This window comes from Scardinius erythrophthalmus (genome assembly GCF_964197995.2).
Source record: "Scardinius erythrophthalmus genome assembly, chromosome: 9".
Classification (NCBI taxonomy): Eukaryota; Metazoa; Chordata; class Actinopteri; order Cypriniformes; family Leuciscidae; genus Scardinius; species Scardinius erythrophthalmus.
In genome coordinates, this window is record NC_138229.1 from 28208800 (window position 1) to 28265498 (window position 56699).

At 37.6% G+C, this 56699-nt stretch overlaps 1 protein-coding gene across 10 annotated transcripts; it reads left to right on the forward strand.

Moving 5' to 3' along the window:
- Positions 1-1041: 1041 nt before the first annotated feature.
- Positions 1042-45419, forward strand: prkag2b (protein kinase, AMP-activated, gamma 2 non-catalytic subunit b). 10 transcript variants are annotated; one of them, XR_014030850.1, is made up of 16 exons: positions 1042-1741; positions 6971-7042; positions 8916-9162; positions 32965-33176; positions 36278-36329; positions 36780-36889; positions 38595-38676; positions 39336-39394; positions 39579-39624; positions 39880-39934; positions 40200-40326; positions 40438-40603; positions 40729-40766; positions 41748-41894; positions 42768-42995; positions 44203-45419. XR_014030850.1 is itself a non-coding variant. In XM_081375427.1 (16 exons), exons 1-16 carry the CDS (start codon positions 1655-1657, stop codon positions 44232-44234), a joined length of 1626 nt encoding a protein of 541 aa, XP_081231553.1. In that variant the 5' UTR covers positions 1042-1654; the 3' UTR covers positions 44235-45419. The 10 variants fall into 10 exon arrangements, 6 of the variants coding, with proteins under 6 accessions (XP_081231553.1, XP_081231554.1, XP_081231558.1 ...); XM_081375427.1 differs by having other exon boundaries at positions 42768-42861; XM_081375428.1 differs by having other exon boundaries at positions 1294-1312; positions 42768-42861.
- Positions 45420-56699: the final 11280 nt, after the last annotated feature.

The following is a 56699-nucleotide window of genomic DNA, read 5'->3' on the forward strand; positions in this document are numbered from 1 at the left end:
TGATTTAGGGTACAATACAGTAGCGCCCCCTAGAGACTGTATTATGCAACTCCACTGACTGTTCTATAAAACGTTGAACTACAGACATTGTTCATATTTGAAGACCAGATTTGGTGCCTATTAATTAAGCCTAAAATGTACGTTAGCATCGGTAATAGGGTAAGTGGAGTAAGTGGACAACTACTTTGTCACAACTACTTGCACAAAATAAATCAAATACATTTAATAACAAATGTGTAATGCTTATTGAATTTTCTCCTATTATCTTTGCCTTGACATGACAAGTAGGATAACATGATAAGTAGGATAAGACTGGTTTATGGATATGGGTCTTGCTAGAGAGTCATTTGGTTTCAGTCAGGCTTCAGTTCTACTAAACCATGGCAACATGTAACATTTAATCCTTAAAATGTACTAGTATTTATTTTCATGCTAGTATTTTGTAGACACTATTTTTTTTTTTTTTTGAGTATAGCTATTATTTCCGGTGCTCCTGATTGCCAACATGCCTGATATAAATATAGTATCTAATAAATAAGTACCAATTTAATAGGCATTAGTATCTAATGAATAAGTAGGCTGCCTAGGCTACTATGTCTATTTAATAGGTAGGCCAACTAGTATCTAATCAATGAGTACCAGTATAGGCCAATTAAGAACTAATAAGTAGGCTAGTAGTATATTTTAAAAGGGTAGCCTACAAGCACCTAAAGAATAAGCTTTAGTAGCTAATAAAGTAGCTATGTTTTAAGGATTAAATATTAAAACTGCTTGCCATAACTAAGCCTGCTTGCAGATAGCACACGTATACGTCTGCAAGATGTCTGTTAAAGATCACTTCATCTGGAAAGCATCTGCTGTTTACTAACATCTAAGACATCTTTAAGATGTCAGTTTTACATTCATTCTCATAAACATCTTAAAACTATTGGTTACAATAACAACAATCTTCAAAATATCTAATAAAGTCATACAGGTTCGAAGCGACCTGGGTGAGCCTAAATTATGACAGATTTTGCATTTTTGTTGAACTAGCTCTTTAAGAATGATGGGTGTGCGCGGTAACGACCAGACGACGTTTTTCTTTCCTTTATTTGGTTATTTATAATACAGGCTAGGCATAATATAAAAATAGGCTACAAATACATACGCTTGAATTAATACGGGTGATCTTTGTAAAGATTTAATAATGTTGTCACGACTGTCTTATTTGAATGAAAGGATGAAAGTGACCGTCAGTGGAACTCGGTCAGCTGACACCAGTTTCACACTCGCTCAGGCAGATGAACTTCTGAGATAAAGTCTAACTGAGGTAAATAAAACTCTCTTCCTTGTAACAGTGTATTCTGCTACGACTTTACAGCACTTCACCATGCAGTGGAAGGGTGTGCGCAGCTCCGGGCGAATCGCCTGCTCGGTGCGGGAATCGAACCTATGACAGAAGCGGAGTTGAATGCGGATGTCCTCCACGGCGCGCTGACACTGATAAGGAACTGGAGTGTCGGGATGTGCTCGTTTTAAGTCAGACGAGCTTCTGCTGAATCTCCACATTACGGACGACGACTTAGGCTGATCGGTAAACTGGAGTGAATCAATTCGCTAGTGGAGAGCGTTTCCCCCTTCACATTAAGAGAAGAATTATAACTGCAGAAAAATGGGAAGTACAGTGATGGACTCCAAGAAAAAGGATTGTACTAAGAAATCCTCAAAGAAAAAGCGATCTCTGCACCTAAACATGCCAGTGAGTTTATTTTCGCATGTAACGTTTCCTTTAGGCAAACGTTACTGCTTCTTATAATGTGTCGACAATTCCGCGTGAGTGTTGCGTATGGCGCCTGGAACTGTCTTTAAAATAGGCTAACTGTTACTCTATGTGATCTCATTGTTTACATCTAAACGTTCTGATGCAATTTTGGAATGCTAGATGTTCTATTTTCAGAACGTCTTTATGTTACATGTTGTCTAATAAGTTATTGCAACTTATTAAGCTAACATTTCAGTCGATGTGTTTAGATTTGCTTATTAGGTAGCCTTCTCCTGCGCTATTTATCTAATTACAATCGTGCGAAAAGTAAGAAATCACTTCTGCTTGAGCTATCAGAGCTGTCAAAACATGAGTTGCAAGGAACCTCCCCCGCCCCGATGCGAACGCGTGTTGCAAACATGAACGCGTGCGTTGAACAGGCCTAACGTTACGTTTGTTTGCGTACGATAACAAAACAGAGCGCACGCGCTAGTGTATTGCTAACGTTTTCAAGAGTATGGCCGAAATATACGCTTGAAATTTTACTGTACATGGTTTGGTACGTCATGCTGTTCCATGAGCCTGGCTGTTTAGAAAGCTGAAAGAGGAAGTCAGGAGGGAAACAGCTGTAAGAGAGCCGTGACTCATCATAGCGTTACATCTCTCTCTCTCTCTCTCTCTCTCTCTCTCTCTCTCTCTCTCTAATTCGCATCGCGAAGACCAGGTCTGTAGCCTATATTATTCCTTTATGGAAAGGCAATCTACTCAAAACAAAGATAAGGGAAAATGATGATATTCTGTCTTTCTTGGAGACATTAAGTAAGTTTAGTACTGAAGCCATGTCACCTTGCGTTCTTTATCCCAGTGATTTCTCATAGCATGCTTTGTAGACCCCTCTCAGGTTTTCAAAGGGATGCAACATCATCTAGTCTACTGCTTAAAAGAATGTTTAAAGAATATACACACAGCTCTTTTCCTAGATTTTTCTTAGTGATTAGTGAAAAAACCTGTTTGAACAAGTAGGCCTATGTTATGCTTGGTCATGACGCATGAGAGAATCAATGGTTTTTGGCTTCAAGGATGTCAAACCTGTAACGCTGACGCACCTTTTTTATTTTTATTTTATGAATTCAAACACAAATGAAATATTCAACAGAGAGAATACTGTTAGTGTCTTATGTAATTTTCTTTCTGTTCCTCGCACAAAGCTGTAGTATAGCTTAAGGATATAAACAGAAGATCTATGGACAATGCACGTATGCATTTAAGAAATATATAGGGTGAAATTCCATTTCACAACATGCACAGGAGTAAATACTGATAGAGGTGATTTGTAAATGAATTGTTCCTTTAAAATGGCCTACTCTTTTTTGCTGTGTATCTGAACACTCTGCAAAAAGCTGCAAAAAACGTTCCTCTTCCAGTGCTGCAGAATGGCTAAAGTTCTCTGTTTCTCATTAGAAAAACACCCATTATGCGAGACTAAAGTCTCTCTCTTGTAAATATCATATCATGTAGTTCTTAAATGTTTGTTTGTGGTCCATAAAGCAAAGGTCTTCTTTTGGCGCCTTCCAAAGCTATCAAATGATAATATGAACAAAAAAAGCCGCCTGCTCTACCTTACAGTTTATCTACAGTTTCATGTTTAGTTTCGGTTCAGGAAAAATTGTTTAAACACGCTTTTCTGATAGATTAGCATGCTGATCATTTATGTTTCTAGAAACAACACATTTTTAAATTATATTCCTGTACCTGTACTGTAGCCTAAAGATCACTTCATGTTTGTATATCATGAAAAGTCCCTTTGGGAAAAACATACTGTAGCTCTTTGTTTGTTTGTTTGTTTGTTTGTTTGTTTTTACAATAATGACCACTGCGTTAACGTGGGATTTCCATTTATTCATCTTCCTCTATATTCATAACATCTCTGTCCATATGAGAGGTGTGTCCTGGCTCTGCTCATAAAGGACTCTCTGTTCAAATGCTGCAGTTTGGGAGCGGGTTGGAAATTAAGACATCTAAAATCTTGGCCTTAAAGGGATACTCCACTTTTTTTGGAAATAGGCTCATTTTAGAACTCCCCCAGAGTTAAACAGTTGAGTTTTACCGTTTTTGAATCCATTCAGCAGCTCTCCGGTTCTGGCGGTACCACTTTTAGCATAGCTTAGCATGCATCATTGAAGTGGACAAGACCATTAGCATTTCTCTCAAAAAAATGACCAAAGAGTTTCGATATTTTTCCTATTTAAAACTTGAGTCTTCTGTAGTTACATCGTGCACTAAGACCGACGGAAAATGTCAAGTTACGATTTTCTAGGCTGATATGGCTAGGAACTATACTCTCATTCCTGCGTAATAATCAAGAAACTTTACTGCCGTACCATGAGTGCAAATGATATGACGCAGCGCCTGAAAATAGGCTACCTTCCGTCAACATAACCAACGTGACAACCTGCTTGCACAGGGAGCGTTGGAAGTTACCGAGCTGGGGACTATTTTCAGGCACTTGGTCATATCATTACGCCTGCTGCACTCATGGTACGGCAGTAAAGTTTCTTGATTATTACGCAGGAATGAGAGTATAGTTCCTAGCCATATCAGCCTAGAAAATCGCAACTTTACATTTTCCGTCGGTCTTAGTGCACGATGTAACTACAGAAGAGTCAAGGTTTAAATAGGAAAAATATCGAAACTCTTTGGTCATTTTTTTGAGAGAAATGCTAATGGTCTTGTCCACTTCAATGATGTATGCTAAGCTATGCTAAAAGTGGTACCGCCAGAACCAGAGATCGGCTGAATGGATTCAATAACTTTAAAACTCAACTGTTTAACTCTGGGGGAGTTGTAAAATAAGCCTATTTCCAAAAAAAGTGGAGTATCCCTTTAAGACAAAACCATAAAATCCCTGGCACCCGAATAAAAATATTTGTAACTGTGCTCATTAATGAATAACCTTAAATAGAACGCTTCAGACATAGTCTGGAATGTAATATTTTGGTATTGTCAGAGGTGTATTTTGACTTTGATTGCTACAGTGGTAGCGTTTAGTAGATTGGTTCTGGTCATTGTCTGTGAAGACTAAATTCCTACCTGTCATCGGTTGCTATGTTTATTTGTGGTACTTGTTAATACAATTTGTTGAGGATGGGAAGCAATAGCAACCATCTTTGCATCATGTCAAAAAATGGATTAGTAGAACAGTTCATCATTTGGTGCAATAGTGTTCTGCTATTCCAGTATATTCATTATGTAAATAAAATACACGTCTTTCATAGATGACATGTTAAGCCCTGCAGTAAAGGAAGTAGTTTATCAATGCAATGTCAGAAAGTGAAATTTAGGTACTTTAGCATAACAATATAGTTACAATAGTTTCTCATTTTTATTTTAAAAAATGTCATTATGCATTAGGAGGTTTGGTCTGGACAGAGTCCTATACACTAGTTGGTTAAACTAGTTGGACAGGAGCAGCAAGTATTGTGAGCTGATAATGAATTTAATAAATTGAGCATGTAAATGCATCATCGTGTGCTTTCATTCAACTTAGCCTTGGCAACTTTTGGCAAGTTTGAGGACCTGAGGTAAACAAAGGGTGTAGTGTAACTCACTGCTGAGTGAAGGTTATTAACAGTGTTGGGGAAAGTTACTTTTAAAAGTAATGCATTACAATATTGCGTTACTACCTATAAAACGAATTGCGTTACTTAGTTACTTTTCATTAATGCTTTACGTCACTTTCATCATCTGGGCTGGGCTTGCTTCTTTGTTTTTTAATAACAAAACATATTTGGCAAATGTACATGCCCTTTCACGCCAAAAGTTGAAATGAATAAGCCTGAGGATTATGAATACAGTAGAAGACACAGCTCAAACAAACCTTTCAGCTGTGCTGCCATTCTGGATCGCAGAAGAATAGGATGCCGGAGAAAAAAGTTCAACACTCAAGTAATAAAAACTAAAGAATGGAACACAAATATGATAATTTTTGCTTACTAGTATGGTTGAATTGGATCATAGAGGTCGGCAGCAAAGACATTGGTTAGTAAAGTGAGATTAAATACATAAAGTAAATTTGTGTTATTTAGCATATTTAATCATTGCTGGTTTGCGTGATATTCAGAGTTTGCATTTCACTGTTTTATTCATTTTGAGGAATACATGTGTGCAAGTGAGATGAGTAAATGCATGCTTACATTTAGTCTAAAAGCACGTTTTTTTTTTATTTCACACACAACACCTCTGCATCTTACTCCTGATTTCTCTCAACATGCGGACAGGAGAGCTGTCAGTCAATAAATGGGAAATCAAAGTAAGTTGTAATACTTATTTGAAAAAGTAACTCAGATATTTTCTTGTAAATTTAAAAGTAATTAGTTACTCGAAAAAAGTAATCTGATTATGTTACTCACTTTACTTGTAATACATTACCCCAACAATGGTTATTTCAGCCAAATACTGAGCTTACTTTAGTACTTTTATACTAAAGTACTTTTAACCACTATTGTGAATTTGAATGATTGTTGCTTTTTGTATGCAAAACTATTCGTATTTAGTTTTTCTCAGTTTTCCGAGTTACCTTACTTTTACTTAGTCATTCTTTGTATGAATGCAGCACATATTTTAGTGCCATAATACATCATTGTGTACATTGTTTGAAACGCATTAGGTCATTCTTTTGTGGAAGTGAAACATCTAAAAACCAATTGTGTTTGAGCTACGCTTTGTTCGGTGTCTACTCTTTTAAGAATGTTGAATAAATGTTGAACAGTTGCCTAAAACATGTCTAAACTTTGACATGACCCCCCCCACAGTGAGGTTTTTTTCAAGCCCAACAAAAAGGCATCGTGCTACAAAACCAACCAATGTTTGATCCTGTTCCCAGTCTGCCTTCATTGAATAAAAGATTAGAGAGTCCATTTTGTCTTTCTTTGAGTATAAGAAATGTCTGGCAGAGCAATGTATGCTTGCCAAGCGTCTCACTTACATAGTGATAAATCATATCTTAAATGGCTGTTTAAACCCAATATTGTACATTATTTAACATCGTCTGCTTAAAGAATAATGAGGTTAGCGATTGCAAAATCACATTGATTCTGTTAAGCTTCAGTCATTCACTATTTTCTGAAGTCATTGATTTAAAATACTTTTTTTCTCTTTAAAAGACCATGTTTTGAGTCGTATGGTTTGGCTTTTATCGTTAACTCTTGATGTTTTGTCTTTTAACAGGATTTGAGCACGTTGGAATCCTCTCTTATGGACGGAGAGACTGACAGATCAGGAAAAGATGAAATACAAAAGGTAAAATACACAAACCAGTTTTTGTCCATGTAGAGCGTTCCAAATCATTCATTTCAGCATGCTGCCTTACTGTATAAAGCTGCTGTATGTAGAGAGTAGAGAGCAAAACTAGGTCACTAGGTTTTGGAACAGAGCCTTTGCATGTGCGATTTGAAGGAATTATATGTGGATTGTTACATGATGAGTTATATTACACATAAATAGTACTGACTTGTCCAAACATATTCTTTGTTGGAAAAAAAATTAATAAAAGAACAGATTTTGCCAGTGCTGCCCATACTAGTTTTGTTGTTAGATTGGCATAGAAAGGTTGGGCTGATACGTTAGGGAAACCTGCTCATGAATAAAAAGCGAGGCAAACTTTCTTTTCACATGCTGTTCTTTCAATTTCATACGTCTACGTCTCTACGTCTACGGTTATGGATGATGATTTTGCAAGTAAGGGAAAAAACTATGCCAGCACTTAAATGTGCCAGAATTACTAAGTGAAGTACATAAATAAGTATTTGTAATATGTCAGAGTTAAATGGTCATGCCATGCACAAGTAGTTTTGCATTATTTAGCACCATATTACTGCTAACTCTAATGGCTTTTATATTTATTTACTTATTTATTTATTTATTTAAAAATGATTGACCCAGCCTTGGAAGTTTTCACGTTTTCTTATTTTAATTACAGCATCTAATATTTATATCTCACCCACTCAGAGCTAAGCTTTAAGGTGACGCCTACCCTTCCCCTTGTAATCAAAGGCCAAGCAAAGCTGGGCCAATGAAAACAGCCTGTGAAGCAACCGCAGCCTAGTGAATGGGCACATTAGCAAATAAACAATCTAAGTGTTTGCCAAAGAGTTGAAGGTCAGTACTTTGAAATACTAACTATTTAGGGCACTAGACGCACTGCTGGCTTAACTTGAAACTGATTGTTCATTGTGCAATGAGGTTTGAAAAAACATGCTTGCTTTCAGGTTGCCTTTGTGTACTAAGATCAGCCACTTTGAAATAGTTAATATACTGATATTTGCATAGTTTTTTGTTTTGTTTTTACTTTCTTAATTCTCATAAAATTGTAAATGTGTATAAATACTGAAATGCAAATATATAATTTTGTGAGAATTAAGAAAGTAAAAACAAAACAAAAAACTATGCATATATCAGTGGCTGATCTTAGTACACAAAGGCAACCTGAAGTATAGTATAGTTAATTTATTAACTATACTTTGGCAACTCAACAAATCTTTTATTAAGTTGCCAAAGGATAGTTAATAAATTAATCCATAGTTAATAATAAGTCAGTACACTTAATATTACAAGATTGTTTTGAAGCCTTGATGTGACTTGAAGCCTTGAAGTAACTACACTATCTCGTCTCCGATTCTTGTTGAAAATATTTCTCCTTCAGCGTGTGTTGTGCAGTGTTTTGGCTTTGTCTTGCTATTTTCAAGTAGTATGCTGATGTAGTGGCATTCTCATCCTGTTTCACCCTGGTATCACATCAATGCATTGAATCACTTCATTCTCGCTTCAACTTCATGGCAAAGCTCTCTGTTCCTGCCTGATTCAGAAGTCTCAAACTTCAAAACTACTGGGCTGATACAGCTGATGTTTCAGGAGATTCCATATCGATTGTCCGTTGTTGAGCTTGAGATACCATGTTATATACAAAATGAAGTGTGGAATGTTGGACACTTCATGCACTCAACTGTCACAGCTTTCCTTACGTAGCAGAAGCGGAGGGAGGGGGAAGTATAATATAAGTATAAGTGTATAGTGTATATTGCGTCATTTGGGACATAACTACAATCTATTTTCTCTTAGAACTTCAATAACTCTAAAAGTTCATGTAATGAAAAAAATTACTTTTGTCCCACAGGGTTACAGAAGTGACTCAGCTAGCCCATGTTTGAGGTCTCCTGCCAGTCAGCCCTGTACCCCAGTTTCAGCTCCCATTTTCCCCAGGACCAGTTCAGGATCTCCTAAAACCCTCTTCCCACGACCACTATCTTCTCACCAGGACTCACCTCCCAAATCTCCCCGCCGTCTCAGTTTCAGTGGTATCTTCCGCTCCTCGTCCAGCTCAGCCCCTGCCAGCATCAAGCTCTTCTCCAGATCTAGAAAAAGTGAGACACAAGTCTATTCATTTAACATTTTCAATTGATTTGAACCCATATTCTTTTCCATTAATAGAAAATACTAGGGCTGCACGATTTTGAGAAAAAACCTAATTGCGGTTTTTCTGACAAATATTGCGATTGCGGTGCGATTTTCGATTTTTTTGGTTTTATTTATTTTAAAGCTTAAAACTGTACTTTTTATGTAATTTATGTAATAAATATAACCTTATTGTAAAGTGTTACTGATTAGTTATACACCGATTCAGACGTCTCCTGAGTTCACTGTTGGAAAGATCAGTTGTTTTAACCATTCATTAAAATGAATCGGTTCAAAGGAGTCATTAGTTCGCGAATTGGACGTGTCATGCGCGTTGTGTGATTATCCCAGCAGTTAGGACATGGACATCCAAGATTTCTGTCAACACAGAAAACATTTCATCACTGGATATTTTTTTCGTTTAATTAAAGAGTTTTTTTTTTTGTCAGTTAAATGTCCGGAACGCTTTTCAGTTCAATTTATATAGCACAATTCACACCCAGCGGTAATTCAGGGGGAAAAAAAATCTCCGAATGATCCACATGAAACTTTGGTCTTCCGACCTTTTACCACCGTGTCGATTTATTTTGTGCGAGGGAGAGAGAGCAAGACAGCGCTTAGTTTGGAGACGGTGAAGTCTTGTTTACACTTTCGCCAGGCTCCGAAGAGAGAGAGAGAGAGAGAGAGAGAGAGAGAGAGAGAGAGAGAGAGAGAGAGAGAATGCGCGCGCGCGCGACCGGCTCTCTCTCTGCTCGTTCTGTTAAACATGCGCCCTGTCACTCACAAGCGCAGCAGTTCATCTACATTACTCACCGATCAAATAATACTTTGACGGGACAAAAATTCACTTTGGCGGGCGCTTAAACAAGTTCAATGCAGAAAATTCATGCGTGAATTTAACTTAGTAGGCTACATGACCATGCACTCGCACAAATGCGACCACATAAAATTTTAACTCGCACATTCTCAAAAAATGGTCGCATATTTCGGCCATTTCTGCGCAGTTACAAGCTTTTTCTATTGGCACAATTCGAGGTACACGTTGTGTGTTAGCTGCTTTGCTGCTGACAGAAATACGGTGCACTGCATACAACCTTGTAACTTTCCATTGCCATTTCTAATTGGCCAGCAAGCCAGGAACGCGAGATTCGACCATTTTGATTGGCTAATAGGTTTGTCACTCAAATGTCAGAGGCGGGGGAAAAAACCTCAGACTCCTGAGGTTAGGTTATTGCGGGAGTTAAAACCTCAATATCGATGCGATAAAGGTTAATCGTGCAGCCCTAGAAAATACTGCATATTCGAGGCTTGGTGATTAATGAAATGGTTAATGCAGTATACTATCCTGGCCCTGTTTTTAGGTTGTTTTATTATTTAGCTGATGAACTTAGCTGTACCTGAGCCTGTTACAGAATATTATATTATTCAAAATTATTGCACAGTCATATATACTGTAGTCACTACCTTACAATGGTTTTGTGTCTTAGCTGTTAATTTTGTATCTTGCGTTGTGTATTTTAAGATGACAAGAATGCTGTATTGAGTAGGGTTGGATTTTAACGATTCTGATTCCAAATCTGCTTATCGATTCCTATTCCTAATTTCGATTCCAAGAAGGTAAAAAAAAAAAAAAAACGTAGATATCATTCTAAGTATATATCGTTCATAGATATCAAGTCTTATTGCAAAACATTTCATTGTGGCTAAATACTGTACCATGAACAAAAATCAACAGGCTAAAGAACACACTTACACAAGGATTTAAAAATACCATAGCAAAAACAACTAGCCTAACTAATATCAATTTCAAGCATTATTAAAGGCAAGCAAGCACTCAGTAATTAAAAGAGAACAAATAAATAAGCAATCGCACAAATAAATACAATATACTGTTACACATGCGTTTTCTTTGTCAACTGTTTACGTTCACTTAAGACATAACCGACTGTGTTTACGAGAATATTTTGACATATTTTTGTGCATGTTTGTCTGTTCAAGTGTAAAAAGGGAAGAGAACTCAGTTCAGTATCTTGGACTATTCAGTATTAGAGGCGGCTTTCTGTGCGCACGTTTTGGATGTGTGTGCAGCACAGAGAATAGCGCACAGGTCTCTGGTGCCCAGATGGTTTAAAGTCATATTTAACGGTCCCGTATAATGCCCCTTTTCACAAGATGTAAAATAAGTCTCTGATGTCCCCAGAGTGTGTATGTGAAGTTTCAGCTCAAAATACCCAACAGATCATTTTTTACAGCATGTTTAAATTGTCATTTTTTGGGGCTCAGAAAAACGCGCTGTTTTAGTGTGTGCCCTTTAAATGCAAATAAGCTGCTGCTGCTGGACGACACAGGGGGCGGAGCTTCATGAGCTCGCGCTCAGTCTCTCAGGACAATTCATCTCAGGAATGATGATAATATCAGAAACTCTCAGTAACGGTGTTCATTTCGAGTCGGACAATAATGCCTACAGAGTCAGAGTGCTGTATAGAGATGGAACAGGTATAGTTTAGTAGTTTAATTACGGTTATTATAACGTATTTGTCATCTGCTTGTATGTATCCATTATTAATAGCCTACAAGTCTGTTGTCTGAATGATGATCAAACATATACTGATGAGTTTAATAAAGTTTATTGTACATCACACAAAAGATGAAGCGTCAGTTTTACTTCAGAAAATCACCGTAAGAGCTGAGTAAACACAGTAAGTTATTAGAAGTGCGCAAGTACATAAACGAATTTCGGTAGAGTTGAGGGAGCATTCCTGTGGGCGGAGGTTAGTCAAAAAACTGTTCTACTGACGTCATTAAAGAAGGAAGTAGAGGGATGTAGTCCAAACCGGCCGTTCGATGTAGTCAACTTCTGTTAAATAAAATATCTCGCTTGGCATTGAACTTTGAGCTTTATAATTTTACAGATATTATTTATACTCTAACAACAACATTACACACTAACTAAAGTTTGAAACATGGGATCACGAAGAACAGGACCTTTAAATGCACACAAAGGAATCGATAAGAGTGATCAAAGTTTAATTTTTATAACAAGTGTCCGATTCCTGACCGATTTTCAATTCCCAACCTTAGTATTGACCAATCAGTATCCAGGACCAGAACTATCCATTTTATAAATACAAATTGTTATTTTATTTCTATTATTCTTTCCCTCATAAAACATATCAAATTATGGCCATCAGGAGTTGAAGCACTGTATGAAGTATTTAGGTCGCAAGTGAGAGTAAATGTATTCATGTAAGTGATCTGATGCTCACTGCAGTCTCAGCTGTCTCCATGAGCATATTAAAGCATGCTGTAGATCAAGACCAAAACAGTTTACACTTTTTTTCAATGGTCCACTTTACACATTCTACTAACTTAGAGTAGTAAGTTCTAGTATCTTTGCAACTCCATTCAACTGCCAGAGTATTAGTGGACTGTCAGCTTAATATCTGCTAATATGTTATTTTGATGCTCTGCAACCATTCTACTCATACGTAACTTTGCAACTACATGTCAACTTATTCTATTAACCTGAACCCTTACCCTAACGTAACAGTTTACTACATTCTACTAATACTCTAATTTGAGTTAGTTGACAATCATGTAGTTGACTAGTTATTTATACTTAGTAGAATGTCTCAAGTGGACCATCAAAATAAAGTGTAACCCAAAAACAAAACAAGCATGGTAAGAATTCAAACAGCAACTTCCTCAGTTAGTCGGTTTTCTCTATATACTGATAACAGACCTGTTTTTGCATCTATTATTTTGTTATAATAGTTTTGGGGAAGCTGATTGTGCATCAGTGTCAATGGGGAATTTTAACAAGAGTTTGACTTCCTGTTGAACTGCTTTCAAAAACATCTGAACAGGAAGTGGTTAGATCATGATTTGGGTTTTCTAGCCTTTGATTTTTGAGCACATGCTATTAGGCCAAATTGTGCAGATCGAATATGCCCATTAAGCAGTTTCTTAGATAGCAGGGAACAGACATGGGTGCACATTACTGTTTCTCAAGTCAGAGTCATGTCGTGGGCTGGAAATGACTTGAGTGAGGGGTTGTTACAGTATTTAAAGGCCAGTCTCAGGCCCACAGTCCATTTGCTGACTTCATGTTGATAGTATAGCTATGCTATGCAAGGGTAATTCTTGGAAGAATCAAGTTATCAATATTGTAATAAATTTTATACAATTCCTAAAAAAATCTTATTTAAAGCAATTTCTTTGGGCTTGTTACTCTGAGTAAAGTGCATGTCAGTATCAAGAGGAAATGAATATAGATTTATTCACTTGGTCCATGGCTTTCTTTAGCATTTTTCATTTAATTTCATTCTTCATTAGTTTTGGATGTTTTTAATATGGCAAAAAGAAAGTGATAGGATTGAAGTGATAGGTATGGAACTTTACCCCAAAATGAAAATTGTCATCTTTTGCCCACCCTCATTTCTTTCTATACTTGACTTTCTTTCTTCTGTGGAACAAAAAAGATGATTTTTTTTTTTTTTTTTTTTTTTTTTTTTTTTTTTAAATCTGTTGGAAATAGAAAATGAAAATCAGTTGTTTGAACCCCAACATTCTTCAAAAAATCTTTTGTGTTCAGCAGAAGAAAGTCAGTCGGATTCGGAAGGACACGAGGGGGAGTAAATGACAGAATTTTCAACCCAAACCTAACCCTTACTATTACTTTGAGAGTCATACTTGTTTCTAACATTTATAATATCTTGCAGCTTTACGTAACTAATTTAAGTAATGTAACTAACATCTACAACACAAGTGGTTAGTCTTAAAGGCGCAGTATGTGATTTCTGAGAAACATTCAACAAATCAAATGCTTTAACATTAATAGTGTGGCAGAAAAAACACAGCACCTTCTCAGTCTGGTTTCAAGTGTTAGTTCCAAAAATCTGCTGACAGTGAATATGTGCACAATGATTTTCTTAACCTTGATATCTGTGTGTTAATAAAAATAAAAAACCCTACTAAATCACTGATAATACGTCTGTAATAGGGGATGTATTATGTGGTTTATGCAATTGATCTACTCTCTCATGTGAAACATGAGCTAGTTATACTTTTATTAAATTAGATAGCCATATATTCGAGAGCCAAGGACTGACAAATCTCCCTCTCTGTTTTTTGAAGGTTTTAGTTTGAGAATCCCCCACAGCTCTAATAATGAAGAAAAATGACTGGATTGATTTTTTAATGATAGCTTTGTCTTTCAGTAGCAGTATTTAAAAGCTTATATATTGCTGCACAATATCAGATCTCATTTTCAGTATATTGATATGATAACACTGAAGAAGTATGCAACCGAAATGTTATGGTAAATACAATATATAAATGTGATATTCTCATGGCAAGAGCCAATATTAGGTACATTTTTACATAAGCACCTGCTCTTAAGAGTCTGAAGCATGTTTTCTCACTGAAAAAAACAGACATAGCTGATCTTCAGAGAAACTCCTTTATCTCTACACTACAGCTATAATTTCTAGTTGAAATGTGTTCAAGACATAAAACAATTCTTAAGAAATATGGTGGTGAATGAATTCATGCACTAAATAAAAGAGCAGTGAGTCATTCTACCCTGATAGTATGAAGAGGTTTGTTTGCATCTCAGTGAGAAGAATATTCCATAAATGTGTCCAGCGTTAGAGATGGGAGTGGGAAGACTGAGTGCCTGTTATATGTTCCACACTGAATCTAAATTAATACACCTAAAAGAGTCTGGGTGCTGGCCATGTTTCCAAATTGTTCTTCAATAAGAGGACTCTTCTGAAGCCTGTTTGCTTTGCCTCAGGGTCGCAGACGTAAAGACACACATTGACGAAAAGCTTTTAAAGCAATTTTCACATTGCAAGTTTTAAGAGCTCTTTTTTATGGGCTCATGCTGATGATTGTGGTGGCACGTTGAGGCTTTATGAATACATGTCTTTGTGCACTTTATTTGAATAATATGAAACCTGAGCATTTACATGCACTGAGATCCCAATTCATCTCTTTGACCTCCTCCACTTGTGTTAAATCATACAACAGTACATACTGCACTTATATATTGTAAGGGTGGTTTGCCTACAGGGGTTCAGGCTGCAGGGCTGCCGAATGACTAAAGAAATGTTATCAGCAAGATGGTAGAAAACTGTACATTACCACCCACTGCTACTTCTACCAACGACGTAAATAAGCGCAGTTACAATAGCTAAATATGTTGGAGAGCTTTGCTTTTGCGTGACGATATTGTATTGTAATAGGTAGCACTTAAAAGTCAATACCAAATCAAAACTAGTTAGCACATTATTTGTAATTGAAAGGGTTTAATGACAATATGGTTATGGTTACACTTAAAGTAGTTACAAAATAGCTGTATGAGATGATAAAAACTTTTTACTCCAGTACTCATACCTAGTGATGTTACGTCTGACACCGACGCTCCGAAGCTTGCTTCGAACTCGAACGGTCCTTGCAATGAACCACTGCTTCGGAGCTTGTATCATTACGTCACTAGTCACGTGAAAATGACTTTGAAGCAAACACACTGGTTCACTCCTGTAGTGAACCACCTGACTGCTTTGACAGCCCAATCCAGTGTTGACAGGTTTGAAACCTGGCGGCTGTATTTCTTATAAAAGTGAAGGTAAAAAAAAACCATAGAAACCGTTACAGAAATTCTATTGGATTTAATGGTTTTCATGGGAATTTTATTGGTTGTAATGGGAATTATAGTGGTCTCTGTGGGTCTACTGATATGTGTTGGGTTGTATTGGTGGGGGCATTAAATCCTAATGGAATATGTCCCAAACACACAGTTACAAAAAAGAATTATGTAGTGGTTTAAATGGTAAAAGCCAATGGTTCCTATAAACCATTAGAATTTCTGTGATGGTTTCCAACTTTTTTTTAAGCTGGTCTGATCTTCTGTCCTTGTCTAAAGAAATAATTACACACACACATCATGCTTAATGTTTTATTATCAAGGTGAACACATGACATTCATCAGTATCTGTAAAATTCACCTACATAAATGAGTTTCACAGCACTAACACTGTTTCAGCTTTGATCGCCTCGGTAAACACGTAATAAACGGGGCGTTACTTCAATTTTATGGCTGTCAGCTTTGTTGCATTACATTTACTTCACCAGGAGATGGTGCTGCAATTTCTATCTGAATGAAGCTTCGAGTAATGAACCATTTTCGACACAATTGTATCAGAAAGCAATAATGCTTCGAAACGCTTCATTTGGCCATCACTACTCATACCCAGCATTTATGTAAAATGTTATCTGAGGGATAGAAAGAGAGAGTGAGAGAGAAAGAAAGTGTAGAGAGAAATAGACAAAGAAAGAGTGCCCCAAGAAAAGGACCCAGAGGAAAAGAAGACCGGGAAAAAGAAGAGACAGAGCAACTGTTACAATCTTCTTTTATCCCTTCCTAGACCATGTGACTGTAGCCCAAATGTGAGACATTCAAACTGACCAATCAGATAATTACAACTTCCCCCACCGTACTAAAGGTGTGACAATAGCCGCTTTCCGACCGGAGGAACCTTTTCACAGTTCCTAGAACTATTGGCTATAGTACCCGGATGTCGGCGTGTTCGCACCGCAGGAACTAGGAACGATTTTAGTTCTAGGAACTCCATTTGTAGGAACTAATTTAGCTCCTACTTCGGAGTAGGGTCTAAACCAGCACTATAGGAACTACCCGTGACGTTAGTGTACGCTGATTGGCCGAACGCACGCGGAACACCAGCACCCGCCATTTTTAAAACAGCTAGAATGTAAACACATTATAGCCTATATATTTACTCCATAAACTAACTATACAAACATGGAAAACAGTGATAGATGGGTCTCTAAACCTTAAATGCTGAAGAGAAAATCCAACGCAACTTTGAGGGGACCAAGCCAAACATGATTATGTAGGCTAATAACCTTTTTTCATATACTGTCTACGTTCTATAACAGTTCTATCTAATAAGATATTAAACAGTACTGTTAGATCGCTAACTAATAAACACAGAGAATGCGAGCATTGTTTGCTCTGGCGTTCTCAGCGCCGCCAAAATAAAGGTCCGTCGGGCCGTCAAAATAAAAGTCACTGTGCTTGTGTCACTCCCTTACCCCTCCTACCAGTTCCTATGGCCACTTGGCCAGTGCGAACGCAAACAGCAAAACCGAGTTTGGGGGAGAGTAGTTCTTAGAACTGTTTAGAAGTGGACAGTTCCTAGAACTAAGTTCCTAGAACTACTTGGTCGGAAAGCGGCTAATTAGACCCCCGATGTACACACATTTGTGTGGCAGGCCTTGATCACTATCAGCACCTCTGTGTCTCTAGGAATTCCAAATGACCCTTATGGTAAGAAAGAGGGGGTTCAAACAGTAAAGCAAATGTCTTTGTTCATTTCCAAATATCTTTGATTATTTTCAACCCTATAATATGATATGGTAAATAAATTAATTCTGACCAGGGGCCTGTACCATGATGGTAGTTGAACAAACTCAGGGTTGCAGGATTAGTTTCGAGGTGACAAAACCAAACCAGTCCAACCAGGCTTTGTTGGTACCATGATGCTGATCATCAACTTTCTCTGTCAACTCAGGCTTTGATCCGGAGTTTAGGAGTTTAGGTGTGACATCAGTAGCGAACAACCAATCACAAGCTGAGAAATAGTGAAACTGCGATTCATTTCTCGCGAGAGAAGCAGCGCGATTCACATGTTAAATAAAATATTAAGAATTTAAACAAATTTACACAGCAAGAAGAAAATAGCTGCCTATAAGAGGACAACTAAAAGTAAAAGTCTCGCTACTGTATATCAGTGCAAGTAAAATTTGTGAAGTTAGTTTATACAGTTGATAAAGGTATAGAGAGAACTTTATAGCTTCATCTATTGATTCTAAAGCGTATTTATATGACCTTTATATGTGTATTCATTTAAACTCTGCGTAATAATAATAGATTAACTAAAATTGTACCTGTGATTGATTTAGGGTATAATAATTACATAAATAATATTTAAATCATACAAATGTATTATTCTAAATTAGCATTACTATAAGCCAGACGATTTTGTCTTTAAAAATCATTTGCTGTGTAGTGACCTTTAATTTGGAGCAGAACTAGGTGGAGTGACTTTATCGCATCAGAAGTGTCTCTTTGCTCACAGCTGATTGGTCAAACTTCAGTCTGAGATCTCGAATCCAGAACATAACCTGCCCCGGAGCAGGTTAGCCGTGCAGCGTAAGATACCATGGCGACAAACTCCGATTGAAGCCAAGCTACTTTCATAGTACCTAAAACCCAGGGTTGGTGGAAACTAAACTGAAACATAGGTGGCTAGTCACCTAAACCGGCTTCATGGTATAAGCCCCTGCACTCGCCCTAGGCCCTGTTTACTCCTGGTATTAAAAAGCATTATCATCAATCTGATCACAAATGGACAATGCTACATAATACAGGTGTAAACGGGGTCTAAAACGTGCTTTGAGCTTGTCCACTTTCAACCACTTCGAGAAGTAGTCGAAAAATGCATTCGACCAGATTGCTTTCGTAGTGTAAACACTCATGTGGTCGATGTTTGAACAGCCACAAAAGACCATCTACTTTCCGTACTGACCTCATGCGTAAACATTATGGGAAGCGCGCTAACCAGATGGGATTTAAACTTTGCTAGCTGAAGACCTATTTCATCCATAGCTTATTTCATCCATCAGATCAAAATATCTGAAAAAGCTCACACATTTTCCTGCCCATAGACCCTCCCTTCGAAGAAATCAGGACAGAAGTGGTTAAAAGTAGACAAAAAAGAAGGATTAAAACACCAGGTGTAAACGGGAATGTGACTCCCTTGTTAACTTGTGAGCCGATCAACCAAAACACATTTTAATACCAGCTGTAAACAAGGCTTTAGACTCACAACAACGCCTAAAACGTGACAGCTATCTCCTTTACTTCCCAGCAGGAGGCACTGTGAGTCAAACATTCATCATATATCATATATCACAGTTTGAAGAGTTAGATGATAATTCATACTTCAAAGTACTTAGGTTATGTAGTTGCTGTTTCCCCTGACGTACATCACTTACGAGTAAGAGAGCATTGCAGCTTTGATTAAACACAGCTGTGTTAAATTATAGTGAGACAGACATTGATATCATAGAATAATATAGTCTGTTTTGATTGACCACTGAATCTTTCAGTTTCACTCTGAACATGTTTAGAAGGCTTTATTCTCTTTATCGGACTGAAGCGTTCTGTGGCAGGGTGTAAACACCTGGAATCACGCGAGTTGCAGGCTTACAAAGACACAGAGCTCATAGGATCAGCACTTTTTTAAGGTCACTGCTGTAATGTTTCTATATTATTGTCTCTGCCCTGGAAGAGAAGGCAGTACTGAACAATCAGAAGTAAACTGAAGAAGTAAAACTATAGAATTGAGGTCACAAACAGCTGTTCAGTTGCTCTCGTTAATATTAAAGGGTTTATTCATCCAAAAATGTTGTCATTATTTATTCACCCTCTTGTCGTTCGAAACACAAATGAAGATATTTTAATGAAATCTTACAGCTTTCTATCCCTCCATTGACAGTCTACACAACTACCACTTTGATGCTTCAAAAAGTTCATTAAGATATCGTAAAACTAATTCATAATTGAGCGGTTCAGTCCAAATTTTCTGAAAGAGACATGATTGCTTTATATGATGAACAGATTTAATTTAGGCTTTTATTCGCATCAGGGCTCGCAAAATTTCAAAATCGCTGGTAGCCCTTCGGGCAGGCACTCTTCAGATTTTGGTAGCCCGAAATGAATTTGACTAGCCCAGATAAAAAGTCAATTTTATTAATCTAGAATATTGGTTAGGAGTCAAAACAATGAATCAAAAACTTTTTCAAAACACAAAATATCAACAAATAGGCTATGCATCTGGTTCTAACTGAACTGAAAGGTGTGTGACCAGTATGGAACATGAATCAGTCTGTCAAGTCAAGTCAAGTCAACTTTATTTATATAGCGCTTTTCACAATACAGATTGTATCAAAGCAGCTTCACAGTATTAAATAAAATAGTACATCAGTGTATGTTTCTGGTGTAAAACATCCACGTTTGGTAATGCAGATAAATAGCACTGTTGAATCGATTAATCAAATTAAGTATCCCCAACTGAGCAAGCCAAAGGCAACAGTGGCAAGGAACCGAAAAACTCCATTAGGTGACCTAATGGAGAAAAAAAAACCTTGGGAGAACCCAGGCTCAGTCGGGGGCCAGTTCTCCTCTGGCGTTTATGAAGTAGAGACCGGATTTAACTGTAAGATTAAAATATTATATGAATGCCTGGCTGAAGAGATGCGTCTTTAATCTAGTTTTAAACTGGGAGAGCGAATCTGAGCAACGAACAGAATCAGGAAGGCTATTCCAGAGTTTTGGTGCTAAATGTGAAAATGCTCTCCCTCCTTTGGTGGATCTGGATACCCTAGGTATGACCAGAAGCCTCGAATTTAGTGATCTTAAAGAGCGCGATGGATTATAGGGCGATAGAAGATCCGTTAAATAAACTGGAGCTAAGCCGTTTAGGGCTTTATAAGTCAGTAGCAATACCTTGTAATTAATACGGAACTTTATAGGTAACCAATGTAGTGATGATAAAATTGGTGTTATATGGTCAAACTTTCTTGATCTAGTAAGAACTCTAGCGGCGGCATTTTGGACTAACTGTAGCTTGTTTATTGAGGATGCAGGACAACCAGCTAATAAAGCATTACAGTAATCTAGTCTCGAGGTCATGAATGCATGAACTAGCTTTTCTGCATCAGAAACAGATAGCATGTTACGTAATTTAGCAATATTTCTAAGGTGAAAAAAGGCTGTTTTTTGTAACATATGAAATATGATTTTCAAAAGACAAGTTACAATCTAATATAACACCCAGGTCTTTTACTGTAGAGGATAAAGTAACAGGACACCCTACTATGTTAAAGTTGTATTGAAGGAGGTTTTGTGGGCGGTTTTTTGAACCGATAAGTATTACCTCTGTCTTATCTGGATTTAATAAAAGAAAATTGTGCGTCATCCAATCTTTTATATCTTTAACACACTCTGTCAATTTGGATAATTTAGCGTTTTCATCCGGCCGTGATGAAATATATAGTTGAGTGTCATCAGCATAACAATGGAAACTAATTCCATGTTTCCTTATAATATTTCCAAGTGGCAGCATATATATTGAGAATAATAGAGGGCCTAACACAGATCCTTGCGGCACTCCATAGTTTACTGGAGTTATGATCGATTTTTCTCCGTTTAAATAGACAAAATGGTAGCGGTCAGATAGGTATGATCTGAACCAGCTTAATGCTTGTCCTTGAACACCGGTATAGTTTTGTAGCCGATCTAAGAGTATTGTGTGATCTATAGTATCGAACGCAGCACTAAGATCAAGTAAAACTAGTATTGAGATACAGCCTTGGTCAGAAGCTAAGAGTAAATCATTTGTGATTTTAACGAGCGCAGTTTCAGTGCTATGATGCGGCCTGAACCCAGACTGAAACTTTTCATAGGTGTCATTTTCTTGCAAGAAAGAGCCCAGTTGGGCAGACACAACTTTTTCTAATATTTTGGACATAAAAGGAAGATTTGAAATGGGTCTATAATTTGCTAGGTTATTTGGGTCTAATTGTGGTTTCTTAATTAGTGGTTTTATAACTGCCAATTTAAATGTTCTTGGAACATGACCTAAAGATAAAGACGAGTTAATAATATTGAGGAGAGGCTCTTCCACTATAGGTAACACTTCTTTCAATAGTTTAGTTGGTATGGGATCTAATAAACATGTTGTTGTTTTAGAGGAAATGATAAATTTATTTAACTCTTTTTGTTCTATAGTTGTAAAGCACTGTAATTGTTCTTGCGGGGTGATAATCGAGGCTGAATTATAAGGCGCGATTGAAGATTGAACGTTTACAATTGTGGATCTGATGTTTTCTATTTTCTCAGTGAAAAAATTCATGAAATCATTACTACTAAACTGTAACGGAATATTTTGTTCAGGTGACGCTTGTTTATTTGTTAGTCTAGCCACGGTGTTAAATAAGAACCTAGGATTGTTTTGGTTATTTTCTATTAGTTTGCGGAGATGCTCAGCCCTGGCCGCTTTTAGGGCCTTTTTATAGCGTGACGTACTGTCTTTCCAAGCGATTCTAAAAACCTCTAAATTAGTTTGTTTCCATTTACGCTCTAAATTACGGGTTTCTCTCTTTAGAACACGAGTAGTATTGTTGTACCATGGTGCTTTAATTTTCTCTCTGACCTTTTTTAGTCTCATAGGTGCAACAATATCCCATTTTCCAGAGAGAACGGTGCTCATAGTGCTGGTTAGTTCGTCTAGTTCATCTGTTTGTTTAGGTTCAGGCAGCAGCTGAGACAGATCCGATAAGCAATTTGAAAAATTATCTATGGTGGATGGAAGGATTGTTCTGCCTAATCGATAACGCGGCGCAGCATGATATATTACCGGGGTACGTAATATGCAAGTTACCATGTAATGGTCAGTTACATCATCACTTTGCGGAATGATATCTATATCGGTTGGATCGGTTCCATGTGATATAATTAAATCGAGTGTATGATTAAAACGATGAGTCGGTCCGGTAACGTTTTGCTTAACCCCAAAGGAGTTTAATAAGTCTATAAACGCAGTCTGTGTCTGTGGCTCAGCCCCCAATGAGGGTATGATAAAATAAAAAAGTAACAATTTAGTTTAGGGTCTAATGCTCACTATTAAGTTTCATTAACATGCAGATGGCAGGGTTTTATCATCACGGAGGTCCCGAATGTGAGGTAGGCTAGTGAGGGGGGTTCAGGGGCACCCCCGAGAAAATGTTGATTTCTCTGATCTACATATGTGCATTTTAAGATGTTTTGAGGGCCAAAAAAATTGGATAACAATAGCTTTAAATCCATGTAAGAGGGCAGCTGATTATTTTTCTCTCCTCGTCAGCATCACACTCCTATTCTCTTTGTTTTTCTCTTGCTCTGTCTCTTCCCCTCCTAAAGCTGAGCTTTGACTGATATAGGTATATATTAGGTATATACTGATATATTTTCATTTTTGTCTGTCAGTGAAGTAAACTTAGGGTCAACTGATAGGTTGATTTATGAATCATTTTCTCAGACGCATTAATTTACTGAAAGCTACTAGGAAAGCTAGGTAGCCTAACTAAGTTTATTAAATTCATTCACAGTATGTACACATTCATTATTGATCTTATTCCTAATAAAGGGCTTTATAATCAAATAGGTCCTACATTTAAGGTTATTAGGGGGTTCAAATTTTTTATTTCTCTGATATGTCCATTTCAAGACGTTTGAAGGCCAAAAAAGGATAAGAAATAGCTTTAAAACAATGTCAGTGGGCAGTAGATTGTGTCAATACCTGCTCTCACTTCTTATCCATCACTCTTTCTTTTTCTCTCAGTCTCCTCATCTTGCCCTGTCTCTTCCCCTCCTAAAGCTGAAGTTTTTTAATTTACTGAAGGCTACAAATTGCATATTAATTCTCAACATGTACACATTCAGTATTAATCTTGTGCCTAACATGAAAACGGATTTGTTAATGCTAATGTCCCCTCACAATGACAGTAAACTAATTATTAGTCACGTTACATAGGCCTATTTTCAGTTCAAAATGGCGAGATTCGACAAAAGTATATTCATTTGTCTGATTAATTTTGTCATTCGTTTTACATTTATGACCTAAAAAAGCTGTCAAATATGAAATGTTTAGTTTAGCTACTTACATCTTATCTCGCACTTGGCCGTAAACTGAAGCGTCGAGTCGCTCTGCTCAAATTCGCGCTCTGCAGCTTCTTGTGAACATAAAGCCCGCCTACTTTGATTTGATTTGTCATCTCAAATATTCTGACATTGACAGACCAATGAGACTCAAATTAACACACACACACACACACACACACACACACCCCTTTCTGACGTGCGCTCTCTGGCTCTGCTCTGCGCCGCTGCGGATTGAAGATGAAGAACGCGCTGAATCTGATTAAATAACAAAACTGAAGCGAACACTATTTCAGATAGCCCGTCGGGCAGGCTGGTTATGCATTTTGGTAGCCCGACTGGAAAACACAATAGCCCCGGGACGTCGGGCAGGCGATTTTGCGAGCCCTGCGCATACAAACATTCATCAACTCGCACATCAGTTGTGGTAAATGGAAGCTCAGGCATGTTGGCTTGATGTGCGAGAGCCAATGAGGTTTATTCTTGTGTGTTATGCAGCACGTTTGAGCCTCCTCAAGAACCAATGAGGTTAATTTTCGTGTTACGCAGCATTTTTGAGCTTCAACAAGAATCAATGAGGTTCATTCTCGTGTTACGCAGCTCGTTTGAGCTTCTGCAAGAATCAATGAGGTTTGTTCTCACGCTCTGTTCATCATATAAAGTGATCGTGTCTCTTCAGAAAATTTGGACTAAACCGCTTGATTCATGTGTATTCGTTTTAGAGTCTCTATATGAACTTTTTGAAGCGTCAAAATATTATTATTATTATTTTTAATAATAATAATAGACTATATATATATATATATATATATATATATATATATATATATATATATATATAGTAATGTTTACTGTAGTAATTAAATGTAAGAATTTTATTTAAGGGGAAGTAAAATTGGCATCTGCAACTGAAAGTTTTAGAAATAGGAATATCAAAATGAAAGTGGGAGGGTGACACAAAGACAAAAAAAAAAAAAAAACCTTTAGCAGAGTGAAACAAATTTAGTATCTGTATGCAAATTCAGTGGCCAAGCAAAAAGGGCAACATCGTGTGGAGGACTGAACCAACAGTGTGGCTAGCTTGTGTTGCCTGGTCTCCTTTTACAGCTTCCTGCCATGTATGCTATTTTAAAGACACACAGCTGCACCTGACAATTTCCTGCAGAGAGGGCAGGGCTGCTCGCTCCACAAACAGAGAGTGAAGAGAGGGAGGAGAAGAGAAAAGGCGAGAGGAGAGAGAGAGCAGGCAGATGAGTGAAGAGAGGCATCACTTCTGAGACAATCTGCGGCACTGGTGGTCCAAAGCAAGTCTGCCTTTCATCAGCAGGGTCTGCTCAACTGACACAGAGTAAGCAAAGTGACGGACTGCATTGAAGTTCAATGGAGACAGAGAATCAGGGGATCAATAGCACTGGAATATAGCACCATTTCTACAAAGGGTACTAAAGCAATACAAGTGGACTGCTGGGATATATGGCAACTGTGAAGATCAGACTGAAAACACAAAGAGACTAGCATAAACATCTATAAGAGAGACTTCTGAAGGCACAGTTCTCCGTAGCTCGGTTCCATCATCTAGAACTGGTGGTTTCATTAAGAACGAGAACCTCTTCTCCTGGAATTTAGGACTTTGCTTTTGGCTTTTTAAGCGTGTTAAGTTCTCTGCTATCCGAACAGGATCTCTGTGTCGTGCAGTTATAGGGTATGGTTGATCTTCAGGTCGGACGTGAGGCCTGCTGGTTCCCATGAAGAGGTTTGGAAGTTTGCGTCGGACAAAGAGGCGCAAGGACGACGAGCTGCTCACCGGGAGACGCCAGTCAGAGTCGGCATGTCCGTCTGGTATGGTACTAATCAGGATATTCTCTGTATAGAGCCTTCAGCTAGACATAACAGTATTGATATTTGTCTGGCAGTGGAATGTTACAGTCTGCCTTGAGCTATTATGAGGCAGGCATTGACTGTGCTGTTCGTCAAATAATCTATCAATTGGTCAGATATGTACAGTATATGTGTATGTTGTATAAAGTGCCATGACACATATTGTTGTTTGAACTTGATCAACCATTCATGATCTGCTGACCTGGCCACCATTTTTGTGTGTCAAGATCATTGAAATAGAAATTCCAGTGTAGAGGTAAAGGCAGTTACAGTTGGTTGGCATGGTCCACATTGAGCCTGTGTATTATGTATATCTTTATTAATCACTTGGAAGGGAAACTCTTTTCAGAACTAATTTGGTTCAGGGTTGACCCTGAAGCCGTCAGCTGATGCCTTCGTCACAGTGATGCATACACAAATGTGACTGTGGGTTCCATTAGGACATTAGGAGTAAAGCAAGGGATACCACATTCACCTGTAAGATTTTAATGCCTGGATGCATGAACTGGAAATTAACACTATGTTTTGCTATTGCATACCATGTTATAAGTATTTCAGTCATGCGACATGAAGCTGTAAAATTTGACTTTGGATAGACTGATTGGTGATTGTAATTTTTTGAATGTTGAAATACTTTAACGTATCCCATCTCAATATGCAGAGAAGACAACTAAGCTGTTCCAACGAGGTTAAGCTGTAAATTGATGTCTTCTAAAAGTATAAACACTATGACACAATCAAAAAATTATCTTGCTTGTTTGGGTTTCCTGACCAGCCAAACATACCGATAGCGATATTAGCTCAACCAATGGCATGGGTTTGCAGCGGGACTATCTGTTGCCTGAGCAATGGAAGATGAGGGTAATGTTTGGTGAATCTGTTTAGAAAGCCAATAGTTTTGCAATACTGATTGACACTGCAAGTAGTGTAGAAATGAAACCTTATACCTTTAAAGAACAACTACATTTGCTACATTGTCAACAACTACATTGTCTTACCTTATAATTACTTTTTCTTGATGTATTAAGGCAGTCAGTTTGTATGGATCTACTACATGTCCAGTATGTCTGGATACATGCACTGAATCAGATGATGGGTCACATTATATCAGCCTGACTGGAGAGTCGCAGTGGTGTCCTAAGGGGCTTCACTATGTGTCACATGAAATAGTGTTCCTGACGCAAACCAAACAGGCTCAGGTTGCCTCACCACACTTTCAGTTGAATCCAAAGTTTGCTTTAGTTTTATGTTCAGGCTTAGGCTATAGGTTAGGATTAGTTTGAAGACTAATTTTCAGAGGCAGTATGTTTCCTGACTGACTCTGACATTGATTTTTTGCTGAATAAGAGCCATGGAAGTGTCTGAAAGCTTTAGCTTCCGTTTCTCAAGTTCCAGCTGTTGAAAGCATGACAAATAGCCTTCTTGCTCAATATAGTTAATGTGGTGAAGTTATTAGGATGTGCTGTGTGGAATAGCATGCAGGGATATGTTGATATCAATGTACCATGACAGTTACTGACAAATAACTGACAAGGATGAAAACATAATGTAAAACAGCATACACACAATTAGATTAGATGACACTGATTTCTTCAAATGGGTCAAAGGCTTTGTGGCCATATTTCAAACTATATCATTGCATCATTATTATTGAACTGAATTAAGACATGCAGTCATCATTCAGGTCTCACAGTAAATGGTGCCATCAAATAATTTAAAACCAGAATCCCTCACTTTAACAATTCACTAACATTACCGTGGAAAGAAGTCGAACTGGTCTGAGATCAGCATGCCAGCATACACACTAGAGGTCTGACCCTTTGCTGTGAGTGAGTGTTATCTGCCCTCGTGGAATGTGTAGCAGTGGCAAGGCTAAAATAAGAAGCTAACGCAGCAACACACCAAACAGGTCTAAGCCAGCTGGGAGAATGTGACTAAATGTCAGGAGATAGTTAGGAACGCAAACTCATGTTCATGTGCACACATAATGGCTTTTAATGCTTACTGCCCACATATGCTTTATGAGAAGTGTAGTTTGGGTCCAAGCTCAGTATAGTTAATGTGGTGAAGTTAATGTGGGGATTAAAGTGAAACCACGCATTTGAAGTAATAGATACATTTAGCCCTGACGTAAGTTGTATTTACGCTTCTCGTTTTGTTTTCTGCTGTCTGGGAAATCCCGAATTTTTTTTGGCATTGATCATTTTACTGTAGTGTACCTTCATCCAACAAGCATCCTTCAGTGTGCTACTAGTGTAGCATCAGTGATACAGTACGGATCTCAGCAAAACTGTTCTTATAAGCTTCTCACATTTACCGACATAAATCAAGGGGTGACAGAGAAAGCTTGTTGTGTATTTCATTCAACCACCCAGCCAGTATGCTGGAGGAAGAGGCCTGGAGGGATGGAGAGGCCATTATGACGAAGACTTAAGATGTGGTCAAGCAAAAAGGTCCATTGTCAATGTGTGCTGCAGGGATCAAAAAACAAACTCCTAGACCAAAACCTAGAAACAAGTTAGCATTTTTTTCAACTTCCAGTTCCATCAGCCTGAAGTCAGTGGGTATTTTGAAGTGGTTTTGGTTAAATGACATAAATATGGTCTGTGGTTATCACAAGCTTTTTTATTTATTTTGGCATAGATACATCAGTAAAACCCCTCGTGATTTTTTTTAAAGCTTTTACTTGTCTTGAAAAAGGCGGTTTCTTACAAGTGGGAAAAATGGGACTACAGATGGACATTAAACGCTGTTCATTAAACAGTGTGATAAATAAATAAAGACTGAAAAAAAAATGAAAAGCCCTGTCTCAAATGGCACCCTAAACATTTGAAGTCTTTCTACAAATCCGCACTTTTGTGATGTAACCCCTAACTGTCGGGAACAAGTCTGTTTGCGGAGCTCGCTTCAGTGCACATTGAGGGGGCACTCTCGAGCACCCTTCTGAAACCTAAAATGTGGAAAACCCTACGGTCTCATGGACTATACAGACGTGTATGCGGCAGTAATTTTAAGTCCACAAGTCCATTTAGGGACAGGGCCAAAGAGTTGTTGGAAGCTTAATGGTAGCACCTCCTGATTTTGCAGAATTAGATGTGTTCCTGGGTGATGTGTAACACTGATGTAGAAGCACCTAACCCTGGTTGTAAGCCTAAACTTGATATAAATGGTTAACTTGTCCCTCAAATCTGATTGGTTGATTTGAATGTTGTTCCAGGATCAACAAAGATGTTGATCCAGGAACATGTTGCACTTGGTAAAATCAGGTTTGCTTAAAGTAGAACTCCAGTCAATTTTAACACTGAGCTCATTTTTTTGTAAATTTGGAGTGCTGTCAATACAGAGAACAACGACAAAAATCGGTGTTGCCTACACCGTGTTATCCGCTTTTTAAAATTTGCACCCTGTTGACTTCAATGGGGCAAGTTTTAAACCTGCTTTTAGCCTCTTAAAGGGATAGTTCACTTTGAAATTAATTTTTGATATGTTTTAGCTTACCTCAAGGGCATCCAAGATGTAGGTGTCTTTGTTTCCGCAGTAGTTTCAATTTTGATATTTTTAGGTCAAACCGTTCTTGTCTGTCAGTCATATAATGCAGGTCTATGGTCACTGTCTCAAAACACAAGCACAGAGTCCAAATTAAAACAATTCCCCATCGTCCAAATGAAACAATTCCCCATCATAAGTACACATTGATGGCCTAAGACACGAAACGAGCGGTTTGTGTGAGAAAACGAACAGTATTTATATAGTTTTTAGCTCTTGAAAACAGCACACGTCCAAATGGTCTGACGGCGCGGGCGAGTATAGATGTATACATAGATGTCGCCTTGGCTACGGTTTCGTTCCAATGAACTGCAGTAGCGAAGGCGACATCTAGTGTATACATCTATACCCGCATAGATATATACACTAGATGTCGCTTTGCTACGGTTTCGTTCCAATGAACTGCAGTAGCCAAGGCGACATCTATGTATACATCTATACTCGCCCGCGCCGTCAGACCATTTGGACGTGTGCTGTTTTCAAGAGCTAAAAACTATATAAATACTGTTCGTTTTCTCACACAAACCGCTCGTTTCGTGTCTTAGGCCATCAATGTGTACTTATGATGGGGAATTGTTTCATTTGGACGATGGGGAATTGTTTTAATTTGGACTCTGTGCTTGTGTTTTGAGACAGTGACCACAGACCTGCATTATATGACTGACAGACAAGAACGGTTTGACCTAAAAAATATCAAAATTGAAACTACTGCGGAAAAAAAGACACCTACATCTTGGATGCCCTTGAGGTAAGCTAAAACATATCAAAAATGAATTTCAAAGTGAACTATCCCTTTAACATCCTTGATGTGTCATTACAAGTGCACAGCTAATGTGAGTGATTCCTTCAGAGTGAACACGGTTGAATCTGACTGCAGTAGATGTGAAAGATATTAATAAAAGTGATGTTAATTCAGCCAGCGCACATACCTGTATTTACTTTCTGTTTTCGGTCGAAGTCCACAGTAGTCGATTGTGAACTCGGCAATTGACTACTCTGGCTATAGTTGTACTAAACCCCGTTTTACACTTTAGAAGCGGGGTTAGCATCGCTTTTGACCCGGGACTATGAAACCAGTTATGAAAGCAGGGTTAGCACAGCTTTTGCAGTGTTAACCAATGTAAACCACATTGCGGTTAGGGTTAGCCTAACCTGGTACCCAAACGTACGCAGTGGAAAACATTGCAGTTATAGAATGTTTCAACTACATGCTTAGGAACAGACACGCAATCATGTGCCTCATATTCACCTGATTTGGACAGTCACAGAAATACAGCACACTGTATATGAACAGTCGTTACTGCATTTGAGGGTAAAAATGTCAAATGGTGACAGAAAACGTGTCAAGAAGAAGTCAAGAAGAGACTGTTTTTTCATTCCTTTATAGTCCGAAAAGTTCATTCAGGAAAAACTTAATAGTACAGACCAACATATTAAATGAGGATGTGCAATGCAAGAGTCTTTATGTAAACAGATCGCATGCTGCATTCATCCAGTCAATGACACTGATACTGCAATATGCCAATAAAAATGTTAACCCAGTGTTTAGGAATGTGAAGTGTGAAACTTCATATTATGAATACCCAGGATTAATTGTTAACCCTGGGTTAAGTATGAGCAATGTGAAACATGAGGCAAGACAACCCAGGATTCTGTTTATCTAGGGTTTACTATTTCATATGTGAAAAGTCATGAGAGTCTGTCCCATCAAAACCAAACGCTGAGAGGTGTGACCATGCACAGATTCAATTTGATTCTTGAGTGACTATGTAAATGACGTTAATGACTGACAAACAGCTAAAAATTGGCCTATGGAACGGCAGCATTAATTAATATCAGCCTGACCCCACGTCTCACACGGACCCTTCCCTTCCTGCACAACAAGGAGGCTTGCCAGAACTAATCCTACTGTGTCAACACTACGCTAATTGACTACAATTGTGCATTTCATAAATCAAACCATATCATCTCATATCCTAATGATGGAAACCCATCTTCTGAATCAGTGTGCAGTGTGTATCAGACCCAATGCTGTGTGCAGCCAAAACCATGCCATACACATTTCCCAGTCCAAAACAGAACCTTTTAATAGTGAAACATCAGTAGATCAAGCATAGTGACCTGCTGTAGCCAAGCAGAGACACACGAGTTAGAGACTGACCTGTCCTGAATACATCCAGTTGCTTCAACCCGCAGCTGAATGAATGTACTGATATGCTCCATTCTACAGCTTTAAAGTTTCCTCAGAGCACATAACCTTTTGATCATGATATGGCAGTGTTAGTAGAGGCTGGTACAGTAATATATCAGTGCATGCAGTACATGAGGGGATTATGTCAGGACTGTCATGTGAGACACTATTTGCTGTGGTATCTCTGATAAATCCAGCTCTAAACACAAGTGAACATTCAATCAAAGGAATGCTCTGGGTTAAATACAAGTTAAGCTCTGTCAACCACATTTGTGGCATCATTTTGATTACCACAGAAAATAATTTAGAATTGCATTTGCATTAAAGGTATAGCGGAGGATTTTTTACTTCCGGGTGGATCACCTATTCTATTGGTCCTCCTAATTGTCAATCATTCTGGTGAATCAATCAAACTTTTCAAAAAGTGGAGAGGGCGGGTCTTATCTAAAATTCGGAAAGATCCTCCGCTATACCTTTAAGACACACCCCTTGGAAGTAAAGAGGTCATTGTCTAAGAACCACATATAATAAACAATACACATTAATAAGCCCTGTGACTTTTGCTTGATATATGCAAGGTTACCAGAAAAGGACTGTTTGATACTGGTAAAACAAAACAAGAGTTTAATTCAAATGGAATGGAATTCCCCTTCAAAATGAAATACTTAAGACAAACTTTAAAGCCTAAATAATGCATGAGTTTGTACTGCATAATTTTACTCAATTTTGTGCTTTAATAAAAAGATAAGCTTCTACTTCTACTTTGAAACTTACGGTGCCACTAAGGGGACATGGTGGTGGAAAAAAATATGAGATGGGAGTAAAAATAATAAACTTTGCATTTGCTCGCAAAACCTTTGCGTTCCCTTGCTAAAACGTTTGCGTTCGCTCAAATGAACACAAAGTTTCTCAGGGAAACACAAACATTTTGCAAAAAATGCAAAAAAGCATAAATAATTATCAATTAATTATTTTTGAGCTCCATATTAGCATATTAGAATGATTTCTGAAGGATAATGTGACACTGAAGACTGGAGTAATGATGCTGAAAATTCAGCTTTGACAACACAGGAATAAATTACGTTTTAAAATTATTTGAAATACAAAACAGTTATTTTAAAAAGGAATAATATTTCCCAATATTCCTATTTTTACTGTAGTATTACTGTTTTTACTTTTTACTGATTAAATAAATGCACCCTTGGTGAGACTTCTTTTAAAAACATTAAAAAAATCGGACCAACCCAAACTTATATCCTGTTTTTTTTTTTATGTTGTAGGAACACCTTTCCTGTGATGCCACAGATTTAGGTGTGCTAATTTTTAGATTTAGATTGACATTTTCTTCTATATTGATGCGTCTCACAGGCTCTGGGCTTTCGACTCCCCCCACCACCCCGACGCAGAGTCCAGTTCCCCCGGTCTTCCCTATGGAGACCCCCAGTCCCACGGAGCGTGTGGAGGAACGACGCTCCCGCTCTCTCTCGTCTCCCCCTGACACAGGTCAGCGCTTCAGCCTGAGCACCCCCACCACCAAACCCCCTATCGCCTTGCACACCTTTAACTCTACCTCACGCCAGGTGAGTGAACATCTTCACATGTGCTTTCTGGGCTTTACTGTAGTTTACCCTTGTGGCACCAGGTGGAATTGCAATCTGTATGTTTGAATGGCCCGCGTGGGCCATAACAACATTAGCTTGAATAATTTGAGCAGGGACCTTCAACCAACTAATGGCATATTTATTAAAAAGAAAAAAGAGTTTGTTAATCTACACCCAACATAAAGTTTGATGTATCTTTCAATAACAACAAATTGTTGGGCAAATCCTTTTCTTGTTTAGAAATGTTAGTAGCTCAAGCATCAAATATTTATGGACAGTTAATGTCATAGGGATTGATATTTATGTCAGCAATGTGTTTGTGCTCCATCTGGTGCAGCTGAGCTCAATGATGCTTGCCTGTAACTGACTATTTCGTATTACGACTTTATCATTAACAAAAGGTCATCCACTGCACATAGTCTGCTTCACTTGCATAATGCATATCTATAATGACTATTATCTGTGAAAATTCACATTTTGTGAAATTGAAAAGTTAGGCACTGCATAGCAAATATGAGAAATAAAGTTGCAAATTCACAATTATACGAAAGTTTTACATGTATTGGGTTTCTTCTACTGCACACACTTATGTCCCATGGGTTGATTTTTTTAACTTAAAAAAAACTGTTATTATTAAAAAAATATTAAATAAATATTTAAAAGGACACTTTTTTGCTTTGTTGAGGAGAAAAAAAACAACAAATATCGCATTAAAACTTAGAACTTTTTTTAACCATGCTGCCTTAATTTATTGTTGCTACTTTTTATGTGCCCATTATGTATTATTGTTTTACACCTGTTGCAGACCCGAATGTAATCTTAAAGGAACCGTATGTAAGAAATGTATTTCAATTAATCATAAAATGCCCCTGATATGTTACTAGACATTAAGAAATCATGTTCATTTCAAATACTTATATCACTGACAACAGTAGTCCGGCCAGGATACTGTCATTTAAAAGTGAAGTTGCAGCCATCAACTGATGTTGATGTTGTCATGTTGTGTTTTGGCCTGATGCCCCACCCTCCGCCTATCTACCAATCATGAAGTCAGTAGTGTTTCGGCATCCGGGTTGCCAGCTCTGCTCTAGTTACCACAGCTGCAGCTACAAACGTGTCGGATAAAAAATGTCTAACGTTACGAAATCTAAAAGACCTCGTTATGAATCCGAAATAAGTTGTGACAAAGTCTGAAATAAAACTTACTGTGTAGGACTCGTCACTTGCCATTGGAAGCTCCTTGTAGCAGCCTACGTTCCTGCTGGATTCTGCAGCCTAACTGGCAACCTCGAGTCAGGGGGGAGGGGGAGGGGATACACCACTCTACAGTAATTTGAAAGTGATTGCAGTACCAGTTTTGGCCACAATCTTACATACGGTTCCTTAAAGGGATACTCCACCGTTTTTTCATATTAAACTATGTTATTCCCTTAACTAAAACGAGTTGATATATACCTCTCTCATCTCAAAGCGTGCACTTAATCGCTCTAGGGCGGTGATACTTTGAAAGCACTTAGCTTAGCCCGGCGCAGTAAAAAGTCACGCCATTGACAGAAGTGAGAGGAAGAGGATCAGGCGTGACTTTTAACCGCGCCGAGTCGAAGTACTTCCAAAGGTGCTATTACGCCATACATTATAGTTATCCTTTTTAACCCACTTAGAAAAGCGCCACGTTTTATTTTGTGTCACCATACTTGGTCGTATAACTACTCGTGTAACTGTTTTTAAATAGGGAAAACGTTGATGTGTTTGGTCACTTCTAAATTCATTGCTGTTAGATACCATTGAATATACTGGGGTAAGCTAAGTGCTTTCAAAGTGTCACCGCGCGCTAGAGCGATTGAGTGCACGCACTGAGATGAGAGAGGTATGTATCAACTCGTTTTAGTTAAGGGAATAACATAGTTTAATATGAAAAAACGGTGGAGTATCCCTTTAAATTATGGAAATACATCATATATATTATTATTGCATTTTTAAATCTATGATAACCTAAACAAACTGTGAATAAACAAAAACTAGGCTATTTTATATTTCATTTTAAATGTTTTAGGCTATCAAATACGATTGTCCCCCATAATGACCAACAATTTTGTCCCTAATAAAGATTTATCAAAAGTTTGTGTAATTGTTTGCAAAGGAGACGACGGTGTCAGTGAATAACCTGAGATGAAATGTAAAACGTGATGTGCAAAGAAAACAAAAATAAATTAAGGTCTTGGTTTAAAAAAAAAACGGTCGTAAGAGATTTTCTATCGTGACATTGTTGATGAAATTTTTAGTAGGCCTACGCTATTTATTAGTTTTTCTGGCTAGAACAGCCAGGCTTTCATAAGATGTTTGGAAGATTCACTGGTCTTAATATCTTAAAGTATGTACCTTATTTCCTGCAGCTTAAACTGTGATCCATTGTGTACTTTTTTTTGCAGCGACTTCCAAGAGGAGTCAATGTATTGAACCACGCTCTTAGGATGGTGGTTAAAAATAAAAATGATGTCTATGTAGGCGGCTCTAGGGTTTGAGACAAAGCCACAGTGGGTCATTTTAATTTATGCACGATCAATAAATTCGCATTGCGTTGTTTGGATGCGTTCGCTTCGTTTGTCGTCCAATAGAGAGCGACAGTGCTTTAACTAGGGCAAAATGATCGCTTCAGATGCAGAGTTGACATTATACGCTCAAAATGAAGTAGGCTACTACTACTCTACCTGTGCCGACTCTTGTGGTCTGAAGAATATAGACGTAAGACGTAAAAAAAAAAAAGCGCGATAGAATCGGACTGTTCCACTGTCACCTCTGCGGGGAAGACCGTCATTTCACCACTGCGCGTAATGAATATATAACTGAAACCTGTGCCTGGAGAACATTATACACTTAAGATCACTCTGCCTTCAATGTGGTGAACAGACTGCAGACTGCTTGTGTTGTGTGTTATTTTATTTTTAACCAGACTGCTTGTTTGCAGATAAGCAAATTTAAAAATGGACGCTACCACTCCGTTTCTAATAGGGTCTTGCCTCTTGCTAACTTGAAGTAAGTGATTATTGATTAAATCATCAGCCCGTGTGTTTGTGTTTTAGAGCGGCGTACTTGCTGAAGGCATGCTGGAAAAACTTGAACTTGACGATGAAGGTAAAGGATTACACTTATGTTCTGTATTTTTTGCTTATTTTATTTAATATGCTCTTTCAAATGCAAGTGGTCTATACATTCAATTTTCATCTGTTCTTATGTTTGTTGGGATGTAGTGTTTTTGTATGGCTTTGTGGGGGACAATGAGCTTTTTATTCATAACATAATTGCATTGTAAATTGATTTAAAAATATAATTGTATTAAAGTTAAAGGGATAGTTGACACAAAAATGAATCTTCTGTCATCATTTACTCACCCTCAAGTTATTCCAAGCCTGTAGGAGTTTCTATGCTTCTGCTGAACACAAAATAAGATATTTTAAGAATAAGTAATCAGCAGAAGAAAGAAATTCATACAGGTTTGGAACAACTTGAGGGTGAGTAAATGATGACAAATTTCATTTTTGGTGACTGCTAATGATTCTGATGCTATTTTCTCTTTTTTTACAGCTGCTGAAGAGCCAGACAGTGATATTTACATGCGCTTTATGAAATCCCACAAGTGCTATGACCTCGTCCCCACCAGTTCCAAACTTGTGGTTTTTGACACTACATTAGAGGTAACTACTACATCTTGAATGTCTTCTGTTGTCCAGTACAAGAACAGAAAGAGAAAAGATTTGGTTATGGTGTTTTCGGTTATGTTCAGAATTATTACCTCCTGCATATTGTTCTGTTAACACTTTATGCTGCTTTCTATCTTAAAAAATAGTACATGAAACTTGGGAATTATACGATCCACATTTCAAACAGTAGTATGCTATATTGTTGTCACATGTCCTCTTCATTCTGTGTGTGTCATCTAGTTATCATCATCTTGGATTATCTAAATTTTTTAACTTTTGGCAGTCCAGTCAAAAAAAAAATTAAAATGTTAAAATGAGATGTTAAAAATCACAGCTGTAATTGCACCTGGTCCATTCATCACACTACAAATGGTCAAGTTGGGCACATGCTTTATTTTATAGGCCATTCTGGTATTCTATAAATGCAGAAAGTTGCATATTGTACACCACTGAATAACTAGAAAGTGTAGTATGTAATTATGCTTTTCTGAATATACTAGCTTTAGTATGAGTCGTAGTTATTGTCTTTCAGTTTTGATTCACAGTTTAAACACATATTGTTTAAGTCGTTGTGGTTAATGTTTCATAAGTAAATCAATCTTGAGGTGGTGACTGAAATGGACAGGGTCTCTTTGAAGTGTATGGGAAGCGGTCATAAAGCTAGTTTGTTATGGTTAATCAGTAATCATGTGCAGGTATGTGCCGTTATTAGATTTTGGGCAAACACATCCTTATAACCCATTGACCTGTTGACTTTCCACTGTCTGAGGGCCAGTTTGAAATATTAAAGGCTTAGGGAAGAGAAGATCAGTGCAATTTAATGCCTGGACTTTATATTGGGGGAGTGACATTATGTACTTGTTGTACTTCTTTCTGAAGTTTACGAAATGAGGAAGTGTTATGCCTGTTTGCATTGTGTACATATAAAAATGCTGTGTTTATGGGCCATATTTTGAAAAAGCCTTTATAATGAATTCCAAGTTAATTTTTAATGGATAGCTGAGCTGGTCTAAATTTAAGCCGGAGACTATTTGTTTTAGAATGTTGCGCCAAGGGCCCAAAATGCGGGCATAAATAATGGCACTGTTGGGGTAAATAAAACATTACACACTAGTGGACTGATTGCTTTATTGGTTAAATGAAGAATAAACCACTTGCTGATGTAAGTGAAATATAGAAACTGAAGTCTACTAAAGAACATTTTATAGACTTCTAACATCTTCGTCATCTTGATCTATGATGCCTAATTTATTGAATATTCTTTGCATTCAACCATTAAATAAAAGTATAATTAATAAAAGTTTTTATTCATAAAGCTCCTTTCCCAAGCTCAAGGTCACTTTTCAATAAATGAGCGACACTGTAGTTAAAAAGAGGAGGAAAAAAACTCTTTTTGCAGTTAGAACAGATTGACTCCCTGGTTCATCTTGAATGACTGCAAGAGACTTGTGCTGTTTGTTGCTATGCAGGGAAACAGCTTAATAATCCCGTTGTTATAGGGAAAAACATATGTTTTAACCAACACAGAATGCAACCGACAAATTTTATTGTCAGGTGTGGCAATGTTTTGGAGCCCTGGTTGCACTCAACTCATTGTGTCTCCTGTGATTTTTGGCTCACATGACCAGTTTCTCAAGAAGTGTTTTTAAAGGCATCTAAAAGAAAAGCATTGTTTTGTGAATCCTTTGTTCTCTGCTAGGTAAAGAAAGCTTTCTTTGCCTTGGTTGCTAATGGAGTTCGAGCTGCCCCATTATGGGAAACCAAAAAGCAAAGCTTTGTGGGTGAGCAATGACACATGCACACTCACACACACACACACACACACACACACACACACACACACACACACACACACACACACACAATCACACTTATGCTCATGCTCTCACCTGCATTTCTGTCATTCTTTTCTCTGGAGTTATGCCTCTCTCTTTTTTTCCAGCCATACTGACAAATTATTTTTAACTTGTTTAACCTGCTAGTCTATTTAACTGGCTTACACCTCCTGTCTTGGAATTACTGTCAAAAAAACAATTAATAATTAATAATCAAATAAAAACATTGCTTCAGGACATGTTTTGCTCACCTGTAACATAATTGGACATGCTTAGATTAGCAAGCTAACAATAATATGTAAATTGGTTGAAATTCATTGCTCTCTCTTTCCTGTTTTGAATTGCAGTTAGATATGATGGAATTTGCTGGTGTTTTTTTACATTTTCTGTGCTGATATTTTAGGAGAAAGTGAATTTAAACATGGTCAAATGAGTTAACGTAGAGTACTACACTCTTGTTAGAAGCTGAAATCATCAAATTATCCAATTTTTTTAAATAAATAAATACAATAAAAACATAAAGGACATTGGATGTATAGAACATAAGTCAGTGTGCTACTGCTAACAGAAGGTTTTACTCTAATGATGGTGTGTTTTCTCAATAGGAATGTTAACCATCACAGACTTCATCATCATACTGCACAGATACTACAAGTCCCCGCTGGTAAGGAGTGCTGGTTTAATGGCTGTTTGTTCAGATCTACAAATGGAAGTGCCATATATCTAAAGGAAAACAATTTTGCCATGCCATTTCTCCTGCATGTATTCACTTAATGAATGCTCACCTGAAAGGAGGATTGTTTTTCAATTTTAACAATTTAAGTCATATTCTGTTATGTATGCCTCAGGTACAAATATATGAGCTGGAGGAGCATAAAATTGAGACTTGGAGAGGTAAATATGTTTTCAGTTCACCACTGCTTACACTCATTTCTTATGTAACTGTCACACAATAGGCATTTATATATTTTTTTTTATTATTCACTGAAGGAATAGTACACCCGAAAATGAAAATCATGTTATATACTCGCACCCATGTTTGGAAATTTCTCGTTTTGTAAATAACACACAATTTTTTTTTTTTATTATTTAATTTTTGGTTAACTTTAAAGTGCTTTGATTCTTTTTCATTTCTGCTTACATCAACAGAGCTTTACTTGCAAGAAACTTTTAAACCCTTAGTCAACATATCTCCAGATGCAAGGTGAGACACTGGGTCATATTTTTGTAGACCGTGTATTATCATTTTCATTGCATGATGCATGAACCTGTAGGAAACTCTGAAGGTTAGACCAGGAGACTCGGGTGTATCTTCAGAAGGATTCTTTATTGAGAATATGCTGTTTGGTGCTGCAGTTGTACATATTGTATGTGCATTCAGTAGTCAGTCCTTAATCATACACACAGCCTCAAAAGTGACCAAAGCATCTAAAGACAATAGTTTTTTTTTTTTTGCTGCCCCCCCCCAGTGTATTTGATGCTGTTTACTCACTCATCAAAAATAAGATCCATCGCTTGCCAGTGATCGATCCAGTCACAGGAAACGCCCTGTATATCCTCACACACAAGAGAATCCTCAAGTTTCTGCAGCTTTTTGTGAGTATACCACTTCCTTTGGGCTTACTGATCTTTTATGCGTACAATTATCATACTTTTATAAATGGTAGATAGTGTGAACAAAACAAACTAGTGTGTGTGTTGTTGTAGGTGTGTGAGATGCCGAAAGCAGCCTTCATGAGGCAGACTCTGGAGGAGCTGGGCATTGGCACGTACAGCAACATTGCTTTCATTCACCCTGACACACCGATTATTAAAGCGCTGGGCATGTTTGTGGACAGGAGAGTGTCTGCCCTGCCGGTGGTGGATGTTACAGGTAACAACACACACTGCTTTTCTGTTCTGTAATCATTCTTCCGTTAAGCCTTTCTTAGAAACACATTTTCATTGTACACATCTTTGAATGTCTCATATTTGCTTTCCATCTTTTTCCTCCCAAAGGAAAGGTTGTGGACATTTACTCCAAATTTGATGTCATTGTAAGTTGTGCTTTTAATATACTACTTAAAGTTGAAGAATAACTACTTAAAGAATAATACAGCAGATTTTTACCACACTTTCATTATGAAAGACATTTCGTGAGTTGTAAATATACAAGGATCATGGATATTTCTAAATTGAATATATATTTTTTCTAGTTCTCAATTCTAAAATATTTCATCAGCTAGATTGTGCAGTTGGATTGCTTGTGTCTGACGATTGAGATATTTATAGGAGAAATCTCTACACAAAAACACTAGCGTTCAAAGGTTTAAGCGGCTTTGATTTGATTAAATAAAGTAAATGCAATAATTTAAAAGAACTGTTTCCTATTTTACTATATTCTAAAATGTATTTTATTCCTGTAATTTCCAGCATCATTACTCCAGTCTTCAGTGTCACATGATCCTTCAGAAATCATTCTAATATGATTATTTGCTTTCTTATTATAAATGTTAAAAAAATGTGTGCAGCTTAATACTTTGATGAAACCATAATAGATTTTTTTTCTGGATTCTTTGATGAATAGAAAGTTAAAAAGAACAGCATTCATTTGTAATATAAATCTTATGTAACATAGTAAATGTATTTACTGTCGGTCACTTTGATGAATTTAATGCATCCTTGCTGAATAAATGTATTCATTTATTTAATATATCTATTCATATGTCCCTTCAAATCCATTTGTATCCATTGAATCGAGTTTACATTGAAATTCGTTCTGCTTGTCATGAATACGGTCCATTGGGTATAAAAAAGTAAATGTAAAAGTCTCCAACTGTGTCAAATATGTATTTCCATACAATAAATATGTGATGGTGCATCACATGCATGTTTACTCATTAGGATTGATTAGTAATGACTAGTGATGTGTAGTTGTGTAGTGTATGTGGAGGTTCCTATAGCGTCGCTCTCTGTTCATTGGTGTTTGTGTGTGTGTGTGTGTGTGTGTGTGTGTGTGTGTGTGTGTGTGTGTGTAGAATCTGGCTGCTGAGAAGACCTACAATAATCTGGACATCACCGTGACTCAGGCTCTGCTGCATCGCTCACAGTACTTCGAGGGGGTTATGAAGTGTCATCGGCACGAGACCCTGGACACTATAGTGGACAGGATTGTCAAAGCTGAGGTGAGATATACTCAATGCACAAATCACCCATGGGAAGAAAAACCTTGTTTACATAGAGCAAACGCTACCCACAGGAATTACGTCACCACTAGAAATGAAATCCCACCTGAAATGGACAGTTTAGATGCTTTACTCCTCAAGTAACATTTTTAATGATAAAGAAATAACATTTGTGCTTTTAAACCCTCTAGTCTGTTTCCATTATAGGTGCATTACTTTAAACGTCGGGTTTTTTTGCAGTCTACGTATGGCACAATTCAAAAGTATTTTACGTGGTAATCGACAGCATGCCACAGATTCACTACATTGAAAATACTCCATTAAAGTCACCATGAAATCAAAATCGACCATTCTTTTTTTCTTATGCAATATTGCAGTATAAATGTTTTATCCGTGCACATCATCTTTTTTTTTTTCTTTTTTTTTATTAACCAATCTTTAGTCAAAATAACTTCCCCTTCTTCTTGCAGCATCACTTCTCTTCTCCGATGATGTGTTTACTGGCGTGAGGGCGGGGCAACCTGTCACTCACATGACATCACAGCAATCGCAAACCACAACCATCCAATCAGTTCCCCATGATCAAAATCAAGTCCCGCCCTACATTTTTTTTTCTAGTCCGAGAAGCCGTTTCAATCAGATATACGTCACAATAGGGCAGAAAACACTATTGCAACTTCCACTTGAAATGCCAAGCTCAAAACCATTTCATTTTGATATTTCAGCCGAGTTATTTTGACTACTTTGGTGGCGTTCACAAAGAACACATTTTTACAATCCGTTGTTTTTCTGCGAACATCTTTGAGTGTTGCTGTCGCACATGACAGCGTTGCTCAAGTTGAACGGCTCCTGATTGTGTTTTGTAATCTGCAGGTGCACAGGCTGGTTGTGGTGGATGAGAACTCCAGCATCGAGGGCATCATCTCTCTGTCTGACATCCTGCAGGCGCTGGTACTCACCCCCGCAGGTATAGACGCACAGAATTCCTAATCCAACCCTCCATTTCACTTTCCTTCTCTCCTCTCCACTCTTCCCCGGACACAATCTCCTCTCCTCGGACATCTACCACTCGAGTGTCCCTCTCTGACCCCCTGACCACAGGTACAGTCACACAGGCTGGGTTCTGATTGGCTTGTTTGATTGTGCTGGATGTAGGTGTGTATTTTTTAATATAATACACATCGTGATGGCATCGTTACGAGCATTTGTCTGGTACTGATTTTTTTATAATGCAGTCCGCTTGTATATGACTGCAAGTTGACCTGACAGACTCTGTCAATGGCAAACAAATCAATATGAGACAGAAATAGCTGTCTGGTTCAATAGTGATTGGAACAGAGCATGTGGAACCGCACCCTCAGCGCCCCATGTGAAGCCTGCTGGGAAAACTGCTGCATGAAACACTCACATGCTCCTCAGCATGATCTCTTTAATGTCTTGAGCTGCTGGAAGCAACACTCTTTTGAAAGCAAAGAAATAAGAAATGTGGGAGCAAATTTAAAAATTCAGATTTCCAGGCCAGGAAAGGTTATGGAAATCATAAGCCATGGCAATACAAATCCTAATAAAAACTTTTAAAGCCATAGAAAATCGTAGAAGTTAAAAAAAGTCACAGTTAAGTCATAAAAAGTCAAATACAATTGTAAAAGGTCATGGAAAAGGTCATGATACTAAGATAAACGGTTACAGAAAAGTCATGGAAATTATGAAAATGAATGGGAATTTATAAAGCTGTAAAAAGTTACTGGAAAGTCTTGGAAATCAATACTATCATAAAAGTCACAGGAAATTATAAAAAAAAAAAAAAAAAAAAAAAAAAAAAAAAGAGAAGGTTGTGGTAAACAGCACTAACATAAAATCCCACCGAAAATGTATGGAAATTAAAAAGTTGTTAAAAGTAAGGTAAGTAAAGGTCATTAATAAAATCTTAAAGTTGTAGGAAAGTTCTGAATTTTTAAACATAATTCACTGAAATCTTGAGTCAAATGTCAGTCATGGAAATGTATTTATTGAATTATTTACATTTTTCTTATAAAATATTTAATTGGCTAGAATTAAAATTCAGTAATTCACACACACAAAAAAAAGATATATATATATATATATCTCATTGGTTATTGGACCTGTCACCTAAATGATTTGTGCAGAAACCGTAATAAGTTTATTGATAGTTGCTGAGAGGCTTCAAAATATGCTCATCTTTTTTTTTTTTTTTAACCTGAGTTTCTGAAGAGTGTGTGTTATTAAAAGACCACTGATCGACAGACTTAAGTTTCATTAACTGAATTTCATATTTATTGTCCCACAGGTAGATGCAGAATGGACAGTGTGACTGAATGAAAAGACATTTTGGAGGTGAAAGAGAAATTCAAGAAATTCAGAGAACCAAAAAAGCTCCAGCCTGCGTTTTTGGATGCAGAGAAGAGGACAGCTGAAAGCATTTACTTCCTCATTGAAGGGCTGGGAATTGGAGCTGAAGGAATGGACATGTATTCATAATGCACACATTACTGGACATGTTTATGGCGAGCCAGTCGTGAGAATGTGCCGCTGTACTGTACACTGCTTTAAATGCTGGTTTTAGAGGCCTTCACTGACAGTGCTATATCAGGCATTGTGTTCTAGCTGGCTCTGCGTTATATCTTCAGGCACTGAAATCCACTCCTGGCTGAGTGTTTGACGTGGAGATTTGCCTTAAATGAAGACCTCCGTGAGAGTTGATTGTAAAGGTTAGCAGAGACCCATAGATGAGCATGTAGTGTAAAAGCAGGTTCAAGATTCTTGAGCAATAGGCAAAAATCACTGTTGGTTCAGAGAATCTGCTAGTAAATGGTGCAAATGTAGACTGATTAAACATGTGGCCATTATATTTCACCTCAAAGTGTGTGTGTGTGTGTGATGAAATAATTATTTTCATAACAATTATGTAATATTAATTCAGTAATAATTTTCAGAATTCTCATTTGTTAGTCAAAATAACAGTAAGCCGTAAGTTCTTGTCTTTTTAAATTCTGCATAAATAACAGGCAATAGAACAAATACTACATACATGTTTATTTAAACAATATACAATTTAAAGTGTACAGTAATGAGAATAAGATAATAAATTAGAAGGGAAATGCACTTAATTGTCATGAGAATTTTGTAACAACTAAACTTTGGTCCTAAAAAATAGTCCTCCTTTTTGTTTCTTTAAATTTTGGGGTGAAATATATCTATATTTACATATATGTTTGGTTGGTGTGGAAAACCACGTGCACTACCTGTCTTATGCACTAAAAGAGCATGAATGTCAAAGCCTTTGCACCCCAGTGATATGCTGAGCTACTGTAAATACAACATGCCATGTAATGGGTTCAAAACTGATAAATCATGTATTATTTGATTGCATTTTTTCATTATTATAACTGCTGTCAAAATTTAAGACCGTTCTGTCCAGAAAGAAAGAAATGTACATTTTTGTACACATTGAAATGACACTATTTTTTTATGTGGTTGGGCTAAAATATATTGATAATGCATTAATATTTGTCTGAGATTTATTTATTTATGTCATGTCACTAATGTTTGATGCCACCATATAGATACATTTTTGTGGCTTGTTTTTTCTTGTCACTGATCATTCTTCTGTGTTCTGACAGAATACTCACTTTCCATTAGGGTACTTGGGAAATAACTGAAGCACTTTTTATATACATTTTTTTACATACATATTTTATTTTATTATATTTTGTTTAATGCTTTTGTTTTTCGCGTTACTGGGAGTCTGTCTGTGCATGAGTAGTATTTTTCAGTGACTGGTCACGGCTGTGTTTCTCAAGAGCATCATGAGCTAAGTTGATTGGAGAGGCCATTGGTGCCAATTGCTCTACTTATGCTTACGATGCTTTTGGGAAAAACAGCCCACATCAGATTCTGCAGGTCAAGTCACCTTCATTTATTTAGCGCTTTTACAATGCAGATTGTTTCAAAGCAGCTTTACCATGATAAAAGGAAATTAATGAAGAAATTAAGAGGAAAGTCATTGTCCAGTTTAGGGATAGTTCACTTTGAAAATAAATTTTGGTATGTTTTAGCTTACCTCAAGGGCATCCAAGATGTAGGTGTCTTTTTTTCCGCAGTAGTTTCAATTTGGATATTTTTAGGTCAAACCGTTCTTGTCTGTCAGTCATATAATGCAGGTCGATGGTCACTTTATCAAAACACAAGCACTGAGTCCAAATTAAAACAATTCCCCATCGTCCAAATTAAACAATTCCCCATCGTAAGTACACATTGATGGCCTAAGACACGAAACGAGCGGTTTGTGTGAGAAAATGAACAGTATTTATATCGTTTTTACCTCTTGTAACACAGCACACGTCCAAATGATCTGACGGCGCGGGCGAGTATAGATGTATACATAGATGTCGCCTTGGCTACGGTTTCGTTCCAATGAACTGCAGTAGCAAAGGCGACATCTATGTATACATCTATACCAAGCGTGCCGCACAAGCCCTGAAAAGTGAAGCCAAAACGTCTCGATCGCCCCCCGGTGACTGGTCCTAGTATAGGTCATAAGCCCCGCCTCCCCATGTTATTCAACGGGACGCGAGACCAACTAAACAATTAAATTACACTTCAAATATCTTTTTTCCAAAGGTGGTTTCTTTCATTTGCTGTCGTTTTTATCACACTGATGTAAGTTCTAGTATCTGTTTCCAAAATAAGTTGGTTTTTAGTTAGTTACGTACTGCGGTGGTGTAACGTCATGATTGACAGCTGTGATTGACAGGTTCTCCGAGCGAAGTAGTCACTGAAGCACCAACGGACATTTTTTTCGGGATCTTCAGAGGACTGAGGAGATTGTATTTACTTTATTTTAACAAACCTCTTGTCGTACTACAATCAATTTTTTAAAAAAGTGTGCAGAATGCACTTTCCCTGCGAGAGTGAGGGTGGAGCTCTGGTGGAGCGTTGATTTCGCGGCTTTACTTCCTGCTCACTACTGCGCAGGTCTGGTCCCGAAATCGCTACTGCGCAGACTCAAGTTCCAATATGTCAGCGCCATATCGGGACTCTGGCGGCTTCAGTTCTCACCAATGGAAGAGAGCGAAGGGGCTTCGTCCATATTTTTTTACAGTCTATGATCTATACCCGCCCGCGCCGTCAGATCATTTAGACGTGTGCTGTTTTCAAGAGATAACAACGATATAAATACTGTTCGTTTTCTCACACAAACCGCTCGTTTCGTGTCTTAGGCCATCAATGTGTACTTACGATGGGGAATTGTTTAATTTGGACGATGGGGAATTGTTTTAATTTGGACTCTGTGCTTGTGTTTTGATACAGTGACCATCGACCTGCATTATATGACTGACAGACAAGAACGGTTTTCCCTAAAAATATCAAAATTGAAACTACTGCGGAAACAAAGACACCTACATCTTGGATGCCCTTGAGGTAAGCTAAAACATATCAAAAATTAATTTCAAAGGGAACTATCCCTTTAAGTAAGTCCAATGTTGATTTATTTCCGTTGTAAAAATCATTATTAATTAATTTGGGGGCCATTTAGAGACTGGAGACTTTATATACATATATATATATACACTCACCTAAAGGATTATTAGGAACACCATACTAATACTGTGTTTGACCCCCTTTCGCCTTCAGAACTGCCTTAATTCTACGTGGCATTGATTCAACAAGGTGCTGAAAGCATTCTTTAGAAATGTTGGCCCATATTGATAGGATAGCATCTTGCAGTTGATGGAGATTTGTGGGATGCACATCCAGGGCACGAAGCTCCCGTTCCACCACATCCCAAAGATGCTCTATTGGGTTGAGATCTGGTGACTGTGGGGGCCATTTTAGTACAGTGAACTCATTGTCATGTTCAAGAAACCAATTTGAAATGATTCAAGCTTTGTGACATGGTGCATTATCCTGCTGGAAGTAGCCATCAGAGGATGGGTACATGGTGGTCATAAAGGGATGGACATGGTCAGAAACAATGCTCAGGTAGGCCGTGGCATTTAAACGATGCCCAATTGGCACTAAGGGGCCTAAAGTGTGCCAAGAAAACATCCCCCACACCATTACACCACCACCACCAGCCTGCACAGTGGTAACAAGGCATGATGGATCCATGTTCTCATTCTGTTTACGCCAAATTCTGACTCTACCATCTGAATGTCTCAACAGAAATCGAGACTCATCAGACCAGGCAACATTTTTCCAGTCTTCACTGTCCAATTTTGGTGAGCTCGTGCAAATTGTAGCCTCTTTTTCCTATTTGTAGTGGAGATGAGTGGTACCCGGTGGGGTCTTCTGCTGTTGTAGCCCATCCGCCTCAAGGTTGTGCGTGTTGTGGCTTCACAAATGCTTTGCTGCATACCTCGGTTGTAACGAGTGGTTATTTCAGTCAAAGTTGCTCTTCTATCAGCTTGAATCAGTCGGCCCATTCTCCTCTGACCTCTAGCATCAACAAGGCATTTTCGCCCACAGGACTGCCGCATACTGGATGTTTTTCCCTTTTCACACCATTCTTTGTAAACCCTAGAAATGGTTGTGCGTGAAAATCCCAGTAACTGAGCAGATTGTGAAATACTCAGACCGGCCCGTCTGGCACCAACAACCATGCCACGCTCAAAATTGCTTAAATCACCTTTCTTTCCCATTCTGACATTCAGTTTGGAGTTCAGGAGATTGTCTTGACCAGGACCACACCCCTAAATGCATTGAAGCAACTGCCATGTGATTGGTTGATTAGATAATTGCATTAATGAGAAATTGAACAGGTGTTCCTAATAATCCTTTAGGTGAGTGTGTGTGTATATATATATATATACACACAAAAATATATGTAGAATAGACCTGCAGAAACTGATACAGTTTCTATATATACAGTGGTGGGCAAAATTATTAGAACGGTAAGATATTTTAATGTTTTAAAAGTCTCTTCTGCTCACCAAGGCTTCATTTATCTGATCCAAAATACATCAAAAACAGTAATATTGTGAAATATTTTTTACAATTTAAAGGTACAATATGCAAGAATTTTGCATTAAAATATCCCATAATCTCAAGGCCAGTGTTATATATTTTGTTAAGTTGATTACTTACAATATCCCAAATGTTTCCAACTATTTTTAAATCGTGAGAAAATTGCGATTTTAACCAAGGAAACGGGGCGTTAGAGCAGGGGGGAGATGGGAGTCGCCAGTCAATTGCGTCATATCCGCGTTACCCTTGGTTTCCGCTCGTACTGCGTGGAGTCCTGGACAAATAAGGAAGTTGTAGTTGTAGCATCTATCAAGCAACAAACGTTAGCTTGTTTCTTGCAGTCGTTATGGAACACATTTATTCTTTACCGATTGCAGCTGGTTCTGTCGACAAAGCATGCTTAATTTTATATTTTCCAAATGTAGCATTCTGTAATAGTTATGTTTATGTAAGGGAAGTATTATTGCTTTAGATTTGTGTTTAGTTTATTGGCATTGTTTATCACGTCTGGTGTTTATGGCCATGTAAATAAATATACTGTAGCATGTGTTATACATAAAGATTAATCAGTATTTTGGCAAATGATGTGGGTATGTTTGAATGTACTTTTACAACAATTGTTTAGAACACGTAAAACTGCGCCGCTTTATCACAGCAATGAATTCGACATACAGTAACATCTATGATAACCGATTTAGTATTAAACCTTACTTTTCTTGCGGTTAATTCATTTTAATGAAACAAAAGTGTGATGAGGTTCAAGAGTCAGGAAGGAAGAAGACAGGGATCGGCGTGACTGGGACTCGTCGTTTATTAAAATAAAGCAAAACAAACAAAAGTCGTGCCCAACGCGCATTCACCGTGGCAACCGCGACGGCACAAAACAGTTCAAAAATGAGAGTTCGGATCCACCGGTTTTCTTTCTCTGCGTCCAATTTTCTCTTCAGTCTCTCTCTCGTTCCAGCGCGCGGCTCATAAGCGGTCTCTCCACGCGGATGTTCGTCATTTGCGCTTGACCTACTTGCGTCCCGCTCGTCTCTTCTCTCTCCCATTACAGACCGCGCTGAACCACGCCCCCCTCGCCACAAAAAGCATGTCATTATAAAAATAGAACTTAGCCTCATCCATGAACATGATTTTTCGATTCCCGTCGGACTGATTTACATCCACGGTGGAGTTTAAAACGACAGTTCCCATCATTCCACGCTCCTTCACATCGTCATCAAGCTACGCCGTTGTTGTTGTTTGGATGTAGCGCCCTCTAGCGGCAAAAAAAATCTTGCATATTGTAGCTTTAAAATAACTGGTTTCCATTTGAATATATTTTAAAATGCAATTTATTTATGTGATGGTAAAGCTGAAATAGAAAGCTTTTGTAACATTATCACTACCTTTTTTTTAAAAAAAGAAAGATTTCTAAATCTTCTAAAGAAAAGATTCTAAAGATTTCTAAAGAAAGAAATGTATAATTTTATTCAGCAAGAATGCATTAAAGTGACAGTATAGACATTTATTATGTTGCAAACGCTTTCTATTTCAGATAAACGCTGTTCTTTTGAAATTTCTATTCATCAGAGAATCCTGAAAAGAAATTGAACACAAATGCTTTCAACATTGATCATGATGAAGACCATTTTGTTGGTCGAAACATGTTGGTGCATATATATATTTTTAAAATGACTTAAGCCACATTCATTAAAGGCTTTTTAACCTGATCCTTCTCTTGTTATTTTGACTGAGTGCCTGGGCCCTTCTTTTGTTTTCCTTTGGATTTTTTTCCCTACCCCAAGAGCACCTATCTTAAACTCCTCTGACTCTACCTGAGCGCCTGGTTGAACCTCTCACAATTGATCAATGTTTCTTGATCATCAAATTATCATAATAGAATGATTTCTGAAGGATCATGTGACACTGCGTCTGGAGTAATGATGCTGAAAATTCAGCTTTGATCACAGGAATAAATTACATTTTAAAATATGTTCAAATAGATTTTAAATTGTAATAAATTTTGCTGTATTTGGGATCAAATAAATGAAGCCTTGGTGAGCAGAAGAGACTTCTTTTAAAACATTACAAAAATGTACCGTCGTAATAATTTTGCCCACCACTGTATTTATATGTTTTTTTTTGTGTGTTTTTTTAAGTTGGAGGGCCCGTGGCGTTGGAGGGGACCCGAAGCCCCAGGTGGAAAAACTACTGCCTGACACTGGCCCTACCTTCTGCCATAGAAACTATAGACCACAGAGTCTATTTTTATACCTCTAAAAGGGCAACGAAAATATTTTTCTCAGCAAAAGGCCTGGCAGAAAAAGCTTTTTAACCATTGTTCTTTTGAAATGGCCATGTATGGGTTTTATTTAGGATGTCCACTAGGGGACGCTGTCCTCTGCTGTTTGACATGCTCATGGTGCAGTGCCTCACTATGTAAAGTACTTCTTAGAGAATTATAAATATATAATTTCTTTCTTTAGATTTACATATAATTTAAATATTTTAGCACTTTCAGGTTTGTTTTTTTTGCAGTTCTTGACAGTTTCTTCTCAGCTGTGCTTTGCACATTAAATAGTGAGTGACCTATCAAACACAGTACCAAAAAATGCACAAAAATAAGCAAAATGTCCATATTAATACATTTCAATGTTGACTATATGACCGCAAATTGCACATGCCAATCAATATACAGGATTATTAATATGGATGTCAGTGTTTCTTGAATTTCAATGGTTCTGCTTGTAGCAGCCTGTAATTCATTTTGATTTTGCAAAACACAGTACATTCAGCACAAACCATGGTTATCCCTGCTGCAAGTCAACCTGTATGTGTCTGGGCTGTATTTTTATCTTTTACCTTAAATTGTCTAGGTTTTCATTGTTTCATATCACGCAACAACAACAAACTATACTTCTGTCATGACAACTCTCTGAGTGTTTGGCATGGTATATGCCATATGTCTGATCTTGGCGGAAAAGATCTGCTATGCTGCTGCTGTAGAACAAGTATGGGACTTGCTCATCCCAATACATACACGACACACTGCTGTGAGCAAGTAAGACATGCTGCTGCTGGACAATAAAGCGTACATGAATTACACCATTGCAGATCTATACAGGTGGAGCTGGGGAAGGTGGAGGGTTTCTAAAAGCGCACTGCAACTGCTACAGCAAACGCTGACCAAGTATTTGAAGGTTGAGCAGCGAGCTCATTGGCTACTGATACAACAGGAACCAATCAGATGTGCCCTATAGAGATGATGTGATTGCAAGCAGATTGAGGAATCAGGAAGACCACATGAATTTTTTTAATTCCAGTCCTGGATGTTAATCGGTCAAGAGATTGATATTTAGGCTATGTGTTTTTTTTTTTTTTTGTTGTTGTTGTTTTTAAATGCACTCCCTGGGAATCAAACCCATGACCTTGACCTATAGCCTACTGTTTGAGCTGAAGGAACAGTGGGGTCCAACTCTACAGTTATGACCTGTTCACATCACCAAGTCAGGCAGTCACTATCTTCTAGTGGGAGAATAACACGTTGAATTTGCATATCAAAGTAGCATTTTAATAAAAAAAATTGTCTTCACTGTTTTTGCCCATACAATTAAAGTCAATGGGGTCCAAAACAACACTTTGATTGAACGGGGGGGAAACAGGTGGAGGCATTTGTATATTAACATTCAATAATAATTCATATTAATTAATTAATATTAGACAATGTTTTATCTATAAACGTAATAGCGCACAGTCAGCATTCGTACTCTGTTCTTTACATTTAGCATTGATATTCCCTGTCTGACATTTTTTCAGAACAGTCTAGTCCAAAAAAACTAGCTCACAACTATTAGCATGTCGCTCACACCCTCATCTGCCGTTGATTTTCAATTCTTTTTCCAATCAAAGCATGTCCTGTATTCCATATGCATGAACAGAGAGAAAGCGCTTTGGGGACAGAGGGCGGTTCAAGCGGGATGAACTCACTCACTCCTCAGGGAACTCTCTCTCTCTCTCTCTCTCAGTCAGTCACCATTCGTTCATGTTTTTCACAGATTCAGCGGTGAGAAAGAGATTGAGAGCGAAGTGAAAACTGGCCTGCGGGAGTCATTTTTACACGCATGGCATTTAGTGGGATGATGGATTGGAGATGTGTCTTTGAAGTTTAGGGGACACGGTGAACAAATAACACCCCCAGTGCTCGTGGCCATAGTACCTACTATAGTGTCTCTGCGTGTAAATAACCGACTGCAACACACTGCCTTCTGATGTTTGTTTGAATCACCTCACAGAAATATCACCATAAACCAGTCATTTCACGGAGGCAATGGCGTCTTAAATTTGTTTTATTGAATCTTAATTTGTTTGGCAGGAACAGAAGGACTCTAGACTAGTAGCTTATTCAAGCAGTGACACATGATCATACACAACAGCACGGTGACTTTGTGTGTCCTGTGCATCGCTATCACATAAAGTATAGCAGCTTTTCTTCAAAGTGAAATTGCTCCAGGTGTAAGTTAACAACAACACAACACAGGATCATTCAGAAACAGACATATAGATTGTGTATACTGTACATTGTGACCTTTTTCACCTTTATTTTTGAATAAGTATGTGTTGCTCAGAGAGAGCTCATGAAAGATGTCACCTAACGTTCAGTATCTAGTGCAGGGGTTCTCAAGTCTGAACCTCCAGGTCCACTTTCCTGCAGATTTGATCTCCACCCTGGATCAAATTCACATGTAACTGTCTAGTAATCCTGATTAGCTTCTTCATGTGTGTTTGATTAGGTTTGTGCAGGAAAGTGGACCTCGAGTTGAGAACCCTTGGTCGAGTGAATGATGCATTCGTTAATAGACTAATATACATTTCTTCAGCGCACTCAAATATAATAGTGCAAAGAAAAGTCCGTTTATACTATACATATTATATATATTTATATTTATATAAATTACATAGCTTTCCAAACATCAAACTAAAAGGCATGTTCCAAATACATGTAGTATTTTCTCAAGCAAAAGCTCAATTTTAACATGACGTTTTTATTAAAATCATCTTTAGTGAATTAAGATAAACAAAGCTGAATTTACTTTATGAGGCATAAACAGATTTAATTGATGAACAAAATTTAACCATGATCTGAAATTAGAAACCCTTTGCATACTGAAGATTTTGGTTAAACGATGGAAAAATCTTTTTAATAATCATTATGTTGTTGCGTTTCCCAGTAAAATAATACCAAATACCAAAGAAATATTTACTTGAGAGGAAAAACTGTGTAAGATCTTAAGACTTGTTTTTAGAGACTATATATTGAATACGGTTAAGCAAATAATTGTTTCTTGTATTGGACAACCCTTAATATATTGTTAAATGTTTACAAGAAAAACTCTGCGACTGTAAGAAAAAATCATCTTAATATCTTACATTTGCTTCTCTAGTAACATTTCCAACCCAAGTTTCATGCATTTTCTCCAAAGATGTTATGTTGACATGTTAAAATGGACTTCTCAATAATAATAATACAATAGCAGATTACATTTCAATGGCCTCTCCAGGTAGGATGTAAGAGCTTCAATATGGGTTTCCATACCGCTACAGAAACAGTGACTACATGAAATTAAGTATTAATATTCATGACATCGCCACACAGAACAGGAAATTACATTATAATTTATAGAATTTATCATCTTTACATTAAGCAGCATTGATTCAGCAAATTAGGATCAAACTTTTGCTCCAAATCTCTCGGAAAATCGAAACCTAAAAATGAAATAAACTCTACGTGATCTTTTGAAGTTACAGTTGGACGATTGTTTTAAGGTACCTAAAAATAAATAAAGGTGAAATAAGTACGAAATCTATCTGTTAGAAACATCTGAACAAATGTTAGTGTCAGAGAAAATCGCAACTGTAAACTAGAGACAAACAGCATCTATTTATGACACTAAGATAAACTGTTCTTTTTGAAAGCTAACTCGTTTTACATATAAAGCTTCGATCCTTTCAGACAGGTTTTGTTGTTGTTGACCATGCTACTACATTAGACATGTCAGTAGGAGTTCCTCTTACACACGTAGCCTGTTCATCTGCTTTGCTGGACATGGTTGATTTCCAAATTCATCTATAAACCCCCTATTAAATACTGTATATTTTAGACAGTATCACATTGTAAAATGAACATACATCCATAAAGGCAGATAACAAGTAACATTGACTGGTTCAGGATGTAAGATCTACTGGAGAGGGCACCCATTTCTCAAAAGTACATTAGCACCCCATACAGTGCCACTGTCTGTAGAGGAGATCATAGTTAATGATGCAGCGCATGACCTCCGATACTACATCAATGCAAGCAAACATTGAATAACCGTCGCCTTCTTGGTACGTTTGTCCCTTTGTTGTTCCAAAGTTTCATTTTGGTTCCAGGTGAACCCAAAGGCGACCGATGCAAAAGCACCAAAGCTGGCTCCATTGCGCACACTGTATACAGTTGCTCTTGTCCACGGTTTTTAGCACTTCAACTTTTCATTTCCTGCATGGCAATCCTTTAAACATGCAGCAGGATTGTGTTTAAGCATGCTGTTTTTGGGAACAGACATCAGGATGATTGCACATATAACTGTAAACACCAAATCCAAGGAACAAAGAATGGATTTCCACTGCAGATTTCCATTTGTTTATACTGGACCCAACTGATCCCTGGAGTTGATGCTTATGAAATGAAATAATAATAATAATAGTGATGAAAAGTCTGGACCACTGGGAGAATTTCATGAAAACATGTCCCAGTCACATATCACCCCAAATAATTCATGTTTGTGTGCAATATAACAAATTATGAACTATATATATATATTGGTATATGGTTCAATCTACATATACAGGACCTAAAACTAACTTTTTTGACACACCTGCAATGGCCTGTGACTTAATAAAATTTACAGACCATAAATATTTTTTACTGGTCAAGAAACAGTAATGACACCAAATTTTAGATGCCAGTGAAAACTCACAATTATCTTTTCCAATTTTGATACCACAGCTAAAACTACTAACCTAACTAATAGGCTATGAATGTAAATATAGTCTGCATAGTCTTCACTGTATCTTTACTGTCTTCATACATTAAACCTAATCCTTATTAAAGTTACAAAAGTTATTCAGTCAAGTGCAGTGAGTGACTTTTCTACTTTTACTCTTGTCCTTTGTTGTTGGATGAACATAAAAAACACAGGAATATTAGGCTGCTGTCACTTTAAGACCGAATGCACGAATCCAATATACTGTTACACATGCGTTTTATTTCTCAACTGTTTAAGTTCACTTATGCCATAACCGACTGTTTACTAGGATACTTAAGGAGACAGGCATTTTTGACATCATTTGGTGTGAGTTTGCCCATTCAAGTGCAAGATGACATGAAAGAGAGCTCAATTTATTTTCTGAATGTTTAAATTTCCTATACAGCGCGCAAGTATCGAATTGAGTTCCCTTTCGCATCTTCTTGCGCTTGAATATTTAACTAGGCAAGGCTTATGCTTTCGTGATGATGCAGCACTGGCTGTCAACTGTCCCGAGATTCATTCACGTTTGTTCACGTTCGCACAACATTGCATTGTTAGAATCCATAAAACTGTTTTCGGCCAACTGACGATTGACACCATTTCATATAATCTCCAATGCAGATTTTTACTCACATTTGGCGCTTGCCGAGAGTTCATTTTAAGCCCTGTACGTACATGTGTGTGTGTGTTTGTGTGTATTTTTTCAGTACTTTTTTTTTTTTAATTTAATGCATCCTTGCTGAATAAATATATTAATTTCTTTAGA

Coding starts and splice junctions, on each gene's coding strand:
- prkag2b (XM_081375427.1), top strand. CDS start 1,655: ATGGGAAGTACAGTGATGGACTCCAAGAAAAAGGATTGTACTAAGAAA. Junction 33,177..36,277: donor TTAACTCTACCTCACGCCAG/GTGAGTGAACAT, acceptor TTTGTGTTTTAG/AGCGGCGTACTTGCTGAAGG. Junction 36,330..36,779: donor ACTTGAACTTGACGATGAAG/GTAAAGGATTAC, acceptor CTTTTTTTACAG/CTGCTGAAGAGCCAGACAGT.